This window comes from Larus michahellis, chromosome 9, assembly GCF_964199755.1.
Source record: "Larus michahellis chromosome 9, bLarMic1.1, whole genome shotgun sequence".
NCBI classification, from domain to species: Eukaryota; Metazoa; Chordata; class Aves; order Charadriiformes; family Laridae; genus Larus; species Larus michahellis.
The window spans coordinates 28,013,013-28,073,960 of NC_133904.1; the positions used below are offsets into that span (position 1 = coordinate 28,013,013).

The 60,948-nt window shown below is 49.2% G+C and overlaps 2 protein-coding genes across 8 annotated transcripts in view; one reads left to right on the plus strand and one right to left on the minus strand.

The window, feature by feature from the left end:
- The window catches only part of LOC141748946 (leucine-rich repeat transmembrane protein FLRT3-like), a 1,287-nt gene extending 281 nt beyond the window's left edge, over window positions 1-1,006 (plus strand). Inside the window, exon 1 of the mRNA XM_074601780.1 lies at window positions 1-1,006. This exon is cut by the window's left edge and continues 281 nt beyond it. Within this exon, the coding sequence (XP_074457881.1) occupies window positions 1-1,006 (1,006 nt within the window).
- Window positions 1,007-6,173: 5,167 nt separating this feature from the next.
- PLS3 (plastin 3) lies at window positions 6,174-60,700 on the minus strand. 7 transcript variants are annotated; one of them, XM_074600237.1, is made up of 17 exons: window positions 60,606-60,683; window positions 28,890-28,976; window positions 20,851-21,014; window positions 18,396-18,525; window positions 17,828-17,960; window positions 16,418-16,499; window positions 15,587-15,752; window positions 14,310-14,452; window positions 12,971-12,997; window positions 12,768-12,863; window positions 12,083-12,278; window positions 11,077-11,155; window positions 10,309-10,423; window positions 10,056-10,189; window positions 9,048-9,171; window positions 8,321-8,445; window positions 6,174-7,491 (listed from the first exon to the last, which is right to left on the minus strand). In XM_074600237.1, exons 2-17 carry the CDS (start codon window positions 28,954-28,956, stop codon window positions 7,359-7,361), a joined length of 1,914 nt encoding a protein of 637 aa, XP_074456338.1. In that variant the 5' UTR covers window positions 28,957-28,976; window positions 60,606-60,683; the 3' UTR covers window positions 6,174-7,358. The 7 variants fall into 7 exon arrangements, with proteins under 7 accessions (XP_074456338.1, XP_074456342.1, XP_074456339.1 ...); XM_074600241.1 differs by lacking the exon at window positions 12,971-12,997 and adding an exon at window positions 54,116-54,266 and having other exon boundaries at window positions 60,606-60,680; XM_074600238.1 differs by lacking the exon at window positions 60,606-60,683 and adding an exon at window positions 59,966-60,063.
- Window positions 60,701-60,948: the final 248 nt, after the last annotated feature.

Here is a 60,948-nt window from a genome sequence, read left to right on the forward strand (position 1 = left end):
GGGGACCTTCCACGCTCTCAGCAAGCTGCGAGAGCTGCACCTCAGCAGGAACTCACGCCTCACCTACCTGCACGCAAACACTTTCAGAGGACTGTTAAACCTCATCAGCCTGGATTTGTCCCACTGCAACATCTTCGAAGTCCACCCACTTCTATTTTCACACCTGCCTTCTTTAGAAAGGCTCGATTTAGGTTCCAATAACATGCGGTACGTTCCGCAAGCCTTTAGGAACCTTTCCAGCCTCACCAGGCTGTCCCTGGAGGGCAACCACATAGAAGCCATCGGCAGAGATTCCCTGAAGGACCTGGAAACCCTGTACGATCTGAACCTCAGGAAGAATCGGATATGGATCATTCAAAATGGCGCTTTTACAAAGCTTCTCAGATTGGGCATGTTAAATTTAGGACACAACTTCATCGCTGATTTGCCTAATCAGCTTTTCGACGGGTTGATCCAGCTCAAGACTATGCACCTCGAAGCCAACAGAATCACTGCTGTCGACTGCACCTTCAGAGATCTGCTGAACTTGAGAAACTTGTACCTCAACAACAACCAGATCTCTGCAATCTCGGACTCCGCTTTTGCCTACTTAAACAAGCTGCACTTCCTTCACCTGAGCAAGAACAACCTCAGCTCCCTCCCCATCCGCTTGTTCGCTGAACTGCCGAAACTGAAGTACGTGTTTTTGTCCCACAACCCCTGGAAATGCGACTGCAAGATGCTCTGGTTCTGGCGGTGGAGCGCCACACGCCGGGGCGCCATCGAAGGGCTGCACTGCGCCTTCCTGGGTGCTCACAACGCCACGGCGCTCAGCACCCCCCGCCCCGGGGACCTGGCGGACTGCGCGGTGCCACCCCAGCTGGCAAGCGAAGACAAGTGCAGGTTGGCCGGTACCAGCACGGCTCCTGGGCCCCCCGCTCTCCCCAGCAAGGTCATCCTGCTGGCGCTGGTCTGCCATGCATGGTATTTTGCAAGGGGATGGGACACCTCCACAGCCACATTTTGACAGTGTTTAAATTGTCAAGTGGAGGCCACTTATTTATTTCCTCGCTATTTCTTTGTGGGCAATGGTTTTCTTTATAGGTGGGGTTTTTATGGAAATAGAGGGATTTTGTTATGTAGAAATAAATGCTTTCATCCACGGTCAATGCTCAAATCTGAAATGCTGATACCAAAATTCAGTGTAAATGTTCAGGTGCAGAGAAGCTCACACCGGCATGCTCAGGGCTGGGGCTTGTGCCAGGTGATGCTGGGCTGGGAAGCATGGTCCCACCGCAGCCTCTGTCCTCCCACTTCCCAGCCAGCCCCAGCCACGTATGACCCCTCGGGGAAGGGCTGCCGTCCTGCCCTCGGCCCCCTCCCGGGATGCTGTGAGTGCTGCTAAAGTATGAATAAATTGCACGTGTTACACAGAACCACACAATGATAGGGGTTGGCAGGGACCTCTGGAGACCATCCAGTCCAACTCCCTGCCAGAGCAGGGTCACCCACAGCAGGTGGCACAGGAACGCCTCCAGGTGGGTTTGGAATGTCTCCAGAGACAGAGACTCCACCACCTCTCTGGGCAGCCTGTGCCAGGGCTCTGCTGCCCTCAGGGTAAAGAAGTTCCTTCTCATGTTGTGTTCCCGCACATACGAAGTCCCCAGAAAAGGCTCCGTCCATCAGCGTCTCTGTGAATGTGCGGCAGCTTCCCACCGCCGGCACACGAGGTGCTCTGCTGCCAGAATGTAAGACAGTGTTGGAGCAGTGGGCGAAAATGTCACCGAGTAAAACGTTTCATCACTCAGGTGCTCCTCGCTGTATCGAGCCTCAGCTAAGGCAGCAGCTCATTTGTCTCAGGGACGGTCTGTACGAGTTGTGTCTCCCTGAATTTTGTCGATGAGCTTTGGCACGGCATCACCGTGATGCCACACCCCTGAGCTGCCTCCCTCCAGCTGCTGGAGACACTGATGGGCCACCATGGTGCCTCCATCGCAAAGCATTCAACGGCCAATACATTTTTGCTTACATTTTGGTCATGCTGTTTCACCATTCTGGTTGTACATTCAGCACCGTCCTCGCTTCCTTCAGCTTCACATGCTTTGGGAGGTAGTGGGAAAACACCTCCAGCTTGTTTCTTGCTTTTGTGTTCCTCTCTGCTAGTGATCTGGAACAGAAAAAGGCAGGAGTAAAAAAACAAGCACGCAAAATCCACCTGAGCAGTTTCTTTAAGTCCCTATAAAATTAAATTTTTGCATTGAAAAAAATATAAATTGGTGAAAAGTTTACATGAAGGAGAGCCTTGACTCCTCCGGATGCTTGCAGAAAACATTCCTTCCATCTTTACACCACCACCTCGTTAAACACAGAGCTGGAGCGCAACTGAACTGCTGCTTCTGTGCTGTGATGAAGCAGCCATAGAAATACTGAACAAGTTGGACACAGTGTGCTCGCGGACAACACGTGGCTACATTTTTATCCACAAAAAAATGAAACTTGCAAGGAATACAAGAAAAACTTCCATCAAAAAACACAGGCCCTGAGGATGCAGCCTGGCCTTGGAAAAACATTTGAAGGCAATCCTGGAGATTACGGCCAACATGGACTCACTGCAGCAGCAGCAAGCTCGACTGTTTTAAAAAAAAAAAATAATTCAGCATGCACAAAGCTGACACTGCTAAAAAGCCTTGGAAACAAAAGTATGCGATTGAATAAACAAACCCAAGTGATTGAATAGATAAAACCAAATAACTGAATATGAAAGAGCAAAAAGACTTGCAGGAACAGAGAGATGTGCTAAAGCTTACATCTCTGCCTCCTGTCGGAAACTTTTAGGAGTGTTTGACAGAACAGAAACTCTTTTGAAAGCTTGCTTGCCAGGGGCTTTCTTGTGAGAAAGCACGGGGGTTTATCCTGCCTGCCCCAAGCTCGACCTTCACGCTGAGATCTCTGCTTTGCTTTGCCCAAACTTTCCTTTGAGTCAGCCCATTTCTTAATTAGCCCATTTCTTAAATGCATCCAGCACAAGAAGGAGATGCCTTCCTATTCAGGAATTGTCAGAGTATCCATTCTTCCCCTTTTAACCTGGTAGCAAGAGGCAAAAGAGGTAAGAAAGGACAGACGCGTGTGGTCGCGTCCAAAGTCTAAGAATTTTGACCTCGATGGTACCATACCTCGAGCCAGGGCTATAAACCACTGGATCACTGGTTCAGTGGGATGGATGTGCCTCTTCTTACGGTATATCGCTCCATCTTCAGTGAAAACATATGCAATTTCCTGTGGGAAGCTTTGTTTACATATTTTCTTATGAAAAACTTGTACCAGTGGAAAGTTCCCAGCTGGCTGTACGTGAGGCTTCGTGCAGCAAAACCCTGAGGGGGCAGGTTTGCTGCCCCCCTGGCGCTCTCCAAGCGGTGAGTGCTCAGGGGCCGCTTCCTCTTGTCCCATCGCTTGTTACGTGAGATAAGAGACCGATCCCCCCCCGGCTACACCCTCCTCTCAGGGAGCTGTAGAGAGCAATATAAACTTTCATCTCTGAAGCCCACATGAGGCGTAACGGTACAGAAGCAGCTGCTGCTTCAAATTAACGTGTTCCTCCTTTGCTTTGGATGGCACGTTCCCTGCCGTGCTCCCAGCAGCATCAGCCTCTCACCACGCTTTGAAGGACCAGCACCTCATTAGCAGATTTGGCCACTAAAGATGAGGAAAGGTGGCACGTGGCACCGCAGCCCAGAAGCGCCACCGCAGGAAGGGCGCAGGGAGGTTTCTGAGCAGAGGAGGGGCTGAGAAGGAGGTGGCATCTCACTCCGACCGCCCTTTTCAAACCAAGCAAAGAAAACACATAAATAGATAACAGAACCATAGCATTGTCTAGGTTGGAAGGAACCTTTCAGATCATTGAGTCCAACCATCAGCCTCACACTGCCAAAGCCACCACTAACCTATGTCCCTCAGCACTGCGTCTGCCCAGCTTTTGAATACCTCCAGGAACAGTGATTCCACCACTTCTCTGGGCAGCCTGCTCCAATGTTTGATAACCCTTTTGGTGAAGAAATTTTTCCAAATATCCATTCTAAACCTCCCCTGGCACAACTTCAGGCCACTTCCTCTTCTCCTATCGCCTGTTCCTTGGGAGAAGAGACCGACCCCCCCTGGCTACCCCCTCCTTTCAGGGAGTTGCAGAGAGCGAGGAGGTCTCCCCTCAGCCCCCTTTTCTCCAGGCTGAACACCCCCAGCTCCCTCAGCCGCTCCTCACAGGACTTGTGCTCCAGACCCCTCACCAGCTCCGTTTCCCTTCTCTGGACACGCTCCAGCCCCTCAGTGTCTTTCTTGTATCAAGGGGCCCAAAACTGGACACACCGCTCGAGGTGGGGCCTCATCAGTGCCCTGTACAGGGGGACGGTCACCGCCCCAGCCCTGCTGCCCACAGTTCCCCACACAGAATCTTCCAGGCGCTGAAAACAGAAGTTTCCCCAAGAAGCTGCAGCTCCATGCTCTCCCGTCCCAAACTCGCCTTTCCCAAAGCCCGAGGGCCCTCCACGTTCCCAGCCGTCAGCGGTTCCCCGCCCTCCGCGCTGCGCGCCCTCCCCCCCGGCCCCCAGCGCTCGCCCCGCCGCCCGGTGGCCCCGCCGCCAACCCGGGAGCGGCTGTAGTTCCGAGGGCCGGCCCCTGGATGGCAGCCCAGCCCCGGCTTCGCCCCGTGGCTCCACCCGTAGAGGCGCCGCTGCAGTCCTCGCATCTGGCGGCGGAAAAGCCGCTCTGTGATGGGGTGGAGGCTTCTGGTGCCCGACCGTGTGTCGGCCCGTCCCCTGTCGCCGCCGCCCCGCCAAGGCCCAGCCGCGCGGGGCCCGGCGCTCTGGCCAACACGACTACACTTAATTACCTGCAAAACCCGGGAGGGGAACAAAGGGTTCCGTGCGAGTCTTACCGTGGGCTCCAGCTGATCTCCGTAACGCCCGCTTCAACAGAAACCACTTCCAGCGGGATCTGCCTCTGCAGCAGTCTGTCAAAGTCACCATAAGAAGGGCTTGGGTTTTTTGGGGAGGTTTTTTTTCCTCCTTGCTTTAAAAAGAAAAGTGAGGACACAAGTGTGTTGGTGGTTCAGGAGCACTGACAGCACAGCATCAGAACAGAGCTGCTTCGCACCAGCACCTTCACACCGTAGGGCGGTTCGGAGCACGGGATGGAGAATGACATCTCTGGTGGCGGGGTCCCCACGCTCCTCTGAGCATTTGGCCAGTAGGAGTTTTGAAGTGGCTTAAGGCCACAGCTTGTGCCACCTTATTTGCCCAAGGTGATGTCCAAAGAGAAGGCCGGGCACCGGCCTGTAACCTGGGTTAATCCACAAACTCATCCCCATTCCATCAAGCAGACAAACTGCCACACGCCTCCTGCAGAAAACACACCTACCTGTGTTCACCACTGGGAAAAAAATAATCATTCAGGAGGGCGACAACCCGGATGATGCAGTGAAGGTCACAGGAGTTCGTTTATATGACACCAGTTTCACACAAATTGTTCTTTGTTTTCATCAAAGCCACTGGTGGTTCCGGGGACTCCTGCGCTGTCAGGCCACTGCTTTGGCAAAGCCTAGCGGACACCCAGGCCCTCACCCACGGGTTGCACAAGTGCAGGAATTGATGCATTGGGATCACCGCCTCCCTCCAGCTCCCACCGCCCTGTTCCAGCCTTGCTGGACACAGTGAGCAGGCAAGTCCCCCCCAACAGCCGGTGGCTGCTGGGCACCCCCTCTCACACCAGGCACCCCGAGACCCAAATCACGCCAGACTCACGTCAGGTGCCCCCACGCCATCAGACCTGTGGTTTCTGGAAACGAGCCCGGCCGGCACATTCCTGACGCAGGGAACAAATTCTGTCCTTCCCCCTGGGTTTTGCCCTAACAGGGCTCTTCCCCTACACCTGCAGACATCGTCTTTGGGCACACAGCAAGACCCCAGGAGCAAGGTTTTACAGAAGTTACCACAAAGGCAAAGCCTCGCTGAAACACAGGTCGAGAACGACCACACTGCCTGTGCCCCTTTTAGAAACTAAGAGCTCCTCAAGCACATCTCGATTCAGGAGTATCATATACACCAATGGACCTGGCACAAAACAAAAAGATCAAACAAAGCAAAAGCTGAAAACAACTGAGGACAGGCTGCCATGCTGGGTCAGTGTAAATAAGGAGAAAAGTGTGTATTTAAATGTTTTTATTTCAACTAATACTTTGCCACCATATTACATCACTTTGAATAGCTTGGAATAGCAATATGATCTCAAAATATAGCAAACAGCTTGCCAAAGCAAGATAATATTAAATCCTATGGATACAGCATCTTCCTTCTTTGGCGACGCTTCCTTTTATCTGTAAAAATAGTTTTATGTTCCAGAACATTTGCTGTTCAGTTTATTGAGCCCTGCTGTTTAGAACATTTGCCTCTTCCCTGCACAAAACCTCCCCACAATGTAGTATGGTTTTATATCCAACAGCATTTTAAATAAAAAAGTTATAGTTTTCATGCAGATTTTCGTAAAAATTATTTTCTAGGTGCACAGAACTGAGCCAAGATGCATACAAAAATGCATTCACTTCCACTCTCAGGTGTAACCATGCCATCAGCAACACAGTATCATATGCTACTGTGAGAGGTCCAAGGATGGTGGTATTGTCATATATAGTATAACTTTAAAAAAAAAAATAAAATAACCAAAAAAACCCTTTTTATAAGCAGCAAGAGAAAAAAACTGCCATGCTTTATTTGTAAAGTAATCAAAATAGTTAGATGTATAAAAAAGCACCATGTACAGAGAATACCAGAGGAAGATCCATCTTCCTAATTACACATTTCTTATTTAGCATTGCGAGCTGGCCTGCAGGTCCCAACTTGTACTGTAGCTTTATTTGCAGAGTTAAGGAAGTGGTCAAACCTAGAATATGCTTGGACCGTAGGACAGAAATTAAACTGGATTGCAGATAGAAGTTAGATTTGTTTCCATTACAACTCATACCAACCACCTTATAACCCTCAGGGGTAAAAAAAAAACCCACGCACCAAGAATCTGAGAAATAATGGGGTGAAAACAGCTCCAGAGCAGTATTGCAAGATGCAGGTCTGTTATGAATGCATTTCTGTGAGCTCTTGATAAGTTAAACTTTCCTTTGGGAAAAGAGCACATCTGTTGGTTAAAACTCCTCTCCCTGAGAATTTTGATAAGAGTTTGTCTTGCAAAGCAAAACAAAGTCCTTTGAACTTCAACAGTTCCTAGGCCAACAGCATTTCAACGTGGTCTCAGCTGATCTGCTACTCATGCACCCTGGGTGGCAGGTTGGGTTTTGTTGCTTTTTGTTGGTTTTTTTTCCTTTACATGGATCAACCCTTTTATACTCGCTTCATCCCTCTGCCCATCAAGCAGGCAAACACCGTCATGACCATCTTCGGTTTCACCTCCACAAGATCTTCTGGAAGAGCATAAACTCTGGCACCGATTCTTCTTGCCATGGACACAGCATACCTATTCGCCACGGGAAGAGGAGGGGGTCAGCACCGAGACTGCTACCAATAAATGACAAGTCAGCTCCTGCCCTGTCCAACACAATTTCACCTATTATCCTCTTTATTAAGATTCGTTATGTGCAACAGTCCAATCACACCACATCTGTTCATTTTATAAGTGGTTTTTTTGATCTTTTGCTGTATTACTTTTCCACAGTGGAGAAGGGTGTCTTTAATGTGCAAATTGACCTTTGAATGTCAAGTTCCCTTTACTAATAGTTAAAAAAAATGTAATTAATATTTGTTAGGGCTAATAGATAGGATGTATAACCAAGGATTAATCAGCTAACATTTAAATTTCTCCTTCTGTTTGCTCTTCAGGAATAATCAAGCGAGACTATTATCTGCAAGAAACTTTGCTGTCATTCTGCCACCGCAGAACAGTCGCAGAACACACATTTCAAAGGCATGTTGTAATAGGCATACTTTAAACTTGACAGCCTACGATGATTCAGCAAGACATGAGACATACAAGGGTTCAGTTTCAAATTCCTGAGCACTTCCTATGCCTGAACAAACAGGTGAGAAACAGAATATCATCGCTAAGAGCTGCGTGGGCTGTTCTGCATTTCTCTAGACCAGCAAGAGTCCAGCCAACTGCTCCCTCCAGCGTTGCGGGCAAGGACAGCAATTAGATTTCAGGAAGTGCTGCCTGTCTAAAAGGTACGCTGTTAAAAGAGATGAAAAACCACAGTAATAAACTGTGGTAAAAACACTTGCAGTTGAAGGCTGACACCTAGAAGGCGCACTCTTTCAATGGGGAAAAGCTTTTGAGACAGCAAACTTACTTAGCATTATTTTGTTTGTCATCTTCCGATAAGTGACCAGTCTTTACAAGGTCATAGTTGATACACCCGGGCTGTATAGCATCAATTAAATCCACAACCGCCAAGCTTGTGCTGATAGTCTTGTCCTAGAGACACAGGGACAGACAAGTAAAGACAAATGTCTAATCCGTAAAGCAGACTGCTCACCTCAATTCAGCTGCTCTGCAACGTGCAACAAAACAAGCTTTAAATAAGCTATCAAAGCAGCAGCGATAGTGATTATTCGCAGCTGGACCACAGGGAAAACCAAACTGCTACTTCTCCTTTGGTAATAGGTACATGATCATTACTCCAATTTACTGCAAGTGCTCTGAAAATACAGAGCAGTAATGGATGCGCAGGCAGCAGATCTGCCTTGCTGACCAGTCCCCAAGGGACAATGCTCACCTACAACTGCTCGCCGCCTCCGGCCCCTGTGCTACCAGCAGCTCAGACCCATCTCTGCCGCACAGCCCAACCACCCTCCCCTCCTCTGCCACCCCGTCAGCTCTCTCGCCCCACTGCCATTCCCCACCGTGGGCAGTCCTAAAAAGTCTCCTCTCTGGTAGCTTGAAGCCCCTTTGTTCCCAGCACAGAGTGAATCCTGTCCTGTTTAAACCCCTTTCTAAGATGCCCCTGCTCTTTCACCAGCCAAGGAAATACATTTTGGGCACCCTTCTCCTTTTGGATGCAAGAGGGGAACCTGCACCTTGAAGTTCTGAATGGAGGTGGACTTGCCAGCTTCTTTCAGGGTCTGGTTTACCCAGCTGACTATAATGTCATCGTTAGCTTTCTGACCGTCACCCAGGTCCTCGAGGACATTCAGCGTGTACCTGCAAACCAGCAGAGAGAACAAGATTAGGCACAGAGCCTGGGCAAAGCCCGGGTGAGCACGCAGCCAGGATGCAACGTGGGCCCATGGCAGCTTGAAAAGTCTTCACATAGTCTCACATCTGCTTTTATTTTTTTTTTAAGACTCCTTTAGCAAAAAGGAAGAACCATCTACCTTATCTGAAGTGTGATTGCTGTTAAAGCATTTAGTCTTTCTAGCCTTTCAAATCCTTTAATACAACATCACAAAACTGCCTGGGCTTGGGACTTTCGTTAAACTGTTTCACCATTGACCGTGGGGTTCACACATCACCTAAACGGTGTGGATCAACTCACAAGTTAGCATTCTGACCTCTCAATGCCAAATAAGGAGCTACCATGCAGCTATTACCCAGATAAATATTATGTATTTGCATCATCTTAGAATTCTTCAGAAACAGATAAGAAAAAGGATGATGAACTTTATCCATGATAAAGCTTCCCCCTCCCCTCATTCCAATGCAGAAGGGGGTTACAAAGCAGCCCTGGACTGTTTCCCTCTCAATTTCCAGTTAAAAATTAGAACATAAAAGTTGTGTACATGTTCCTGCTTAGGGTTTCTGTGTGTGGACCAGACTTGAGCAGGCGAAAGAGAGGTGATCCTGGTCATCAGGATGTCCAGAGATCCTCCAGCGGGATCTCTGGAGGTCTCTGCTCCAGCCTCTCATCTGCAGCAGGATTGGCTCTGCCGCAGTTTTGTCCATCTGTTTCTCAGAAACCCCCCAAGGATGGAGGTTTTACAATCTTTCTGGATGACCTGTTCCAGTGCTGCAGTGCGCTCGTGGCAAAAAACTTCCCAAACTCTGTACCCCATTCACAAATTTTACATGTTTGAGCCAGGTCCTACCTTCTCATCAACTGCCAGACTAAGGCTAGTGTCAGCGTTGGGTTTCCGTCATTCAGATCCTGTCCTCCGATGCCAACCAGGGAGAACTTAGCTGGATGCTTTCCCAAGTCTACAGCGTAGTTACAGTTTTCTAGCTACACAGGGAAAGAGATTAAACAGAAAAATCACTCACAAATATACTCACTTGACTGGAAGCCTCAAATAGGAATTTTTAGTGTCCATAGCTTCTTTTAAAGTCTTTTGAAATGCTTACCTTCTTCATATTTGCTCCAAGCTTAGGGTATGGAGGCTTGTTAACCTTATTCCAGTCAACGGGAACTTTGATCTTTTCATATAACTGTAGTATTACCAGTGCATCTTGGAGATCGCTGAAGTGGAAAACATTGATTAAGCCTAATGTCTCAAGACTTAAATGCACTCCAAGTTTGTCACATCATGAGTAATTACTACTCTTTACAGGTTGTTGCAATTTCAACAACCCTGAAAAGAAACAAAAATTCAAAACATTTTGTCGTTTTCAGGGCAGGAGAAATGCTCCATGCTTAACATCAGCTGGCTACTGAGCTAAAGCAAGTTTTAGCACCGTAAGAAGCAACAGATCCAAAGAATTCTGCTATATAAAATCCAAAAGCAGCCACCTCTCTCCACTGACTACAGGGACCCAGAGTACCTTGCCTCCTAACTACGATGTCTTGGTTAAGCCCAAAAATTAGGGGATACAGAATTTATTTTCAGTTGCTCAAGCAGATCTAAATGTGTTGGGGTTTCAGAGCATCAATTTACACAAGATAGGGGAAAATAAACAAACAGTCTTCAGCCCTTAAAGCCAGTTGCTGATGTGCTAAGTGCTAGCTCAGAAATCCCTGCACGACGGACTGCAGAGAAGCTGCAGTGAGCATCTCCCGCTCCCTGCCACCACCCCTTCTCGAGCTCTTTGCTCGGCATTGTGGGCAACAGGACACCGGTGGGGATACACCTCCAGTCTGATCTAGCTGGGTCTCCCCAAGAGCCTGACGCTTACCCGTAGAGGTGATTCACATGGGGGTTCACACCAAGGGAGTTCATCCAATTGCGGAAGGTCCGTTCCTCACGTGTCTCTCCTAGATAAGAGAAAACAGGTTCATGCAACTTCTGCAAACTCAGAGCTGCACAGGGGAAGGGCAAGACAGGGACCTTTGAGCAGCACAGCTCATCGATTAGGTTTTCAAGCAGAAAAAAGGTATTTTTTTCTATTATAATTTTTTCAAAGGAAGATGGTTGCCATGATATCTAATTTTGATATCAGTGTGATTTCTCCAGGCCTCAGAAGAGCATGCCTTTTGCAGTTTCTGCAAGAAAAAGTAGCAGGAAGGTCTTTCACACAGCTATAGCTAACTGCTGCCTGGCAGCCAGGCAGCCAAAGCCCTAATCCCAGTTCTGCTGTCAATTAGTGCTCCCACAAACATCTCGCTGCATTACTGAGGTTCTCCTGCTCATCCCAGGGAATGGCAACATCAACTTCCCAGGTCTGGCATGGGGACTGCTGGGGCGAGTTCAGAGGAGGCCACAGAGATGCTGGGAGGGCTGGAGCCCCTCTGCTGTGAGGGCAGGCTGAGAGAGTTGGGGGGGTTCAGCCTGGAGAAAAGAAGGCTCCGGGGAGACCTTCCAGCCCCTTCCAGTCCCTAAAGAGGCTCCAAGAAAGCTGGGGAGGGACTCTGGATCAGGGACGGGAGCCATGGGATGAGGGGGAACGGTTTTAAACTGAAAGAGGAGAGATTTAGATGAGATCAGAGGAAGAAATTCTTTGTTGTGAGGGTGGTGAGCCCCTGGCCCAGGTTGCCCAGAGAAGCTGTAGCTGCCCCATCCCTGAAGGGGTTCAAGGCTAGGCTGGACAGGGCTTGGAGCAACCTGGTCTGGTGCAGCACTGAAGCCTCAAATGATAGGTGTTACCTCAATGGAGATACCACCACAGGCACAGCCTCTTGCGACACAAGTGTTTACTTCAGATATTTCCCTCCTGCTAATCTTGTGACTGATAGGGCCATCACCTTCCAGTAGGGTCCAGTCGATGTCCTGGTTTTCAGGCTTGGTAAGTGCTGGGTACTTGTTGAACAGGTTGGCAACGAAGGCCAGGTTCAGTTTGGGATTGCCACTGACCACATCAGCCGGTGTGACGAACTGCCGGCAGCCAAGCCGATCTGCCTGCTGAAGCATGTACTCTGCTCTCCGCAAGTCGTCCCTTTCCTGCCAGGGATGCAATGGACAAGAGCTGTCATGGAAGAGACTGGGCTACAAAGCAGATGGGAAGCTCCTGACTGCTCCCTTAGGCGTCAGTTGCTAATCAAAGGGATGAATGCATGGTAATCCCCAGTGCCGTGGATGTAAATGTCCTGGTTTGCCTTGGTATTTTTCCCAGCATGGTGCTTTCCAAGTTTATGTGCTTTCCAACTTTTATGCTTTTTGAACTTGGTGGTTCAAAAGCAGAAGGCAGCATGCCCCCGAATGGAGCAAAACCACAAAATGGTTTCTCAATCACATACGTTAATTGGCAGGTAGTGACCAGGCCTGCAACACTCACTCATTCAGCACATACCCGAGGTGCACACACGCCCACTGACACCTTACACGCTCTAGAAATTAAGATACCAGGTTACCTAGATGTCATGGGGCAATTACAGGGCACAGGTAGTTCGCGATTGTACAGCACGAGGACACGACAGCCTGAATACCTACATTGAAACCCGACATGTTAATATCGATCTGAGGTTCTCCTTCTTTCTGCCCTTTAGGTGCAATTTGATTGAGGAGGTGGAAATAAGCTCTGGAATCCTGAAATGGATGAAAAAGAAAATTCACGTCTCCTGCACAGCAGCGAATACACCATAACAATTCATTTCAGGCTCATCCAAAATGCTGCACATAATTTGCTTATGTACCTTTACTGAATTACCAAAATCTGTAAGCTTAAAAGAGCACGATGGCAGAAATCCAGGCAGCAGAAAAGGAAACAGAAAGGGAAAAGGTTAGAAATATTTAAGATGAAAACTATGAGGTTTAACTGTTTGAAAACTGCCTTTGCTGCAAGCTCTGGAGTCACAGCCCCCTCACAGTGACCCCATGCTGCTCTCACGGCCCCCACAGCCAGATGCCCCAAGGCGGCCAATTCGTACTGCTACAGCAAGGATGAAAATGGCTCAGCGAAGACAAAAAGCTGATTATAAGAACTCTGAATGTCTCCTCCTGTGCCTGCCCATTAGCTAGAACAGCTTAAAGGAGAGAGGCCAGGGATGGTCACAAACTAGGAGAAGGAAATAGCTGCAGTAATTATTTATCAACTACAAGTCCCTTTAGTCCTCAGCACTAAGAAGGACCTCAGAATATCCTGGCAGCCGATGGGTTGCACCAGACAAGCCAGCAGCTTGCTGGCTTGTCTGGTGCAAAGCTGTAAGCAATTTTGATTTTGGAAATAAGGGTGACCATGTGCGTGCGCACGCATGCGCACACAGAGGGGAGGTCTGGGCTCCCCATGCACCTCAGCTATCAATTCTTGTTTCCACCTCAACAGTGCTTTACCCTGCAATCCGCTGCAGTCCTCTTTCTCCTCCTTGAAACTGCTGGCCATGTGAATAAGCTCCAGAAATCTGCTGAGACCAGGGTCCAAAAACCCCCACGCTGATCAGGAGTCACCACCCTCCATTTCTCACTAGTGCTGAGAGAAAAGAGCCACCCCCTCACATCTGAAAAACAGCTGTAAGATTCCCCGCTCCCATTCCTACTCAGCCCAGTGTAGAGAATAAGGGGTCTTGTTTCCCATCCTCTCTCCAGCCCATGGCATTTTGGATGAAATGCCATCACCAGCAGAGAGCACATGAAGTCATACTCTCCAGGGATGCGGTTAAGGATTTCACCCTGAGCGAGCTGCATGCCCTTGAAAAATTATTCCCATCAAAAGAGATGTATTTAGAATGTTTGTAAACACATGAGTAATACTAGTTTCCTACTCTATTAAAACATGCAACAGCTTTGTAGCAGGATCCCACTAGCACTGGAGGGAACACTCAGACAGTTCAACACTGGGCTCAACCTTATGGCAAGACAGAGCAGCACTGCAGTACCTTAAATATTTAACATCAATAAAACCCTCGTTAATCCCACTCAGTGTATTAAGAAAGGTCCTGTCTGCAGAGGAAGGGCGTCATTTATACATCCAGAAACAGCCCTGGCTGTCTCCCAGCCTTTTCCCAGGCACGTGCAACCCAGGAGAGCCCTCGGTACCTTGATATCCGAGCTGAAGTTATTGATTTTGTGCCAGCCTGCGTTTTCCAAGTGGTAGTTGGCCCATCTTAGGAGCAGCTCTTCTGGGGATAGTTTCATAAGGTCCTCCAGATTTTCCCCATCACGAAGTAAGGCAGCCAGTGCTAGAAGAAAAATGCTCGTGAGGGGAAAGAAGGAGTTTTCAAGAGGCAAACCTACATGTCAGAATTAGAGCTGCAGCAACGTTTCAGGGGGAGAAGTGGGGGACAATACCAACTACTGATTAAATCAAAATAATCTGGGTATTAGTGGAGTTTTCCTGAGTTGGTTGTTACACAGAGGAGTGTGAATGATCTAGAAAACTCTGTGAAAAATATTTTCCATTTTCTTGCATAATAAAATTCTCTAGATTTTAAGTGCAGCCTTTTAAGCTGATGACAGTAAGCTAAATGTAAATGTACTTCTATCTCAATGAAAAAGTGCTTCCAAGCAGTTTCATGTGCACTGTTAAAAAAAGCCAGAGAAGCCAAGATAAGCATCCTTTCAGCTGGTCTGTGCTTCCCTTGCAATTTTCAATCTAAGCCAAACAACGTTACCACTTCACGATTGGGAAGTTTAAATAAAAGACACTGAGGTCCCTCCATCCATCTGGGTGCTCTGATAGCCCATGCAGAATAACAGAGCTCTCGGAATGATCTGAAAAGTCTAAATTTTGGAGGCTGTCATGCAGGGCCAAGCGAGCACAGTGGGGAGAGCTGCAGCCCCGTTCTCCCACCGCCGAGAACGAAGCCAGAGCTCAGCTGCACCGCTGGCAGCAGCACGGAGGAGTTTAAGAGAGCCAAGTCATTGCGAACACACTCCCAAAAAGCTGAAGCCCTCCTCTTTATTTCTTTTTTTTTTTTTTTTTTTTTTTTTTTTTGAGGAAGATGTGCAGTTGTCTACAATCCCAAGGGGACGCAAGCAGCTTGTGCCAGCTCCCAACACCATTGCTGAAGCACACCGGGAGAGCCTGCCCAGCCCCAGGCATCACAAAGCAACGCATTGGCACTGCAAGACACATCTTGACGTCAGTCAAGATGACACATGTTACCAGGGTGGCACAACCCCACTGAACCCGCTGCACGGCTCCAAAGAGGCTGGAGAGCTCTTGGCTTGGCACGTGCCCTGAGGAGCCCGAAGGGGAGTCCCTCGCTTTCAGCGGAGAGGAGGGGAGGGAAGAGGCAGCGACGGGGCTGGAGGTGACAGCACAAGCAATGCGGTGTTCACACTTTACAGTAATCACTCATAGTTTCATTTACCTTCATTTCTGCTGAGCTCGATGTCAGCAAACAAGCCGATCTTAATGATCTGCCAGAGAAGCCCAAGGACCAGGTGGGGTTTCCCTTCCCTCAAGTCCTCTGCGCCAATATTGACAACATGACACCCGATGGCGGATGCAGAATTCAGCGCCAGGTTCAGGTTCTCCTGCAAACAGCACAGCCGAGTGAGAGACAGCCGGGGGAGATGCTGCTTTGCCTTTCATCCAGCGCCAGCAGAGCGGAGATCCCCCCCTCGTCCTCGCTCCAACGGCAGCACCTCGGAGGAAACGCTCCTGGCCACTGAAGTTTTAATGGAGCGGTGGTGGCAGCAGGCTGAATCACTAAGGACTGAACTAGGCACCAGGGTTTAATTTCAGCCTCTGGTATTTAATTTCAGCCTTTTGAGGTAGCCGCATCTAGTGGTGTCAACAAGAATAAGGCTGGAGAAGTGTTAAGTTATACGGACGCACACACGCAGGCATCCTTGCAAAAAACCCCCGTTGTACTATGAAATGATTCACGGACAGCCAGCGCCAATAATCACGTTGTTTTAAAAGACAGCGCTGTTTCTAACAACGGCAGCCGTATCAGGTGCGCACAGCATTTCGGCTGTTTTTCTTATTTTGTCATTAACTCAGCTTTTTTGTCTTTTGAACTGTACCCACAAGCACTGTCAATTATCACAGTACAAAACTGTCTTTAATAATTAAACGTGAGTTATAAGACTCACTCCTTTCCAGAGTTCCACAAATAATGCCTCGAGTCACCACGCTGTCTTCATTAATTGTACCCGAATATGAATTTCAGCAAAAATACAGAAATGTGTTATACCTGAATTATGAACGGCGTGAGTTTCTTCTTGTTAATTGCTCTTTCATCAATCGTGTCCGGAACAGAAAGATTGATCATTTTGCTGGTAGGAAGAAAAACAATAATATTTCAACAACATTTAGTATTTAGTCTCAACAATACTCAATGCACTGTTACAATACTCATCACAGTAGATTTCCTTTTGCCTGTTTGATTTTGTATATTTTTTTTTTTTTTTTAAATCAAGGTTGTGTACATCAGAAGTTAATATTTACATTATCAAGAATGTATTTGTAACCAATAGCTAAGCCTGAAACCTTAAACATGCCACTGGCCACTGCTGATCTCAGCCACTGGAGCAAAAGGAGCACATGAATTATTCACAGCGCAGCCCCTGGACTAGCGAAGACTCGCCGCTCTGTTGACGTCCACTGCAGGTTCCAGTAAGACAATGCGCTCCCTCCCACTGTAAAGGTGCACTGCTGCTGGCAAGATGAAACTGCCCCCAAAAAAGCACAGGCACTTTGAGAGCTCAGTGGGAGCATGTGAGCGCAATGACTTTGTAGTCAACAGAAAACATGGCAAGTTTTTACTTTATGTTATAAACTGCATCCTACTCAGTTCAGTCTTCGCCCGAAGACCTGAATTACGTGAAACCGGTGAAATAAAAAGAGAAATCACAAGCTAAACAAAACAAAACAAAAAAGAAGAAATGAAAGGCAATAGGCAGCCCACTAAACATCTTTTGCGTGTTGATAGAGAGTTACTGAAATTCCAGGCTGATCCAGTTCTCTGTTGTATTAATTCGTTTACATTTAAAAAACAAACTAAACCCACAAAACCGAAAGAAACCCCGTACATAGAAGGCAGCTGGCGTTTAGCAGCCCAGGATGCCGTCCGTTTTCAGCACGCAGCAAAATAAGTTACTTTACTAACCTAGTGCAGCTAGTATCAAAAGCAACAAGAGGATTCCCAGAAAATCAATTTTTGGCTTAATTCATAAGGTCACTAACATTCCCATAGAGGCTGCCCTCTGTCTTAACATCCCAGACAAAAAAGGGCTATTTAACATATCTGCCCTCCCCAAGGTACCTAGCGTCAGTCTGAGTTTGCATCAGGACAACTCCCGCTCCCACAAGGCACCTTCTCCCCCTCAGCAAACTCGGTCTCAAGCCGAGACAAAAACACTAGACAAAAATACCAGTTTATGAAGTTGGCATCAAAGCCGAAGCGTCACGCAATGACAACGAAAGCCTGGGTGACTGAGCCCTTTTTTATACATGCAAAACATTATGCACTCACACTAGTCGCAAAACCAGCCTCAAACAGGATAAAAATTCCCCTAACTACAGTTTGGGGAAGTTATTTTGGTAATTTTTTTTTTTTTTTTTTTTTTTTTTTTTTTTAAATTCAGGAGCCCTCATGACTTACCATAGCACAATCCCATCTCCCACAGCTTTGAACAGGTCATCTGTATTTGGGTTCATTGGAATAACGTGCCTACAGTCAGGATCATTTTCCAGGGCTTTGTTTATCCAATTTACAAAGGCATATTTTTCTTCCTCTAAGATAAACAATTGTAAATTTAATACAGACTTTTTCATAACATAGCAAAGATTTTCCCAAAAGAATCAGTGTACAATAGCCCAGGGAAATAAAAGCCCCGCTGTCATTACCACGCTATTTTATTAGTCACACAAAGTTTAAAGAAATACAACTTTCACTTCCAATTACTAGAATATTACTCGTTACTCAACAACTTTATTATATTCAAGTGTGACACAGGGCCTTCATCAGCAAGCCCAGTTAAGAAAACAAAGAAGCACACATTTAATTTACACACTGCTAATCTGGCATCACCCTCTAATTCTGTCCTGCTCTCCCCTTGACCCGAGATCATTCAGCTACGGGAGAACCAAAGCAGAGCGCATGGCAGGGCAGTAGAAATCCGCTATTTTGGGGATACGGCCTCCCCACGGGCTGAAAGGCAGCGCGGTACCTGAGTAGGAGTGCTGCGTCCCCTCGCTGGAGAGCTCCGAGGTCCCCCCGATCGCACAGATTCCTTCCTTCCTGTTAATTGCTTTTCTGAATGTTTTAGCGATATCGCTGCTTTTCACCTCTTGGAAAATCTACAATTTAAAGTGCTCTGTTAGATGAGAAAAACTCTTGTCTTCATAAAATGAAAGGGCCACAGAAGAAGCTATTTCCTCTCGGCTTTAAAGCAAACTTTGTAGTAAGATCAGCAAACGTGAAGGGCCCAGCAAGGGTGTAGTGGTATTAAATTTAACATGGGTAGTGGGCAGAGAGTTGTCCCGCTCTCTCACACATATTGCAAGTGTCTACCGAAACAGAAGCACTAGGCATGAAGTATCTCACATACATTTACCTTTTCCAGTAGATTTCAAGAGACGATGACAAAAAAAACGTGAAACCTTTGCAGTCAGTCCGAGAGCAGGTACACATGCAGCAGTTTCCGCAGGACCAAAGTTGAGAAAGCTGTTGTGTGATTTTAACCTGTCTGTGTAAGCCAGATGCTCGTGTGGCCGTGACTTTAGTTCACACAAAAGACTTTGTCCGCAACCCAAGAAACCATTCTCTTTAAGTGTGTAACACTCCAATCTGCAATAACGCGTAACAGCGAGCACTCCAGGTAGGGATTCCCCCTCCCTCAACAGCAGGCTTGGGCTAACTGACAAAACACCCTCATGTTTGAGGGCAGAAGAGATGCTTTAGCGCAGAAAGACTGCACGTGCCATTTGCGCAGGTCATATGCTCCTATTAGTGGCCCTGAGGTCCCACAGAACTGAGCGATTCTCAGAAAAAAATACATCCGATGGCTTGAAAGCCTGCTGTAGCTCCCTCAAAACTTAACCAAATCAGTTTCAGCCCCACTGAAAACACAAATGAGATGTATGAAGGTTCTCTAAATGCTACCCAAATGCAGAGGTGTCACTGCAGGGCCAGCCTGCTGGCCTTACCTTCCCCATCCCTTGACCACAGGGGAGGTGGCAAGTCACGATGATGACACAGCACAGTTAGACCATCTCCTGATGGCACACAGAGACTTTACTCACCCCAGTGATCAGGTAGAGCTGAGTGACGACTCAAGAGCCCAAAAGTTCGGGATTTTCTGGTTGGTTGGTTTTAAACATAGGGATTTTGATACCAATTTATTTATTTTAAAGTTTGCTGGACTAGTTAGTGGTATTGTGTAATTTGGAATCTTTGAAAATACGTGCTTTAATGCTGAGGTACCACTAAGTCACTTGGCCCCAACCTCAAGTCAGTTCATGTCGTCCTTTGTACCGTAAACTCCAGCAAAATTGCTCACAGCCAGAAAACAGCAACAGTTCCGTTTGAAAAAAATCCTACAACTAACCATTGCTTCTACTGTATAGCTTAGTGGTCCGTAAGATGTTTCGTGTTTACTCGATCATTGGCACCACTCAAGTGTGACAGAAAAGATCTACTCCTTCCTCCCTAGTGCAAAGTTAGAGTTATGGCCCAGCTCAAACCACCAGTTGAAACATGCACCCAGCATGCAAGTGTTCACAAACTGCAGACAAGCTCCAACTTACTAGTTGACTCCGAACTCAATAGTTCAGAGGGTCTGAAAACAATTAAGGAACAGAAGGTCAAGATAAATTAAGAAATATCAAGAAAAATAGCTGACATGAAAACAGCTCCCTCAATGTAGTGCACATACTGTTACTACTCTTTCAGCATTCAGTCATCAGACTATGAAAAGGCTGAAGGGATGGATATTGAACCAGTATCTCAGTGTTGTGCTGTGTAAAAATAAAAAATTCTGACCTATTTCTACAGAAAAAGGCTGAAGGTTACACCCATCCTCCAGCTTCTCCTATCTCCTTACTCCCCTTCCTCCCTTTTAAGGCAACAAACGGATCTGAGTTTCCCTAGATCAGCATCTAGAACTAATCTGAAAGTGCGTCTTGAACTGCTCTCTCAAATCTTTAGCAAATACTTGTAGTCCCATTAAATTGAGAACGGAAATGATACTGCTTCATTGGGAAAAGCGTTCATCTATGTGCCTGGAAAAACTGAGTAGCTTCCAGTCAATACTGTAAGCTTGGAGAACTGGAAGTCTTTTTTCCAGTTGTCACCTCATGTGGAAATGGTCTTTCGGCCTCCAACAAAGTTTTCATATAGGAAAAGCATGTCGATTCTTTCTGGTTTTCTGTTTAAAACCCAACATATTTCCCCTCTGTCCAAATGTAAAGGCTGGCAGTGACAGCACAAAACACAGTCATATGCAGAGATCTGTACAAAGAAACTGATTTCTACACGGCAAGTCCTGAAGAGTCATCACTTTGTAGAAAGAAAACTAGGATAAAAGTGGCTGAGAAGCCAGGTTCAACCTCTTTGCCCTCTCTTCCTTAGCTGTGTCTAAAAGGGGTCTCCCAGGCTGCTGGAAATTCAGAAATACAACTTACATAGACAAACTCTTCAAAACTAATCTTCCCATCTTTATTCTTGTCGCCGTCGATCATGAGCTTCTGGATGATCTCTCTCACTTTGTACCCGGGGAGAGGCAGGTTGGCTTCCTTGAAGAGCTCGTGCAACTCATAGTCGCAGATGAACCCGTTGCTGTTGAGGTCTGAAGAAGAGAAGGGACAGGAGGAGGTTTAAGAAATGTGCCAGTACTCCGACAGGACCAGCCCCAGACAGTGGGGCAGAAACACAGCCCCCATGCTCAAAAGCGCTTTACGGAGAGCAGCCTGCACACTGGGGATGTCTACAAGACATGGAGGTAAGGAGGAATCTCCTAGCATGGCCCGACACAGCGTACCTGTTTTGGGGCCACATCGCACAGAGCATTCGTCTTTGCTGAAAGCAAGATCCGTGTGGGACCCGGACACACAGCAGGATATCCACACCAAAAATACCAAGCCCAGGTAGTACGCTATTCAACAGACACCACCAAGAATACAGCAGGAATCAAAGGCATGCAGTAAATACAGATGTCACATCCTCAGAGAGTCCCAGTGCAAGCCATGAGATCTCTCTGGCTTTGGACAACGGCAGCTTCAAAGCAGAGCTGACCAGGACGGCTCTGACCCACGTGACTGATGTAAAAGTTTCACAACAGAGCATCTGCATTTTCATCAATGATCTCCAGAGTGGTTTTGGGTTTTTTTGGGGGGGTTTTTTGTTTGTTTGGTTTTGGTTGTTTTTTTTTTTTTTTTTTTTTTTACATCTAACTGCAGCTGGCTTTGCATGTTAAAAATAGACGGTAATGAAACCCGGCACTTCTTACTTTCTGAACTGAAAACACTAAGTCAGCTCTGCATTTACACTTTTTTTATCATGTTGATAATGATGTTATCCATTTATCGCTGACAGAAAATTGCAGCCTGATTTTAATGCTGCCCAAGAATGCTCTGCAAGGACATGTGCTTTGACAGTCAACCACCAAGCCACAGCAGCACTGCCTGCTTAGCGAGATGTTATCGCCTACTAGATTCAGGAAGAAAGAAAACAAGAATCTAGTGAGAATCCGGAGCTTTTCACGTCAACACATCCTAACCCCTTTGGGGACGTCACCACATTTATTGAGTGCACAGGGCAAATCCAGCACCCTAGTCCTTCTTCAGGCGAGCGAGGTTGTGCTGCCTGCACAGGCAGAGGCTAGGTGCCTCCTTCCTCTGGCTAACCAGGGGCAAGCAGACAGCATGGTTCACTGCGCGGCTGGTACCCAGGCTTCGGCAGAGTCGAGTCCACGAGCAGCCGAAGTGTCTGAAGCTGTCAAACATCCCAGATTCACATCCCAAAACTAAGCATGACCCTCCAAGCACGTTTGGAGACAGGGATTCAAGGCATGTTGTGCTGTCACCAGCTCAGTAGCGATGTTAAAATCCCTTTGCTGCAGGCAAATTGCCCAGGGAAGTTAATTCAGTGTCTAAGCTGACATCTCCTCCCAGAGCTGGGGCCATGGGGAGGTACCAACCCTGCATTACTGCTGCTGGTGGGGGACACCTGGATGGGCTGAGGAGGTGGAGATTTGGTGGTCTCTTACCACCGCCATTCAACCACAGGCTCCGCAAAGGCAACACAGTGCCTGTACTGAAGACATCAGCCGAGCTCTTTAAGGCTAAACAAGAGCAGTCTTGGCATTTAAGCAGCTGCCTTACCTTCTCCCTCACCTCCAGAGCTCCTGGTGCTGTGACGGTGCGCTGCCGAGTGCCACCGCACCACTGCCAAACACGCACCCGTGCTGCAAGGCACCCGGCCCCGCTCGGCTTCCCCCAGCCACTGGTCCGCCCATATCCCCCACTGGAGGATTCTGCTGCTCTTCATAAGGCAGCCGAGTTAAATTCCACTCCAGCAACAGTTTCTGCTGCCCAGACAGCCTGGCAGCCCGCAGGCTGCTGCCGGCTCCCCAGGCTGTGCGACCGGAGAGCTGTACTTGCTCTTGTTCACGAGGGAATCCCACACCACAGCCACCGGGGTCAGTATTTATGCTTAAAGGGAGATGCTTTCAAGAATAAAAGAAGACAATCAGGAAAGCTGTAAAGTCTCTTTTTTTTCTAGCAGATTTTGAAAGGCAATTTACTTTTAATGAGGTGTCAGTGGTGACTTTTACGTTATATTTCACAGCAATGCTCCAGCAAGCAGCACGTCCTCACCACCACTCCGACCTTCCTCATTTTCCAGATCCGTATGGGATTTTAAAATTCTTTTTATAAGTTAGCAAGAAAGTGAAATTCAAATGTTTAGTGGCAAACATCCAAAGTAACACAGAGCAAACCTGTACTCTCTCCTACGCCCCAGGCCCTAGGTCTCAAACTAAAGAGCATCAGTTCCAGTGGATTAATAAATACAATAAACTATTTTATGAAAAGTCAGTTTTTACAATAATGCTGATGAAATAAAGGGGTTCGGGCTACTGATAGCAACAGGCTGCTGTCTGGCCTTCAATTTTACAATTTTATTCAAAAAAAATATAAGCTTACAAAGGCAAGCTTTATTAAACAGTCCAGCCTGAGATGTCATCAGCAAACTATTTCCCCTCTAGATAAATCCCAGCTTATTCTGTTATGGCTTTCTTATTACTACGTCTAACTCCACAATATGCATCTTTTCCCTGCCTCACAGCCAGTGAAGAAAATCAGGCAATAAGGGACTTGGTAATCTCTGGGGCCTATGGATCCGAAACAAAACTCTGCTTTCAGCCTCAGCATGCCAACAGCCAACATCCATCGCTTCAGCCTGTGCCTGACTGAACCAACCACAACCCTTTGCCACGCTGCCAAATTAAGCAGGTAAATCCAGAGATACCCGTTCATCACTTCTTCCCACCCAAAAAAACCTAAGTTTTACATCTACCTGAATGTTAGTAGGCAAAGGACAGAGAACAGTAAGACTTCAAAATAAATATTGTATCCTTGATATTACCATGGGTGTGATTTTGATTCAGATTTGGTAAAGGTTTTCTTCTTGATGTGTCTAGCTTAAGTATTCAGAACTGTTTCTGAACCAGGCTTGCATGTGCCATGTCTGAGCCTATTCAGAAGTGAAAGGGAAAAACATGATATATAGTATTTCACAAGGCAGAAGCCTGTTGGGTGGGACAGCAGGGAACCCAGGTCCGAAGTCCCTATCTCTAACACACTGAAGAGATGCACGGGTAAAAGGATGCTTAAACCTGTTTAGAGCTCAGTTCTACATATGAAGCCCTGCACGTCTTTTAAGGGTACAACCTAGTTCAAGGGATTAATCCCTCACCTTCCTTTTATACTGGTTTGCTTGCAGAACAAAAAGCCATAACTTAAAAACACTGACTGAAATGCAAGAGAGGAGTTAGCCCAGGCCATTGGCCGGTCCATCCCCACTTGCTCAGCAGACGTCAATCTCGACCTGAAAGCATCAAACCTGGCTGCAGGGCAGGTATCAGGAATTTACCGCTGTCTGGGTCAACACATGCCCATTTGGAGGGTTTCGTTCGCCCCTGAAAAGCAGCATCTTCCCAGTCCTCCAAGCGTGCCTAGTTCAAAGAAGATTTGCCTCTGCTCACCGAAAAAACAAAAACAAAAAAAAAACCACCCAAAATTAGCAGCTCTGCAGCACGAGGAGCCATCTGAAACACACTGACCGCGAGTGCATGTGGCTCAGAAGCATGACACCAGGAAAGATGCTGCCCATGCGGAGGGGCTGCACACCAGTGGCTCTCAGCACCCGCGCTGGGCTGAGGGACAGCACAGCATCAAGCGTGAAGGACACCCGCTGCGCAGTTAATGCCCCTTAACTCACTCAAAACCCCTGCCTCTCAGGACCTAAGTTCTTCCAACTCTTAACAACGTCCCAAATATCCACGTGGAAGAGTTACTCTTCCATAGTATCCTGGGAAAAAAAATTAATCACTGATTTACTTCATAGATTAAAAGGGCATCTATGTCCCTGACACTTTGGGAGCGTGATTTATGAGCAAGACCGCTCTGTTGGTTCAACTGCAAGACCCCACACCAACTTACTGGTTTTGCAGTAAAGATGCTCTCATTTCAAGTTTTATCTTCTTGGCCACAAGAAGGGCAGATTTAAGTGCCAAAGCCTGGTGGATGTGCTAGCCCGCAGTTTTGGCTTGGTAGCACAGTCGAGTAACCTTAAGTAGAGATTGACTACGTGATGGAATATGGACTCATTCTTCTCTTAATGTGTCCAAAAGCCTTTACCCTGTAAACATGGCAAACAGGCCTGAGACCCCATCCCACAGGGCAGCTGCTTCCCTTCCCATTGTCTCTGTTCCCCTCTGGCATCACAGTCAAATGTACAAAGCAGCAGCATTAGAAAATAAAAAGCAGCCACCTTTGCAGCACCAGCGTAATTACTTCCAGCATTACCGCAGGCCCGCCATATGGTGCCTTGCTGGATGTCCTGCAACAGGGCCAGACTTCAGACGGAAGGTGGTCTAAAGTCCCTCTCTAACAAAATCTGAAATGGTATTCAGCAGCTGAAGAGGCTGTCAAAATAGAAGCTATCCCAAATGAAATCCTTCGGCGTACGGCCCGGAATTATTAATGGAAGAAAGCAAAATTGTTTTAACAGACAAGCTGCAGCCTGGATTCATTATAATCTGCCCGTCGGAAAGGAAACTACAGCACGTCTGAAGTTTCCTATTTCTACTGAAAGATGCATGCGCGCCAGCACACCAGACCCGGGAAAGGTCACCACAGAGATGTGCGGCACCATCTCCTGCCCATGTGCAGGTGGCGCAGCAAAGCCGCAATAAACAAAACCCAAAAGCTGCTTCAAGCTCTGGCTCAGCTTCCTCCAGACAAGTACTTAAAATAGCTTAAATAACAGGATGCAAGAGGGGAAAGTAACCCACACGTTTCCTTTTAAGGATATATGCTCAGCAGGACACACTCTAGCAGGATCACAGATCCCTGTTTGCCTTAAGCTCACATTTCAGAGCATTGTTCTACCACCTTGCAGCAGCGAACAAAGTGTTCAGCTGGGTTACAATTTTTCAGTACTCTGTGTTTCCAGAAAAGATGTTTATCTTTGCTATCAGAAGCAAGGAGAAGGAAGACAAATAAACAGAGCGAGTTTGCAGATTTTGTTCCGCCGTGCCTCCCCTATGAAATGCCACTGTTTGGCCAAGTACATACCTACCTGTCCCACAGCACAAAGTCAGTGATCAGCTGAGATTTGGAGCAACCTGCTCTTCTCCCACTAACCTGCGGGTCAGTCAAAGCCTAGACAGTTCTTACGCCCCACTTAATTACTTTTGTCAGATGTTAAAATGCCTTTTCCCCCCCACTGCTGTTGACCACTTGGATCACTTCCCGTACAAATACCTGGTTGTAGGATGCTGGGAGCCACCTGTCTGAGCTGTAGCTGACTGTAGTGCTAACCTCAAACCCTGGTTTCTCCCCAGGGACTGCACGTTGTCTGGGGCCTCTTGCCGGCTGTCAGAGACCTGCACACTAGCTGCACGGGAGAGACGGGATACCTTCAAGCGGCATGGAAGGCAAGAGGTGACAGAGTACAAGGTAACGCACCTCATTGCCTTCCAGCATCACCAGATGTCTCAATCCAGTCCAGCCGCATACAGAAAAGCTGGTCAAACAAAAACCTTTAAAGTGCCCTCAACCTGCACATCCAGAAGAGCACCCTGCCCCATGCTAGAGTTAGAACAGGTCTCCAGGAAGCCCATGCAGGTGCGCACTGGAGTGGGGCATGTCTTGGTGAGCAGAAACCACCCCGTGGGACGCCTCCTCCTCCCCACATCTGCTTTATGACATCCTAGAAGCCAGCCAGCAGAGCTTTGCTACAACCACGCTTCTCAGCTGTGTTCTAAGTCTTCCAGGTAGATGGGAGACGAAATAAAGGCTTCATTTAAATAAGCAGGCCTTGGTCCAACTTTTCTTCACATCCAGTAGAGATAGCATTAGAAGTTCCCAGTGAAAGTCAATCACCCAAGTAGTGACCAGTCCTATAACCCAGGGCAAATATGGCTCCTTTAGGCAAGAATAAAAGGGATGAGAGCATTAAAGACGCTCCTGACAGGCTTGTTCCACAGCAAAGCTTGCGGGCTGTACCATGCCTAAAGCACACAAAACAAAAGGCAGCTGAAAAGGACTAGCAGATCCCATCTCGCTTGTGGGTATGTACAAGCTAATTATCACATTTCTCAATAATACATAAGTTTTGACACTGCTTTTATCATTTAAAACCAAACAGGTTTGCACCTCCTGAGCAGGGTGAGCTGGTTTCCTGAAACAAACCAGGATTTGACGTGGGTTTCTCTGTGTTCCCAGTGCAAAGGCAGCCATCCATCCTAATCTCGATAACTTCCCCACACGCCAATGACAAAAAGCCACCACATTCCAGCCAGGTTAATCATTTGAAGTTTATCCAAGGACAGGACGGGCTGCCTGCATCCCAGCCTCATTAAGGTTTGCACCCCGAGGCACATCAGGCAGTGAGAAGCACGATGGTCACTCGTCTCCCTCTGCGGCAGCTCGCTTCCACCTGCTGGAAACATCTCGGGAAGAGCGAGACAGGAGACGGAACTGCCTAAAATGCAAGTTGCTTCAAGTGCCGATAGGGAATACTGCCCCGTGACAATCAGTTGTCTTTGAAATCCGTATTTCTCTCTGCCAATTGCAAATTTAGAGCAAGCGAGAGCTTTAAGAGCCACCCTGCTCTAGAGGGCAGCTTACCCAACACAGATGCGAGGCAACTACCAATTTGCATTTATAGCCAGTGCTCAAGCGACGACGATGTCCAGTTAGGAAACCAAAGCACCGGCTTTGATCACTTGTGCAACTCATTCCCTGCCGGTGCCAGTCCCGGCTGTGGCTCCCAGCTGCGCACACCGCCCTGCCCGCACGGCTGCGGTCCAGCTCCCAGCCCAACCCTCCCTGGCCATTCTCTCATCCCCCAATAAGCTGTTTCAGGAAACTAAACCAGCAGAAAACAATTTTTCTCCATGATGTCAATTTTCTGCCCATTTCAGCTTCCCGAAGCAGCCTGCCAGAGGCTTCTGCAATGCCAGCGCAAGGGAAAGCTGGAAGGCAGGCAGAGTGGCTTGGGCTGTGCAACCCCTTCAGCATCAAAGGCTGGTAGGGAGGTGAGGACCAGAGAAGAAACAGAGCCACCAGAGGGCAATGCACATGCACGGCAGCCGCAAAGCATTCTTTTAGCACCACAAGTTGCTCCATAATGGTCAGGTAAACAGACACTAATTAGGTTTTGCCTCCAAGCACACCGAAGCGGTGCCTGAAATGCACCCACACAAACCAGAAACGTAGCACCTACGCACACAGCTCAGCCAATTTGCCAAACCCAACATCATCAGAACCCAGAATTGTGCAAGCCCTGAAGTGCTGCCTGGGCCAAAGTAATGCAAGACCCGTATGGATACTTCTGCCATCAGGAACCACACAGCCCACTAAGGCTGTCTGCCACTGCTAGAGGCGTCTGGAGCACAAGTTCTGCAAGGAGCGGCTGAGGGAGCTGCGGGTGTTCGGCCTGGGGGGAGACCTTCTCGCTCTCTACAACTCCCTCCCTGAAAGGAAGGTGTAACGAGGCAGGGGGTCAGGCTCTTCTCCCAAGGAACAGGCGATAGGAACGGGTTGTCAAGCATTGGAAGAGGCTGCCCAGGGAAGTGGTAGAATCACCATCCCTGGAGGTATTTAAAAGACGTATAGATGTGGTGCTGAGGGACATGGGTAACTTGGCAGTGCTGGGTTAATGGTTGGACCTGATGATCTTAAACGTCTCTTCCAATCAAAATGATGCTATGCCCACCAACAGCCGGACTGCCCATATCCCTTCCTTTGGGCTCCTTGGCTAGAAGTGACAAGCCAGAACCAAAAAGGCTGCCAAGAGACTCCTTGGCACAGGGATCACCACGAGAGCAGCAGGCTGCCCACATCCTGCTGGCACCACTGATCACAGGGGTGGGATAAATCCATTTCAAACGCACAGCAGACAGGAGCAAGGTGCCCTCCTCACTGTGACTTACCAACTTTGGCAAAGGCCTCCTTGAGTTCCTCCAGCTCATCTTTGGAGATTTGCATGGTGTTGGCCATCTCATGAATTTAGGGAGTACCTAAAGGGAGAAAAAGCACACTGTGTGAAACCAGGCTGCATTCAAATGCCTGCAGTTTTGAACAGCAGTATAGCAACAATCAGTACCAAGGTCACTACAGTTCTTGAAGCCACATTTACCTTTCCACTAAGAAAACAGATGTGTGAAATTCGGAAGGTGGGAAATGCACTCCTTAACAAGTCAAAAATCCCATTAGCCTTGTTAATATTTAGCTCTGTGTATTTATTTTCTGGGCTATGCTCTTCTACACACATTAAGGTACCTGCTACCAGCATGTTCTCTAGGTCAGAAAAGCTCACATCTCCAGGGATTTTCCACAACTTTGAACAAAATCAGAATCCAGAGTTAAAATATTAATGCAAGAGCTACTGAACGCTCTCTGCCTGCTTGTCTGTCCCCCGAGAGCACACAGCTACCACACCCAAATAATACAGATTCTGCACAGTACCCGAAAAGGGTCTTTCTGCACAAAGTAGTGTACTTGATATTGTTTGCAAAAAGGAAACAGCCTGCTTTTCTACAAGAAAACTGTTTGAATAAACACCTGCCTATTTCCCTGGAGTCAGCCTCTCAATAAACCATGGAAGCTAGAGGCTGTTGGCACAGCCACTGCCTCCTCCACCCTGCCGAGCACGGCACGGCAGGAACACCACAAAGCCAGTACGGAACAGCAGGCATCTGCCACGCTCAACCCCGAGCACGCAGACACTCCGCTTGGATCAGATCTGCTTCGTGTTTAAGAAACAGAGAGGATGAAGCATGCAGTTCCTACACCCATCTGCTATAATCCTCCTTTCCAAGCACTGATGAGGTGCCTGGACAGGAGGTGTCACCTTAAGGATGGGAAAAGGCCAGTGACCTGCCCACATCCCCTTCCCGCAACAGTCATGACAGCAGCATCAGACACCCCATTGGCACTTTGGCCAATACTACCGAGAGATATCAGGGATTGATGGAACAGTGCGGACAGGGCAATCCCAACAAAAAGGCAGGCGCCGATAAGCACATTCTCGCACACACGCTGGTTCTAGCTCAGGGTCTTTAACAGCGGGGACTCGGGTAGGCTCAGTGCAACTTTAAATGAGATTTGCATCCCAAGATTTTCCAGCTCCCGCTTTGTTAGCTACAGTCGCTGTAAGTTGAGAAATAAAAGGTTCCTCCTCTGCCTGTGGGAAGAGACACAGCTGACGCCTCCTCTGTAAGCAGAGGGATGAGGGAGAATCCAGGCTTACCAGCAGGATCCTGACTGGGCTGGCTCGCTGCTCAAGCGACAAGAAGGTCAGTTCACAAATGCCTGTGCTCTGATTAGCAAGCCCCTTTTGTCTAAGGCTTCCAGCTGCCTTCACAGGCACTTGTTAGCTTCAGAACACAAGTTTGCCTGTAGCTGTAAATATTCATTTTCTGTAACACTTCACTCAGTCTGGAAAGAGCGAAGTGGTTGGAGACGGGAGCGATGGGGAGGTGTGGCAGCCTGGGAAAGCAGCTCAGGCAGGTGCCAGCAGCACAGAAACTCAACCAGAAGTTGCATCACCGCAGAGACATGAAGGAAAGCACATCAGACCCCACCTCCCAGCATCTGCAGAGCTGCCAGTGGACACGACGAGATGTTTAACAGTCAGTAAAAGCCACCACCAGCAAGACAGCCAACTTCATCACCGGGCTCGTACAGCAAGAATGGGGCAGAGGGAGGAACTGCAGCAAAGATGCATCAGACTGACAGAGGGGAAAGAAAAATAAAAAACACCACAGTAATCTGTGAAACAGTATAAAAAACTTACAAGTGAGGGTAGTTGACCAAGGAAACGCTACCATGCAGGTCCTTGGAAGATTGAGGAGGGCTGCGTCCTGCCTGTCTCGTGGGATGCCCAGTCTAGGACTGCCCCTTCCCGGCAGCACTCCCACGGGCACCCCGGTGCCACCAAAACCCTGCTGCTGCTTCCAGGGGATAAAGGAGCGGCTCAGCCAGAAAGTCAGCTCTGAGCAGGCTTGGTGCACGCAACAGAAAGTGGATTTCCCAATTGGCAGAAGCACCTGGGGAACGCGATCGGGACCAGAGCCAGTTTTGGCTACACAGGCGGGCGGGCGGCACAAGAGGACGAGTTATGAGACTGACAGTTCAGCCAACCCTCCTTCACAAGTTCTGCCCTCTTCCTAATCCTCATTCACATCAATTCATTTTCAAACCATAAGGATTTCCCTTATAAAGGGATTTCCAAAAGCATCATTACCACTTCATTGGAATTTAATTTGCTGCTGACTATCTCTAACATCTTTAACACCAGAACAAGCAGAAAACGCCACCATAAGCCAAGAGTTTGTAAGAAAGCTGCTCTGTTTGCCTTTATCGGGGAAATATCACGCTCTGGATATGCCCTGCAGTTGTTTGCGTGGGTCTTCACTTAAAAAAAAAATTTCCCATCCAGGCCTTAGGCGGTTCACCTCCGTCAGTAAGTCTACAAAACAGGTTTACTTCTCAGCTGTCATATCGGTTCCTCCTTCTCCATTTCTCTGCTTGAGGGGAGAGAGGGAGAATTTGAACCAACAGAGAAAAAGCAGACGCTTGACCTTGTTATAGCTGTCTGGGAAGGGGAAAGGATGTTATGATATAACAACACAGTATAGGAAAAGGTTAGTGGGCCACCAAGTTACAAGTTGACAGGGACTGCTAAGCTCCCAAAGCAACTTTACAGAGTTGGGTTTTTTTTGCAGTGGAGAGGTATTACACCAACACTGGCACGCTGGGCCAGGGAGCCTTTCATTTTTTTGGTGTGCATGGGTTTTTTGTTTGTTTGCTTGTAATAGCTGAGTCTAGGGCATTAAGAATCGTGTTTTTCATTCAGTTGCATTTTTAAACGAGAGGCTTTGTCTTCAGGGACATAAAAAGCCCTTTTAGGGCGCTGGCATGGGGCTGGCCCGTCAGCTGGCTCACTGGCCGGCCGTGGGCCGCAGCCCCACGCTGCTCACGCCTTGCCACCACACACTGCTCCCACACAGCGGAGCCACTGCCAGGGCACGCAGTGACAGCCGGAGACGAACTCGCATGTACAGACCCATTTTAGAGGGAGGGAGAGAGAACGAGGGGAAAAGAGGAGACAGAAGTGAGGTAGCGATCCCACATGCATTTTACACCCTGGTGGCAGATGGCACGTTGCTCAATGCACACATAAACAGTGTATAAGGAAGTGGTTCCTGCTCCAGATCCCTTTCGCTCCTGCCTTCATCCCTCAGCCTGGAGAAGAAAAGCAAAGGCAGCTCCGTAACACACGGATGCACAAGAATCATAGCATCATCTAGGTTGGAAGGGACCTTTAAGATCATCGAGCCCAACCATCAACCTAACGCTGACAAAACCATCACTAAACCGTGTCCCTCAGCATCACGTCTGCCCGGCTTTTAAATACCTGTTTCAGGTGAAATCTCAAAACACAGACGACACAGTAATTGCAAGCACCTGCCCCACAAGGCATGTTTGCCTGACACAAACATGCACTGAGCCCTATGTGGGGAACGGAGCTGTATCCATTCCACATGCCGACATAATCCAGGACGTCCAACATGATTCAAGACTGTCTACACTGTCAGTAAGAACCCCGGGAAGAAAGAGGTTTTGAGCTGCTTTTTGTTGACACTCACCTCATTCCACAGCTCAGCAAAAATGTGCATAGTTGATAACAGCCAGCCACAGAGATTTTTGTTTTCTCTAAATAAGTCTGAATAAACAATAAAAGGTTAAAGGCTATTTTTTTTCAAAGCCTGAAACATGGGCGAACAAATTGAGTGTAGAGAACTCAATTACATGAAGTAGAAGCTACCAGCAGTTACACTCAGTAGACCTGAATAATTTTCAGTTACTCTGGGAGAATGACAGAATTGTCTAGATTTGGAAGGGACCTTTCGGATCACGGAGCCCCAGAGCAGCTCGACGGCAGAGGTGTGGCCCGTCTCCGTCCTTGGAAGACGTGGCTTTGTGCCGCCCATCAGAGCTGCTACGAGCGCATCCCGGGTCTTCCACTATCGACTCCCTTTCCTGGAGAGGGGCTGTACAAAGTTTCTGTGCAAACAGGTTTTATAGCTTCTAAACACGCTGCAGTCACTGAACAGGGGTTAGTTATTTGCTCTCCAGAGAGAGCTGCAATACGGGCAGGTCAAACAGAGCTGCCCCAGCCCACGTTTTAACAGCTGCGAGTCACCTGGGGACAGGCCGCTGCAGCAGGGACCATCACCAGAGGGATGCTACCACCCTCAGCACTTCCAGCACAAGTGCCAGAACCTAACCAGGACATTTGGGTGGATTAACTGCTCAGATAGCGACTTAAAAACACTCAAGCCCAGAGAAAAAGTCCCCAAGACACTTCCCCAAGAGGGGCCGCCCTGGGAGCTGCGCCCTGCACAGAGGGTTGGTGGGAAATGGCCGGGGGAGAGAGGAAAGGAGCATCCAGGCCTTTGCACATCTCCTTGAAAGCTGGAGGATTAATTTGATTTTCAAAGCGCATGGCAACCAAATATTTCCTGACAGCCACTTGAACACTTCCAACAGAAACAGAGCTGGAATTTGCTGCAGATCCAAATGGCAGCTCCATGCTCGTTTGAGCGCTGAGCCGCGCCGTCCCTCCCCGACCCGCCCTGCTTTAATATCTCTACAACCGACTGATTAACAGCACCCGCTTGTTTACTCAAATGGGCAAACACAGAGACACATTAAAGTGTCAACAAAAAGGTATTAATATGTCCTTTTTCCATACGATTTAAAAAAAAAAAATAAAAAAATAATGCAGGCTAGGCCTCGTCTGGAGCAGTGACTCACCCCGTGCGGATTCCCCCTTTCCAAGGAACCTGTGGTTTTGCTGCTTTTTCATGACAGAGGCTCCAGACATGAGAAAGCAAGTCAGTCACCATTAGCTAATTAAAACCACCTCACAACCTGTGTGTCTCCGACCACTAACCCAGCACATATCAGTCTTGCTTTAGGAATAAGGAGCCGGACAACCAGGCTCTCGATGCCACGCAGCCCAGGGCAAGTGCCGGAGCCCCGGGGCTCGCAGCACGGGGCAGGGACCAGTGACGCAGCCGACGGGCTCATTTGGAGGGAATCCTGGTGACTCAGCTGAGGCAGGATCCAGCCCCATGTTTCCTGTGGCTCACCCCATCCTCTTCTTCCTCCCTGTTTTGCAGGCGGGGCTGGGCCCTGCCACGAGCCACACCAGCGATCGGGGTGGCCATCCGCACCCGCTGATTCCCTCACCCCATTCCGCCCCCCTGGCTCCTTTTGCAAGATGTGTGAACCTTGGTCAGCCCAAAGTCCTCTCCAGCCCTCTGCTGCAAAGGCCTGTCCCCCACCACCACACAGACCCCCTCGATGGGGCCGGCAGCATGGTGCCCACCCTGCACAGCCATGTGGAGCTGCTGGGCCAGCCCAGGACAGCCACGCTGCTCGGGGCACAGCAGGGAGCGAAGCAAGTCACAGGTGAGGGCTGACAGTCTAAGTTATCTTCACATCCCTTCCCAGGTGACCCGGATGCCGCAGAGGATGCTGCAGGGTCTCTCCTGATGCCGCAGGAGCCCTCCTCCATGGCCAGCCCCAGGCTCTCCTGTGTTTGGGAAGGCTTGCAGGTGGGAGAGGGCACGCACACCCCCCAACCCATCGTCAGACGCACCCAGCACCTCTGCTGGCTCTTTTTTTCTGGTACAGTCCAAGCAAAGCCTTCAGGGTTTTACAGACAACATCTGCAAACTTGACAGCAACAGGAGGAAGTGACAGCTTGCAGTCTGATGAGTCCTCCAAGATAAATACTTACTGCTGCTTTGGGGGGAGGCAGGGAAGCTTAGGGATTTATGGCCTGTAAATGAAGACTTATCATGCACTCCATCCTCTCCTGCTCATAATCAGTTTGTGTGTTTCATCAAATTCCTCCAAGACAGCACCCACTTGCTACGGTGTGGTTACTAGCAAACACCAGGCTGCTGGAAGCACATAAACTTTTATTTGGCAATTACCTTCCAGACAGTCACTGGTCAGAGGCACAGGCTGAAACCGGACCTTGGCCACGCTTTCATCTTTCCACCATGGTGATAGGCGTCATCCTGATGAGAGCTGCAATTAGGAGATGCTGCCCCATCCTCAGGGACTGAGGTCTCTTAACACCTTCCCCACAGCATGACGCTGCTACAAACCACAGTCCACCAGAAATGACTTTGCTGTGCTCTTTGCATGAAGGCAGTACTCATGCACGCAGACGACAGAGGTGTTCCTATCAACTCAGCCATTTCCCCTGCCTCAGAAGGAAAGGGGCACGTATTTCTTTGCAGTGCCAGGCTTGGCGGAGTAGCTGCATCTCCCATCTGTGGCTCCTCCCTTCAACCAAGCTTTCCCAGCCCCATGCACAATGGGCTCAACCCGGATGAAGCAACAGCTCTGCTCTCAAGCTCTGCAATGCTCTAACTATAGAACAGCACTGGGCAGTAACACCTGCAAAGCAATCGCCCAAACCCAGCTTTATCTCATCATTCATCCAGCTTTCCTCAGCCATGCACAGCACCAAACAGCTCACCTCAACAGGCCAAGGGCCCACAAATTCAATTTTAATGCTGAATTTCTTTAAGCTGGGCTTGCTGTTTGAATTGACTGCCTCCCACCTCCCAATTCTCCAGCTTCCTCAAGCTACTGCCTTTACCCCCCAGTACACCCACACACTGACTCCCCCGCGCTGGCTGCGTAGCCCACCAGCCTCTTGCCGCATCGCAGGGAGAGGACGCAGGACCGCAGATAGCGATTCCCACTGCACAGGCACCGTACGGCTCACTTCTTCCCAATCCCATACAGAGACTACCCCCAGCTGCTGGTTTTGAAGCACCTCTAAATCAGCAAAAGTCCCATTAGCGGGATTTGCTTTATATTCTTTCAAAACCCTAAAACTGCCATGCTGGGAGAGACAGGCTCCCAGACTGCGAGACTTTGCTCCTGTTGTTACACAACTCACCGCTGCTGCGGGGGAAAAATCTGTCAAATCCATCAGGAGCAGAGACTTAGGCTGGAGTTAGTCACTGCGCTCAGCATGCCAGTGGCTCTCTCCGGATTTGGAGGCATGTCTCTGGGATATCCACGCACTTTTCTCCAGCAGGTCCAGGTTAAAAACCCAATTTCTCCTAGCTAAAGCTGTGTAGAATGATGCCAGAGATTTTTCCGAGCAGCGTTTGGGTAGATGCCCAGCAGGAATCTGGGCTGCACAGAGGCAGGGTCACTCCAACGGTATGGGAACAACAGCAAACCAGTTTCCTATGCCTTTTGCTTAGACTTTATTTGCTGCCCCAGCACCCATGGATGGCCTAGACGACCTGATCCTTCACTTTTTGGGTGCTGGTCAAAGTGTTTTCTCTCCCTTCGAGACAGAACCAGATTCACTAGCTTAGATCATCATAAATCCTTACTAAAACAAGTGCTGACCCATCAGCCAATTCACATGCCTGTGACTCCCCTGCACAGCCAAGGAGGCTTTTTGGGGTGCAGAGAGGCCTGGGTAACGGTCAGCACGTTCAGCACCCAACCCAGAAACGAGCTGTAGCCAGTATCCACAGAAAACCCCAAATCAGCGTCAAACCTCCTCATGACATCAAACAGGAATCAGCCCATTGCTACAAGCCCAGGAAAGGCATGCCCTTCAGGGCAGCATCCAGAATACTGAAAGCTGTGGATGTCACACAGAAATTTGTAGGGATTTGAGTACACAACTCCCTCTGTCTCGCAGATACAGAAAACAGAAAGATAGTGAGCAGCTTAGGATGCTCAGCCACGTGATACCAAATCGCCCAAAGGCCAGAGGGGACCAGAAGTCAGCGTGACACAGATGCTCCGCTCCAGCTGCACATGGGAGGGGGGAAAAAAAAAAAAGCTTCCCCAGTCCTCAGTGCAGTCCCCCCAACACATCCCCGTCCAGCCCTGAAGGACTATGAGCCCGAGCCGCCTCTGATGCACGGTGAGGGGTGACGCGCACTCCCGGAGTACAGTCGATGGACGCTTGCTCACTCTCACGGCCCAGCCTTTACTGTGAGGAGGCTGAACCGACAGAAACATAAAACTGGCTTGGGACTCAAATGGAAGGGAGATGCACAGAAAGCTTTCTGCAGACCTGCACTCTTCTCTGAAGGCTCCTGGCGTGGAACACCAGGGCCAAATGGCTTGGATGGATGGTGAAAGCAGGGGCAGCGCTGGCTCTGAAGGAAGAGGGCAGCTGCCCGCCGGACCTTGCAGCTGCACTCACTCCCCCACACCCATCAGCGTCCTGACCTCGCTGCTCCAACTCTACTACATGCATCTACAGACTACTTATCATCTGCAGGGCACAGTAGAAACCAGATAAAAGACTGCTCGAGGCACCGATGAATCAGTCCTTAAAAGCCTCTTTGCCAAATACTTCTCCTAAACGTTGCATTTTGGCACACCTCTGCTTTCAGCAGAGCAACTACTCCAGGATTAGAGCACATTTAAGATCATAACCCGCTAGATTGGTTTAACTCACTTTTGAATTTCAATAGTTTGTTCACATCAGTGGAAAGAAAATGGCAATATTCCCCACGAACAATTAGTACAACGTGAAACAGGTGATCCTTTCAAGCCCTCTCGGAAAGGAAAAGCCGAACACTCATCCTGCCTGGAACTTGCAAAAGCAAGTAAGATTCAGAGATAATTTAAACCTAAGTGCACGAAGGTAAAAGAGAGAAGAGGCGGGGGTCAGATGTTAGCTAATGGACTGAGACTCAGAAGGCTTAATTTAAATTCCTGGCTCAGGCACAGAAAAATCATGCTAGCCTTTCAGAAAATTCTTATACTGACAGTAATTCTTGTGTAGTCCCCCAAATAAAGAGCAGCATTAAACACTTCCTTCTGCTTATTCTGTATCTTAACCATAAATTTATAGCAGAGACTTCAGAGAATTCAGAGACTTTAGACTTCAAGAAAGGACCCACCTCTTACTGCCCATCACATCACTTGTTTTATGACGGGACCCTGAGAGCGATGGTGGGAAAGCCGTCGGGCTCCCCGCCTGCATAAGTGAGGAGGGATGAGGACCACAAGGCTGAATCAGTGCTAATTTCCTTCCCCAGAAGCGACCAGGACCTGCTTGCTGAGACCTGCAGGTTACCCTCAACATGCTTTAAGCATGTGTCTCTCCATTTCCCAATATTCAGCCCAAAAGGAGCCCGGTTCCTCACAGGGGTGAGCCACAGAGCTGCCCCTGTGCCCTGGCCCCAGCAGCTGGATAAAGCCCTTGAAAGGCTGACGGAAGCCGAGGCCCCACAGCCCAGACCCATCTCAACCCCAACAACCTCCAGCTGCCGCTCTCAGAAGCCGGGGCAAAGCCGCCGATATTCAATGTGCCGTGATAAAGCATGAAGCGTTACTCAGTCTGTTAAACTTCCTTCCTGCCCGGGCGGCGGAATCAGCCCGATCCCTAAAATTAAATCACATCACAGTCACTCCTTATTCAATGCCAGCAAACAAGCTCCTGCAAGCCAAACACCCAGCGTGATGGTGCCAATCCTGGGAGAGCTGGACAATTGGGAGTTTCAGCCATTAATTTTGGGAGGGTGGGTTTCGTGCAACCTTTTAGAAGAGGTACAGCTGCGGTACAGTGATTTCGCAGACTGTTTTATCGGTTTGAAGATAAACAGAGCTGTCCCGAAATGGCATGGCCAGGGCTGAAATCCCGGCAGCCCAGTGACTGCTGGCAATAAACATCCAGAGAACCGTGTCAGTGAATGTCTTCTTAAATGAGAAACAAAGCACTAGAAACTACAAGCCATACTTTAGGCATTGGAATTATGTTTCAGAAGTCTCTTAAAAACCAAGAATTTCAGTAACTGATCTCTTACTAGAAAGAGCTACTGATAAAAGAAAAACCTTTTTCCATCCTTCCCCTGCTGCCTGTAATCTTGTTTAGAAAGCACTTGGGAAAAAGGGAAATAAGACAAAATAATTTGATTTAGAGCAAGAATGCAACACTAGACTGTAATAAATCAGTGTCGCTGCATAGCTGTCCTAGTGGCTTTTGGAAGCAGAAAAACCCCCTGTAAATTCCACAGTTACTTTCTCTAGAGAAGATGGTACAGATCCTATCTACCCTTAACAAAAGCAGGAACATTAATCTCAAGATTAATGCGAAACGGCTAGAAGAGCAGGAAGCTGTTGGTTTTGCCTCCCAGGAGCCTGCCACGAGAGTGAAATCACATTCACTGTGACAGCAGGGTCTTCCCCACGCTTCTCTATAATTTAACTTACTCCAGGGAGGAGCGAGCGGGAGCAAGAGGTAGCGGTCGCCAGTCCAGGATCAAGCAGGCTCTACTCCATGACTCTGGGATTTCAGACAAGCATTCATAATCTCTGCAAAGTGCACCCTAACTAGCAGGTTTCCAGGCCAGGCAGGATCTCCAAGACACATTCAGCAGTCCCGGAGCCAAACGCTAACATCTCCTTGGGTCCCTTCAAGCTGCTTTGCCTCCTCCTCCTCCTCCTCCCTGGGTTTGGCAGCTCAGTCAGTGCCCGAGACCGCTAGGACGGATGTCATGGTTAGAGAGATGCGTGCACTGCGAATAGCAGGCAACCTCATCCCCACTCCCAACGTCAGGAGGGTGTGAGAGTCCTCCGGCTGTGGAAATCACTCTTTACAGCCAGATGTTTTGCAGAATAAAAGCAGGGTAAGAGTAAAGCATAACTTAAGCAAAACCTCAGAGCGACACATTCGGTATAAACAAAATCAGGACAGCAAGAAGCTACAGTAGATGCGTTTCACAGCTTTTCAGATATGTTAAGCCTAACTTTTTCAGCACAAAAAAATTCAGCATTTCAGTCCAATACCAAAAGTATTTGGTACACACGCATTTTAGCCAGTAGCGCTGCTAAAGCATTTGGAGAGTGTCTTCCATGCTGGCTTCCAGCATCAAGCACAGCCAGCCTTCCCCAGAAAACACAGCACACAAGATAAACTCCTCAGTTTGGAAACAAACTCCTGCCAGGCTGTGATGCCACATTCCCACTGGAACAGCAAAGCAGCGCGCGGAGCCCAGCCTCTCCAGGCAAAAGACCCCAAAAGATAGGTAGCCACCACAGCCACCAGCCTACTGCCACTTCCCAGAAGTACTGAGAGCTCCTCACGCTTTCTACAAGGCAAATGTTTAAATATTTAACACTTCTAACATGCAAGTTTAAGCAGTTCTGCTTTTTAAAAGCCTGCTGCAGACAGAGATGGGGAAAGACGTGCCCCAGACCGCGACTTCGGGGAGGCACACCCTCAGCCCTCACTCCGAAAATTAAACGCCGGGTGATGCAAAGCCCGTCACAGCACTTGCTGCAGCTCCGTTTGCATGCGCTGCTCAGTCAGGTGCACAGATAAATTCCAAATTTAAGACGCATTAAAACCTGAGATTAATCTTTTTCGTTCCACCTAGAGCTGTTTTCCTTTATCTACTACAGCGTTAGGAAACCCTAGACATTTTGCAGAGAAAACAAAAGCACAACAAGTCATTGCAGGGCAATCCCTGGCACGCGCTCACACCCAGAACCCAAGTGGCAGCCAGCAGAGCAAGCGGCAGGAGACACCCTTACCTCTCCTCCTCCTCCTCTTCTCTCCTCCCTTACCTCTCCCTCCTTCTCCTCTCCCTCTTTCTCCTCCTCTCCTCCTTGACCTCTCCCTTCTTCTCCTCTCCCCCCTCCTCTTCCTCTCCTCCTTTACCTCTCCCTCCTCTACCTCTCCCTCCTCCTCCTCCTCCTCTACCTCTCCCTCCTCTCCCTCCCCCTCCTCCTCCTCCTCCTTTACCTCTCCCTCCTCCTTTACCTCTCCCTCCTCCTCCTCTCCTCCTTGACCTCTCCCTTCTTCTCCTCTCCCCCCTCCTCTTCCTCCTTTACCTCTCCCTTCTCCTTTACTTCTCCCTCCTCCTCTCCCTTACCTCTCACCCCTCCTCCTCCTCCTCCTCTCCCTTACCTCTCCTTCCTCCCCCCTCCTCCTCCTCTCCTCCCTTACCTCTCCTCCTCCTCCTCCTCTCCCGGGGCGCTGAAGCCGCTCCGCTCCGCACCGGCCGAGCCCCGGTGCCCCCGCCCCGCCCCGCGAGGGGAGGTCGCTTCCCGGGATGCGGCCGCGTCGCCAGAGGATGCGTTGGAAAGGCTAAGGGACAGGGACACTCACTCACACGGAACAGGGATGGGGCATCCCCCCCAACAACTAGCTTTTGTTCTTTTATTGCTTGGCACTTAGGAACAGGAACCAGTGAGATATAAAGCTTTTAGGCAAGCAAACTTTTATTATTATTATTATTATTATTTAAAAAAAAAAAAAAACCAAACCCAAAACCAAACCACCCAAACAACTTTTACCTTTAATGTTTTAAATTAAATGCATTTTGCATTGCTAGCTCTCGGCTGGTCCAGCCAAACGGCGACACGGAGCTTGTATTTGTTTTATGGATGTCTTAAAAACCACCAGAAGCTCACGAACAGAGCAATAAGGATCCAGATCTGTTCAGCCTTAATCTGTGCTGAAGGAAGACGCTGCGGGCTATTTCACCCCACAGTCCCTCCACTAAAAAAAAAAAAAAAAAAAAAAAAAAAAAAAGTGGTCTGAATGGGTGGTAAATACAGAGCTCAGAGCTGGTCCGTATTGTAATATATCGTGTTACCTCGACAATTAATCCCTGTCTGCTCAAGAGGAAACACGGACAGACATCTGCTACCAACCGGGAAAGCACAAACCACAGAAACATCATGTCCTATGTTGCTGCTGATGCAATGCACAGGAGCAGAATCAATCACCAAAAAGGTTAAGTGGGATTTCCAAAACCTAATCACATCTTTCAGAAATTTCTATTCCTCTAAGTCCATAATGTTTGAGCCCTCCCGTAGCTAAAAGGAAAGAATGTCACTTACTAATAAACACAATACTGGAATTAGTGAGGAATTTGAAGAACCTGTGACCGTTCTAAAAATTAAAAATACTTGACCAATACGGTCATTGGGTTTTTTTGTTTCTTTTCAAAAATGACGTCAGCCAGGGAAGCGAGTCATCGCTTGGTCCCATTTCTTGAGTATCACCTGAAAATTTAGCTTCCAGCTGTAAACTTTCGAGAGAGGTATAAAAAAAAAAGAAACCAAAACAACCCAACCCCAAAGCCACAACCTACTCAGGATGGTAAATATAATGAAAACCGAAGTAGAGGGTTTTACGCCCAGAATTGCAGCTGTAACTTAAAAGGAAAGAAGTTGGCTTGAAAAACACCTTTGCAGCCCACGGAGGCCAGGCTGCCTGCACATCGGAGGGGACGGAGAGGAGAGCAACTCTGACTCCGCTGCTCCGGCCCAAACCAGCGACTGCCTCCAGCCCACCCGGGCTCCGGGCAAACATGCAACAAAAACGAAGAAAAATTTTCAGGAAGTTTAGCCCCTTCACTTTTTCGCTGTATGACTGAGCACATTGCACAGTATAAATTCATCCTGGAAGGTTTAGGAAGGGCTGAGGCTTTGGGGCTTGGCGGGTCCTGGGGAGAGTGTGCCCAGCTCCCGAAATAGGTTGTGACTTCTGTCAACAACAGAGCCGCTGCGGGAGCAATGTCTGCTTTTGGGAGGGAAAAGAAAAACCTCCTCTCCACGTCACTGGGACAGAAAAGCAGGACCTGCAGGTGTGCAGGTGGCAGATTCACACTGCAGAGGCAGACACCTAAAAGCCACCAGCCTTCAAAAGCCACCAGCTCTTCACACCTCCGCTTAATCACTTCTTCCAGGTAAGTGTAATGCACCCTAATAGCTAAATGCTATTGCCGTTCCCTCTGCCGGGAAGGGAAAGCGCATTGCTACCCGCTGTCCTCGGTCAGCACAGTGAGAAGTTTAACCGATACACGCACAGGGCATGTGAAATACCCATCTTCCTCATTTGCAAAAGATCAGCGATAGCCAGTTTTTCCACCGCTTTCAGAACACTCTGCTCTCCAAATACTCCAAATCCAGTCCTGTCAGTCCAACCTGCAATTACACTCGAACCTAAAATAGCTCTGCGGCAGTGCCAGCACCACTCATCCCCACGTCATGCCCCGAGACCGGCTGCACCGGGGTGTGGCGATGGCAGGCAGCGGACGCGCAGCTCCCCGGGCACTCCCAGCCCACTTCCTCCAGCACAGCCCATCACACGCCGCTCCCCACGCTCTTCCAAAATAGGAAGTTTTATGGTCAAACCAGTGTACCAGTGCATTTTCCCCTTCCTCCCTCTTTAAGAAAGCCTTTTAGGGAAGCACAAGATGCCCGAGGTGCTCAGAAGTTAACTTGGCTCAGGTGACACGTCCCTCTCCTGCACAGAGCATCAGGACCAAGGTTTACGCACAAGGAGGACTTGCAGCACTGACAGGATCCCTCCAGCATATCATTGCGCAAGGACACATCTCCTCCCCAGTTCCAGCTGCCAAGTTTCGCTGGGAGGCCACTAATGCGTATTTGCCCTCCAGAGGTTACTCAGCGAGGGCTGTGGGAGCGGCAGCCGCTGCCTCCCAGGTGATGGGGGAGCAGAGAGGGTAAACCCAGGAGTCACCTTGTCCCTCTCCTCTCTCTACTAGCCCTCAAGAACAGACCCTCTGGCAAAGCTCTGAGGGAGAATGGGAGCACATCCAGTCCTTGGCTTTATCCAGCTTCGGCTACAGTGGGCTTCCCAGTAAGTCCCACCACCCAGGAGAGGACAACCACCTGCTCCTGGACACCAGGATTTCCTGCCCACTCCAGAAGCGGTCTTTTCCACCCCTAGTTAGCAATGCCAAGAGACGCCACGCTGATATTGTGGTGATAGGATGAGGGGTAATGGTTCTAAACTGGAAGAGGGGAGATTGAGATGAGATGTGAGGAAGACATTCTTTGCTGTGAGGGTGGTGAGCCCCTGGCCCAGGTTGCCCAGAGAAGCTGTGTCTGCCCCATCCCTGGAGGCGTTCAAGGCCAGGCTGGACGGGGCTTGGAGCAACCTGGTCTGGTGGGAGGTGTCCCTGCCCAGGCTTTAAGGTCCCTTCCAACCCAAACCATTCTATGAGTCTATGAATACTGGAAGCAGTACAAGACAACTAATGAAACCCACGGCAATGCACAAGTCCCTGGGCATGCTACGCCAGCCCTAGTGATTTCTGTGAATGGTTTTGCCTGCAGGCACCTCTGGCTCCTGCCTAAAAAAGCTGTTTACTGGGATACAGCCAGTTCCACTGCCATCCAGCCAAAGGAGTGTAGGACATGCTGGCCCCCTCCAGCATACCCATGCTAGAGAAACCCCCCTGGCCAGAGGGCCGGGCCACACCAGCCTCAGGAGATCCAGGAGGGGCAAAGGTGGCTCAACCTCCTGCCTCCACCCGCCCTGCCTGCTCTGGTGCTGCATAGCAAGCATTTTCAGGAGCATCTCCTCTCCTTTAAAAACAAACAAACAAAAAAAGTATCTAGGTGGAAGAGAAACCAGGTGACCTCAATAGTCTACTCCATCAGAAAGAAACATCACACTCTATGAGCCAGGGCTTTAGAGAGCAAAGCTGAGTGTCCAGTCACCATCCCATTTCGGAGTGGGATCAGTGACCATTTACCATGTGCAAGATGCTCCCTTCCTCCCATTCTGTCCACGTTGGCTTTTAAAGATAAGGATTTTAATGAGATTATGCACAGATGGATAGAAGCACTCTCCTCTGTGCTTTTTAATACAAACTGAGGTTTTATGTGCCTCTTGCCTTCACCTTCAGTTCTGACCAACTGCAGAATGCATTCCATCAACGTAAACAGCTATGGCAGGATTTGTCAACTGAGGATCAGGCATTTCACCTTCACTCCTCAATTTATCAGTCTTTTTAAAGAAAAAAAGATCCGCCTTTGCTAGGTTTCCCCCCTTGAAGCTTCCTGAGCCGCTCTTTCAGCGAGCCTGTCATCAGGAAGAAAGCAAGACATTAGTCAAGCTCATATTTATTTAATAAAAAGCTTACATATGCAGTCAAGACTGAAAGTTAGTCTTTATTTAAAAAATGCTTGCAAACTAGAGTACGATTTTGCAGTGCAAAACAGATCTGAGGACCCGCCTGATTTACCCTGTGCTCCAACAGGGCTCAGCTTAGTAATTAACTGACTCGTTATTCACAGCTTGGAGCAGGGAGCCTTGCAGGCACCAAAGGAGCCAGCAAGTATGCCCAGAACACCCGGGAAAGGATCTCTCGCGTCTCGCTATTTCATAAGGACATCGGAGGCTCCACTGATGTCAGCTCCAGGAAATGAGCCACCAGCAGATGATGCGGGAAGCAGGCTTTATATTTAGTACTGAGTCACCCACTTCATTAAATTCAAAAGGCACAAAAGGTGGGTGCAGAGAGGGAATACGTGGGAAAAAAAAAAGAACAAGTTATTCCCTTGAGATCACGGGCAATGGGGAGTCTAAGGTTGGGTGGGGTTTTTTCGTAAAGGGAGAGAGAAACTAAAGATGACCTGGGAACCCTTTCTGCACTTTCACTGGAAAAAGCAGTTGCCGGATCCGCTGCGCTCCCCACGGTAGAAGCCAGCGCCAAAAGCGCTGCCAGGGTTTGCGGTACCGTCACGGTTTGCTGGGGTCGGTGCCGCGGGCAGGTCTCAGGCCGAGCAGGGCACCACCAGTTCCAAGGCGCTTCCACAGCCTTTCTGCTATGTCACCTTTGAGCCAAAACAGAGGCCACCTGACCCACCAAGGGTGCACCTTGCACCTATCACACCCCAAAAAAAACACTTTTCTTCGGGTGATGACAATGGCGTGAGGTGAAAGCTGATGAAGACAGAAGCACGTTGACCTGGACACATAGTAAAACCGCATCCAAGTAGGGCAGACTTCACTGCAGGCTGCCATCCAAAGGCCACCCCGTCCCTGTCCTTCTCCCCCTCAGCGTTTTGGTCCCCCCATCCCAGCTCGCTGTGGGGCCAACGGGGCATCAGCACAGGGAAGGAGGGACCACCCTTGCGCGGCACCCCAGTTGGACCAGCTCAGCCACACCACAGACCAGGCCGTTGGAGAAAGGGTGGCACTAGGTCTGGTAGGAGGGTCTTGCAGGTACAAACGTACCTTTCCATCTTGGACCTCACCTGCCCTGTTTGTCCATCACCCAGGCTAGTCCTTGACATGGCTTAGGCAATCCTCTGCTCACCTGGAGAAGATGCTCCACGCAATTACCCACCATAAGTCACTACTCAGTGACTTCATAGTGCTTTACACCAGAATTGCGCTACTGCAGAACACAAGTGACTGTCTGACCAAGACTTCTGAATGGGGAAGCTGTTCTGATCCATTTTCTGGCAACGGCCAGTTTAGACACATTTACAACTGAGAAATACAAAGCATTCACGTGGACTGCATCCTCACGGAATAAGCTTCAGAATAATTTGCAAAAGCTGCAATTCATAGGAATGTAGTTCTTTGTACTATGGTCTCTTCACATGCACAAAATGGAAAGTTTTAAGAGACACCAAAAAACAATCTGAACTGCAGATTGTACCGCAACGTAAGTGACAGGAGTACAGATTTATTCACGTATTTTCATACAAGTCCATCATCAGCCTTTCCACTTTCTGTCAACGATAAATACTCTGCAGCCTGAGCAGAAGCAACAGCTCTGCAAAGTTTTCAGCTACTTGAGCCAGACTTTTCCCCTGAGAAGACTCACTTTCCAAATACTAAAACATAAATACCGTTACCAAAGCCAAGCACTGTATCTCACTTTGGTTTAAGAAGTCAACAGCAAATAAGAGCTATCTCCAATGCCAAGCACCACCAGTGACTTGTGTACAGAAGCAGCCTATTAGATTACTAATAAAACTGGCATAATCTTCAAAATAAGATTACAACAGCAAAAAGGATGTGGCTGGAAAAATAAATGCATGGACTGTAGCAAGACTGGCAATTATGCAGATACAGAGGTCAGGGACTGCTTAATATCTTCCACCTGTGCAAGAAGAGGTTATACCACCACAGTCACAACCTGCCCCAACCAGCAGATTTAGCCAACTGTTGACCACTGTCCAGACAAGTCCGCTGCCGGGCTAGTGGGGAGGCTGTGGGAGACTGCCACTGGGTGGCTCTTCAGTCCCACACGACTCACCTGCGGGTCACCTCCCCGCTATCAGAAGGGTTTCGGTGTTGGGGAGACAAGGCAAATCTGGTACAGTCACAGCCCGAGCTGGGCAGCAGCCCACGCGCCCAGCCCAAGAAGGTTTTTAAGGAGTCACTGGTATCTCATCTGGAGAGTCTGCCAGGGGCTGGAGGTAGAAGATTTTGGCACACAGCTCATCATGTTATGCAAGTAGGCCTATGAATTTAGTGGGGTTGAACTAGTCCGGAGTCTCCTCTCAAGGGACCTTGACCTTACTGTGTCCAGCTCTGGACCCTCAGCACAAGAAGGACATGGAGCTGTTGGAGCGGAGCCAGGGGAGGCCACGAAGATGATCCGAGGGCTGGAGCCCCTCTGCTGTGAGAACAGGCTGAGAGAGTTGTGGGGGTTCAGCCTGGAGAAGAGAAGGCTCCAGGGAGACCTTCGAGCCCCTGCCAGTCCCTGAAGGGGGCCTACAGGAAAGCTGGGGAGGGGCTGTTGTCGAGGGCATGTAGCAATAGGACGAGGGGCAATGGTTTTAAACTAAAGCAGTGTGGGTTTAGATGAGACATTAGGAAGAAGTTCTTTCCACTGAGGGTGGTGAGACACTGGCCCAGGTTGCCCCGAGAGGTAGTGGAGGCCCCATCCCTGGAGACATCCAAGGCCAGGCTGGATGAGGCTCTGAGCAACCTGATCTAGTTGAAGATGTCCCTGCTCCCTGCAGGGGGGCTGGACTAGGTGGCCTTTAGAGGTCCCTTCCAACCCAACACATTCTGTGATTCTATGAAGCTTTTCCTGGTATTTAGCTCATGCCTGCTTTTGCAAGCTTCCCCCCTAACTCCTCCTTTTGTCTCAGACCCCAACAGAAAATCTTCTGTGGAATGGACCTTCTGGAGAGGCTAACGTCAGGGGCTCCCACCACCACGGCACTCTCTTCAGGTGTGTAGGAAGGTGAGGTAGAGCTGGATTACCGCTCACGCATACACTGCAAATTGTCACCCATGGCCTTCAGGTCCCTAGAGTGCAATCTTCACCATACAGCTCATTACACTGTTAATGAGTAACCTGTCTCACATTTTCCAGCCTATAAAAACCAACTACTAGTAGCAGACTGATCTCTATGCTGTGAAGCCAGTCTTTGCTCTGACTGCAGATTTCTTACACTCTCAATCTGTTGCCGCTGATGAGTTTAATGCTTTATGAATTAGTTTTAAGAAACCCTCATCCTTCCAAATAAAAAATAAAAAAAATTCATCTACAGATTCTACATAAAGCCAAGATTAAGCAAGGCACGCCATTCGATAGAAGCCACAAAGCATATTTGCAGGTAGGAGGGGGAGATCTATAGCTGGGAGCAATACCACAAGCTACAACACAAATTACACCAGAGGTCCACATGCTGATCAAGAATATTAGCTGTTAGCTACGAGTGTTACACGTGAAAGTGCAATACCTTGCCATGTGCCAAGTTGCTATCAACGCAATGCACAAGCCTTAATTGCTGAAGTGAATTATTGACCAATCCTGGTTGTCAAGGCTCTTGCCTAACAGGGGGTTCCAAGGGCACCAGTACAGGGCAAAAATCTTACTCCATTTCATGGCTTTCCAAGACCTTCAGAAGACAGGGAGCGAAGGGACCGACTAGAACACCACCATATAACCCAGAAAAATGGTATATACCCCCTAGAGAAGGGGGAGACGGGGAGGGAGGTATAAGAGGTCTTGCCATTAGCGGTGGATCTAACTAAAGCAGGTTGGGTGCTGCTATACCCAGCCGGCCCCTGGATGGCTACAGTAACTTCCAGGAGCTTCTTAGCTGGGCAGAAGCAATGTAAGTTTTTCAAGTTTTGAACAAGAAGTCTGACTACGCTGCCTTTGCTTAGCATTTGGTTTATATAAAACGGTGGCAAGAGCCCAGCTGGAAATGAGATCAACAAGAACGTTACAAAGGGGTGGGCAGCAGAAGGGCAGGATTGCGCTGGAACCTCCCATCCGTGTCCCCAAGGAAAACTCAGTCCCGACCTCTGCCAAACAGCGCAGAAAGGAACAGGCTAAAGTTTAGGTCAGACATTAATGAAAATATTTTGAATAAGTGGCCTTAATGTCTCTATACTTATGGAAAGGTGAATTCTACCTCAGTAAGGATTCAGAAACTTGCTTATTACTTCCAGGACCACTGAGAAACATGAACGCGTTTGTAAACGCATTGCCATTTGTTCTCTATTCACCTCCTTCAAAGTGCTGCCATCTCAGAAAGCTCCTAAAAGCAGGGGCCAGCCTTCTCCCTGCTTGTCTGCGCAATACCAATCAGAATAAGATAACTTTACATACACCTACAAACACCCTGTGTATTCCCCAAGATAAAAGTCCTCGCAATCCATTCTTGGAGACAAAAACGTTTTGTGCAGAATTCAGGAAGAAAAAGCTTAATTGCGATATTGCTTTGGAACTCACTTCCTTTATTTCTGTGACCAGATGGAGACAAGCACCTTGTTCTCCGCTGGGTCAAGGAAATGTTTAACTTCAGGATTTATAGCAGAATATAGATATGTATATAGCACTGCAGCTGCTCGGCAGTTCCAGTGGAGGCAAACACTGTTTTAACCCAAGGAAAACAGCGCCGGGCTGGAGCATCAGCCTGCTCACGAGCGTCCTGCTGCAGGGGCTCCGAGGCAGGAGAGCATCCAAGCCTGTCCCCGGGACCAGACTCAGCATCCTGGAATCTCAAAACCACAGCCCTGCTCCAAACCCAAACAACGCTCCACAGACCCTTCCCGGCTGATTAGCAGGAAGGAACACAAGATTGCGATGGCAGCGTAAACAAGAACCCGGGATTTATGATCTCTCAGACGCTGTTGAGCAAGCGACCCAGCTGAAGCACTGCTTCACAAACTATGAATGCCAATTACAGGGATGGGTAGCTCGAATTCAAGTTTCCACTTGGTTAGTGCTGTTCTGGATACACTGAGAACTTTGGTGCTGGCCCAGCAGTTTCGCCTGCCGGGAGGGGCTGGGCTGAGCTCTCCCAGAAAAACGGGGACGCACGGAAAACCTCATCCACCATCCCCGTCCTTCCCAGCAGGGCAGAGTCAAAGGCAGCAAGGTCAGTAACCCCTCCATCACCTTGCATCTAACCCAGAGCAGGTACAAGCTTCTGTTATCCAAGGTCTTCAACCTGCATTTTAAACATCCTGTGCATTCAGCTCTGGAGAGCCCTAATTTAATCCCCAACATATTGTCAAAAAATCAGTCCCATATATATAAATTGAGTGCAGAATCGCATGCCTTCCTATTTTCCTTCTAGTAACAAAATACTTTTCATATGTTGATCTTCAGGGGAAAAAAAAGTGAGGGAGAACAAAGGGGATTTTTCTTAAGCTTTCTTTCCCACCACCTCAATGAGACGCAACAATTTCAGTAGGAATCTAAGAGGACGTCCCTAGAGCTCTGCAATTAATTCTTTTTTTTTTTTCCCCCCTAGCAAAACAGTCTCCCCATCATCTGGAACCAAGACAACAGAAGCAGTTCTAGCAAACAGACCTCTGGCAGGAGCTGCAGTGACGGGATGCAGGGCAGGGGCAGGATTACCGACTGCCCTCTCCGCCGCCGCCCCAGCAGTCGCCGACACCTCCGGCAAAACACGGCATCGCCTCCTTCAGCAGCCGATATTGGAACCACTGACACAGATTTCTTCTGAGGATATTCAGCCTGTCTCATCTCCCAGAGTATCAGATTTTCTTCTTCATGCTTTTTCCCCAAATCAGTGTCTTGCAGGTTTTTCCTTGTCTTGACCTGGCCCTGCCATGGGCTATAGTTCACACTGCCTTGTTTTTATACAGTTCCTGTATTTATGCAATTTTAAAAAGCAGCCTAGCTAACATTTTTTCAAGAAAAATTCAGTTTCCTCTAGCAAAAAAAAATGTCTGTAGTAAAGATATAACTGCAGGAGTCAGGTTTTTTCACTTTAAGAATTTGAGATATGAACAAATAGCCCCTTGACTCGCAGCTGAAGTGAAAACATGCAGCCGAGTTAGACAAAGGCTGAAGGCTCTGTCCCTAGGGTTTGGGAGAAACAAAATCCTTTTACTGTCCTCCTACAGCCAGTTTCATGACTGTTTACAAAGGTTTTATAAGACAGACAATATTTCGCCTTTTTTTTTTTTTTTTTTTTTTTTACAGTCTAGTCTAGCACAGAAGAACCAGAAACAGAACAAGCCAAGGCAGAGTCTGCAAGAATTGGAGAGAAAAAGGCATTTTGGAGAGACATTTGATCAACAAGGTCATGTAAACCGTTCCAGGCACATAGAGCACGCTGGTCATCCACAGTCGTGTAAGAGGCAGCGGCAGAAGCCCCCTGCCCTCCTCCCATCCCGGGGGAGGCTGCCGGTGGCTACCAGCCTGTAAAACAACTCGCTGCCTCACACAAGCATGGCCACGGACAGCGGAAAACAAATTACAACAACACAAGGAGTCAACAGTTGAGGTTCAGGAGGCAGAGAACAGATGCCCAGAGCAAAGAGACACTTGACTCTTCCCTTCTGCTATCCCCTGGCCAACCACTAAGACTTGCCCGAGAAGGCTTGGCTTTGAGGCTGGGCTTTTGCAATAGGCAGTGGGGGGAATGAGATCACCACACCAGATACCGGTCAACCTCTTGCCTTTAAAGTTTTTTTTTCTGTTTTGTAAGAAGAGGGAGGAGTGTGGAGCTCAGGTCTGGACGGACAGGGCTGAGCTGTCTCCTGGCCTTTGTACTTCTCCCTGCAGCACTTGAGGAGCTGAGGCATACTCAAGCCGGCAGCCTCATGCCTACTGCAGCCCCAGAACGTTGCTGTTCTTTTTGCTGGGCATCAAAACACTGGCCAACATGAAGGCAAGAAGAGAAAAGGCTGTGTTTTTAGGCCAGGATTGCTATCTCCCCTTGAACACATGGCCTCCAGCCATCGGAGCAGCACACGTGCCCTTTCTCACCCAGCTCCCTGCCAAGCTCATACAACCAGCCAGCAGAGCAGTTGTAGGAAGCACTTCCCTTCCTCTGCCCTTCCATCCTAGAGCTAGTGACCTGCAAGCCTGCTGGACCTTCCTCCGTGAAAACACCGTCCCATCCAGGAACCCCTTCCATCCCCAAACACTCCCCTCCAGAGAGCAGAGCCTTGGGGTCCTCCTGCCACCCATGAGACACCTTGCTATCGCTCTAAGATGTCGCCATCACGGCTAATGAAGCATAAGAGCTTCTGACAGTATTTTCCTAACAGCTGCCTAAGCCAAGATAGACATTTAAGGACTCAAAAAAGGCCTTGACTCCTTCCTGCCCCTGAGGCTCAGTGACACGGTATCCATTCCTCTCCTCATCCCACCCAGCCAACTCTCTCCACTAACAAGGATGGACCATGTGTGACCATGGGCTCTTTCTAGGCTGCTGGACTACAGAGCCTGTGGTCTACAGCTTTCAACTCTCTCAGGTTCGGCAAGAAGCATGGCTAAACCTTTACTCAATATCTATGAAGGCTCCATGGGTGGCAGTCAGACAGTTGGCCATACACCTCCCTGACACCGGTCACCTTAGCGCTTTTGGATTAATTAGCAGCAAACAGATTTTCTGAGGTATTTTACAGCTGAAGGGCCTCCCATGGCTGCCAGTGCCCCAGAAACCAAGATGTAAATGTGTTGTGTAGAGTTTTCAGCCTGCTGAAAAGAAAGGCTATTTTTAATCCAAGCCTACGTAGGGTGGGGCTCAGTTTCCAACCAGGGCAAAAAGCCACTATAATCCACAAGACCAACGTCTGGCAACCTTCGCTTGCAGGCTGATGTCTGTTCTATTTTGGGGATGGGAGGAATTTAGAATAAAAAGATATATAAATTAAAAACAAAGGAGACTATGAAAAGTGAATAGAGGGAAGGGCCAGACTTATCCTGTGTATTTTGGTCTAAAGCACAGGGCTCTGAAACAACACAAATCAGAATTACTTTATTTTCCATTTCCTACGGCAGTTTATAAAGTATAACTTGGGCTGAGAAGAGTAAAGCCCCAGTGTATTTTGTACATGAGGAAAAGCCAACCTCTGGCTCCCTGCACAGCAGTGAGACCCTTGAGAGGACGAGGCAGGAAAACGGTCACCAGCCACGAACGCACCACCGGGATCCTATATGAGAAGGTTTCCCATCTCAGACACCAACGCAACAGCTGTTGGGACATCTTGTTCTTTTGTGACGTTGGGAGTGCAAAGAAGGCAAAGCAGAGCCACCAAACTCACCTGAGGATTGTAAAAATAAGAGAAGTTTTGCTTATTTAGGGTTTATGGCTCACAGGCAACTAACCCACTAAGAGCAGAGAGGTTTCGTATGCTCTCAGCACCTAACTAAGCCCAAGATCACACAGACTTCCTACATAAATATACAACTAGGTTTTATTTGTTACAGAGACTGTCTCAACTTGACATTCAAGCCAACTCTACATAGCCATTTACTTCATCGTATTAACCCCAGCTTCCTTGCAGCACACAGGTCATTGGGCAAAGAGGGTACATGTAGCTTCTCTCACTGTCTTCAGATGCCCCTTTAACATCCATCCATCCATAAACTGTGAAACACACACAAAGGCATCAGCATCTCCAGAGCACCTTCTCCACCTGACCAGCGCTGGATTATTAACCCCACTAGAGAAATCTGCAACTACTTCTCTTGGCAGAACGCAGAAAGGGCAGAAGAGAAGAGACGGTACACTGGGCTAAGTGGAGGACCAGCAACGATCACCCTCAAGCACTGCTGTCATTTCAGCCATGGACTTCTTAGGAAAAAAGCCAGGACCTAAGCAACACTGTGAAATTCAATCCAGATTTTATAAGCACGGCAGCAAGACTGGATGCTGAATGCCTAACGCTAGATAATAAGTTCATGGCCAACATCACTTCTTCCTTCCTTGTTCCACCAGTAAGCAACAGCACCAACTACCTGCTCGTTCACTTCCACCACTACAGGCAGTATGTGATGGGGAAACAGCGAATGAGACAGCAAACTCTGTTTTCAGCTTTAAAAAGAAAAATAAAAAAGCTTACTTCAAAATATCAGAAATTAGGCCTCCTGCAGAGACACTACACCTTATCTTCTCTTGAAGATCACAGTAACAGACTCTCTTCCCAGCTATACAGTGGGGACTCGCAGCAGCATCTGTGAGCTGTCACTCCTTTTACAGGAACAAAAAACCTACTGAAGAGGCAGGAGAAACAGCTGTAAGCATTTCAGAGAAGGAAATGAGACAAGGAGACTGGTTAGAAGCACATGGCCCATATGGATTGACATGAGCAATCAGCAGCAGTCCTAACCAGAGCTTCCCATTCCGACAGTTGTCCTGCTCCCCACATCCTCAGATGCATGTCAAACCAATAATTATTTTATTTCTTCCGTACTGAATCCCAAATGTCAGCAGTGCACAGGCCGCTGTGCCCTGCAGAGACAGTCTGGATGTTGCAGGAGGAGCCGGTTCTCCCCCAGGAACGTGCACGTCGCCCCGCAGCTCCAGGCACTGGAGAGCACGGGCCAGCCGGCGCAGGACACAAGGAAGGGGACATCAGGCAAGCAGACCACCGCGCCCTGAAAGGTGGAGATAAACTAACAGGAATCAATCAGCAAAACAAGCAAAAGGGAAAGAATCTCGACGGCTCCATCTCTGCTGATAGCAACTCTGCTGGGGACACAGAGGCTGCCTCACCTCTTCATCGTCACACCACTCGCAAACCCAGTGACAAAACCAGCTCTGAGCAGCCCGAGCGTTACCCCGCAAAGCCCAGACGTGAAACACTAGCTGTTAGAGGAGCACACACAATAGAATTCTTCCAAGCGGGCCAGACAGGACTTGCTTGTCATTCTTGGCATTTCTAATCTATTACCAAAAAAGCCAACAGATTATTACAGATTCCCAGGAGACCGGCGGATGCCACAGCGACTGAGCGCACTGGCCATGCACAGCACCGGCCACCGCAGCTCAGCACCCCGTCCAGGGAGGTCCAGACCCCTCTGATGGGAACAGAGCTGCCGGGAGAGGTAGATCAGACAGCCCTGCTGTCAGGGCAGCTGCCACCAGCAGGACGGACGTCAGATGTGCCCACCGTGGGGAAGAGCTCTGTCACCTCCAACACCACCACCTCCAGATCAAACAGCGCGGTATCAGCAGAGGGCGGATGGGCACGTCCTCTTCTCCCACCTCCTCCCCAGCCCTTTTAAGTGCACACTTCTGCCTTCCAGCTCCACCGATTCATCATGCTTTCTCACTCAGCCAGTGCGAGAAGACGGGTTGCTCTGTACACGGCTGGCAGATCACAGCGGGTGCACCGACACCTTATCACACAGCGTCACACCAAATACCTGAAACCTCAGGGTTGGGCTCCGCAGCCACAAACACTCACAAGTCCCATCTTTTGGCTGTAATCAAATCACCTCTTCGATCCTCAACTGGAAGGGTGGACACCCATCACAGTCCATAGGCAGCACCCCTAGTCCGGGAGGCGTGCCATGGGAGACTGGCTGGGCTGGGGGGCTGCAGCACAGACGGGGCAGGAGGACTTCTGAAAGCTGGGATGCCCCGTCCCCAGCCTGATGGCATAGTGTGGTGATGCCACCCAACCAGGCTCATGCTGGTTGCTGGTAAAGCAGAGGAAACCTCCACCTAACCTAGCCCTTCCCTCGGGAAAGGGACCTGCACAAGCCAGGAGACTTCACAGGCCCCGCTGCAGCTCTCCAAGCGAATCTCACAGCACAGAACGTGATGGAGAGGCATTATCATAGTCTCTGCTTCAGAAAAACCTCGTCTAGAGGCAGGAAGCACATCCAGAGCAGGAACACTGGTGAGGATGGGCAGGACAAGCCTGACCCGTCAACTACAGCATCAGCGCTGAAGAGCACGAAGCAGGCAGCTGCTAAGACTGACGCTGTGCTAAATGCTGCTGTGCCTGAGCACCACCCGCCCCACACCCGCTCCTGGCACAGACCGCGCCGGGGATACCTACTCTTAGTTCCCTGCCATCCAATAAACCCAAGAGGGACGGTACACCCATAATGGACACCCAAAGCGTGCGGAGCAGGGAACACAACAGTAGCGCATTCATGGGCAGCGGTCACACGGCCAAAAGCGATTACAGCAGCCCAGTCACTGTCAGCTGAGCCACCGCTGCTCAGAGGGCCGCCAGGAGGGACAGTCCACACCGTTTCTCCCAGGCAGCGCCCAGACATCAGGCCATCGCCCTTCAGTCATGACATCACACCTCTCGCCCTTCCCACCTACTCATCTACCAGCAGCAGGAGCAGCAGGTACCTCCAGGCATCCTGGGAAAGGGCTTTCACCAGGGAAAGCGGGTTGTGTGTTAGAGCCTGAGCGACACTCTGGGGTGGTCAGAGGGGAAACGGTCCTTCCATCCCCCCCCTCAAGGTAGCACCGCAGGCGGAGCTCAGCCAGGACCTCCTCACCACCGCCACAGCCGCTTGCGGAAGCGCGCAGTCCCCAAATGCCAACAGGAACATGGGTGCAGAGATGCTAAGAGATGCCTATCGAAGGGTTTGGGGAGCCAGGACAGGAAAGAGCAAGGTGATATTGTGACATTCATTAGAGTAACCCAACAAATACTGATTTAATACCACCTTGCATCACCCTCATCAGAAGAGTTGGTCTGAGTTTTGCAATGTACTTGAAATGAAAAGATATTCAGGAGTGTTTTGCTCTGCATATCATAGAATCACAGAACGTGTTGGGTTGGAAGGGACCTCTAAAGGCCACCTAGTCCAACCCCCCTGCAGGGAGCAGGGACATCTTCAACTAGATCAGGTTGCTCAGAGCCTCATCCAGCCTGGCCTTGAACGTCTCCTGGGCCAGTGTCTCACCACCCTCATTGGAAAGAACTTCTTCTTAATATGCATTAAGGTTCTTTGGTAAACTCTTTAAAATCAGTATTTAACTCTACCTTTCGCACAGATCTGCTGGTAGAAATTTCTGGATTCATGTTTGGCTTTTTTGAAATAATTAGCAACTTTAATTACTCCATGAGCTCAATGTCCAAAGAAGATACACAGAATACTTAATACACAATAGAACTTAGTTCAAGAAGCGCTGAGTATGCAAAGGTCACTAATTAGTTAATAAATATTAACACATCATATTGTGGCTATTCCTAATATGTCAAGGAACTTCTCAGTAGCAACTAATAAGTTAAAAATTAATATCTGTTATTGCACCATGGAGGCTGATAGCTTGTCAGTCACATGTTTAAACAGCTGGCGCTGGGAGAATCTGCTTTTCTGTGCTGAATTACTGCTCTAACCCACACGGAGGCAAAGCTCACATTCAAAGCCTGAACAAAACACTCGCTCAAACCACCTTTCTCTTCTGTTTATTGCTACTCTGTGGCACACCGATAAAAAAACAAGTTGTAGCCACATAAATTTCCCCCCCACCCCCGGCCCAACTCTGGCCAAGCTGCAAAGCGACGCTGTAGCCGCCGACAGCTCTGTCCTTCCTTCTCCACCTTCCCTTCCCAACCCTCTTCTTGACCAGAAGCAGCATCCTCATGGCTCTGCGCAGGGATAACCCTGTTAAAATTTGCTATAAAGCAGAACTCATCCAGCCTTTGGTTTCGCTGAAAACACAGCCCCTTTGTGTCCCGCCACCTATCGCTATTGCTATGTAAAACAGGTTACCAAGAACAGAGATAGGCCGTACCTGGGAAACATCACCAAATAAACTATTACCACCTGAAATATCAGCACCGGGACAACCTCAAGTGCTAAATGAAGCTCTCGTAAGTGACCACGTGTACTTCCTACTGATCCCTACCACCTACTTTGACAAGGAAGTGGATTAAAATCCCCAAATAGAAAGGTGGTGGGCACACCCTCCCCAAACTCTCTGCCAATCATGCAAATCGAAAGGCATCTCCCTCCTCCCGTTGCATTACACTACACACATTAGCAAAACCACAACTCCTGCACTGCTGCGCCAAGAAGCGGAGCGCTTGCAGTTTTACTACGCAAAAGACAGACAGAACGTCCGACATGAAGGTTTCCTATAAAGCTACTCACAAGGGCACTTGGATCATTTTGATCACTGGCAGCTGCTTAAGCAAAATTACTGCATTCCCGTCCCGCGCCCCCCCCCCCCCCATCCTTTCCCATCAATCACGCAGGAGCACTCTCCTCTGCTTCCGCCAGGCCACAACTGCTGTGTCCCACTTCTCCAAAGGCAGTTCAGTTGCTGCACTGGTGAGCCGGGTAAACACAGGAAAGAGTTACTAGAAGATCCCGCATGAGTGGATTCATCAGCAAACCCATTTAACGAGGCTGCGATTCCTTCACTCACCATCTTAATCTCACAACAATCGGGACCCCCGAGCACAGAAGCTAGTGAGTGAGCCCCGGGGGAAGGAGTTCCTCTGCATTTATCCCAAATCCGAGCATCCATCAGCCGAATACCTAATGAAGTCCTCAGTCCCCAGAGCCCTCCCCACTGCGAAGCTAATCTAGCCAAAACTAGTAAATAGGTTTCTGGAGTTTGGGGCATTCTTTAATCTGAGGAGATGTTTGCCTACTTTATAGGAGGGGAAACTTGGTCAGATTAGCTTTGATAAGAGAACAAAGACCCTGGTTAAGCATAATTCTTTATATCTAGCACCAAGTTTAATAATCACATTATGATCTCTTAACCCAGACAAAGAATGAGTAATTCATCTTTCACAAGCACAGAATTCCTTCAAAGGAGCCTGGTTACAACCAAGCAACATCCTCAAATTGTTAAACTTTTGGCAAGATGAAGGGGCTGTGATAACAGCAGTGTTTCGAAAAGATTTCTCTTAGCAAATTATTTTAAAACCTACCCTTTTTTTTTTTTTTTAAAAGAGTTATTCACACGCAAACCAGTAGATATGGAATTTAAGCTCTCTGTGCACACACCCCACAGGAGGCCATCAAACAGCCCTGGGGCAGAAATCGGCTGCAGAATATTGCACCCAGGGGACTTGCCTTGTGTCCACTAAACCCCGGAAACGCTGCTCTCTGCTGACAAACTACCAGCGGCTCCTCTTTACACAAGATTTCTTTTCAAAACAGATTGAATTTCTGTACATCATTATGCACAGCACTAACATACGTTGATCTCTGTAACTATTCCCTCTTTATATCCAGGTTCCAGCTGTTGTCTTTAAAGTTACCCTGAGCAAGTCTCCCAGCATTAAGGGGTTTTTCTTCTCAGGTTACCAGGCTTACTGGAGAAGTCACAAGTGTTACTGGTTGAACAATGGCTCCAAGTTCTCATGCAAAAGCCATTTATCTGAGATATCTATTATCTTTTATAGTCTCTTCTACAGACTGACCAAAAACAGGAAGCCCAGCTCTCGTGTGCACATGCATTCCACTGGGATTGTGTAACAGCAATAACAACCTCGGAGGCTGATTCAACGGCATTTGCTCAGAGCCATACCAACAGCTCTCCTGAAAAGAAAGAAAGGAGTTCAAGTGATGCCCCGCTTGAAGGAATGGATGCTGTCGCAGGGCAGACATATGCAGCCTGTCCCAAGGCAGCATTAACTTGGGGTTAGATTCCCATCCACGCATCTCGCTGCTGTTTCCACTTCGATAAAACCTTACAACTGGAGCAAAGTCACGTCTGTGGAGTTTGTTACCTCTGCAAGCATCGGGGCTTGATACCACCCATCGGAATACTTACAGCCCGTGCCAGGGCGCCCCAGCCTTTCCTATGCAAAGGCAAGTCTAACGCTTCACCTCCTTCTTCGTTCCCTGCTCTTCCCCTTCCCTTCGCAGGCTCCCAACAAGAAGCCATTGTTCGGGGGCGCGGGGTTACGCTTCCTCTCCCAGTCCGAATTAGAGACGTATAAAAATAACCCCCCGCAGCTGTCCCGCTAACTTACTTCACTTCACTTCACCCCGCTCCATTTAGACTAGAAGCCGGCTCCGATTTCCGCACTGTTTCTGCTTTTCGGGAACAACATCCCGTACAGAAGAAGCTGGAAGTTAAACGCCGACCCCCCTCGCCGGTGCCTCCCCTCGCTGCCGCCGGGGGCTCGCACGGACCCCGCGTTCCGCGCAGCCGGGGCTCCCCCTCCGCACCGGCGGCGGGGCCAGCGCATGGCCCCGGGCGGCGGGGGGAGGCTTCCAGGGCAATGAATCAGACAAGCGCCTTCTCCTCGCCGCGGGGGAGGCTGGAGGGGGCGGCCGGAGCGCTCCCGGCGCACACAGACCCCACGTCCCGGCGGGCACCGCTGGCTCCGCGCCGGGCTCCGCGCCCGTCCCGGCTCCGCGCACGGCTCCGCGCCCGTCCCGCCGCCTCATTGCCCGGCACCCCCCCCTCCCCTCCCCGGGGACACGCCTGGCCGGCAGCGAAGCCAGGCGGCGGCCAGGGCCAGGCCCCGCGGAGCCGCTGGGGCCGCTCGGCGCCTCCCGCCCCACCACTGCCGGGATGCTCCGCCGGGGCCGCCGCAGGCCGTGGGCGAGCGCCGGCAACTTTCCCCGAGTTGGATGGGCGCTGGAAGAGCTGCCGGGAGCGCTCACCTCTCACCGCCCGCCACTCCGAGCCGCGCCGTCCCGCCGCGCCGAGGACCCAGCCCCGCTGCCCGCGCTCGGCTCGCCCCGGCCCCGCCGCCCCCGCCCCATTGGGCCGCCCGCCCGCCCATCACGGCGTCCCGGCGCGGCCATTGGGCCACCGCGGAGTCACTCGGGGCGGGGAGGAGCCGCGGGCACCGCCAGGGCGCGCCCCCGGCCCCGGCTCCGTCCTGCCTCCCCCGGCCTCTGCCTCCCCTACCCTCGCCTGCCTCCCCTCTGCCCGCCCCGCCGGCATCCCTCCCCGCATCCCTCCCAGCATCCCTCCTGCCCTGCCTGCATGCCCCCTCCCGTG

What these genes read in the sequence shown, in the direction of transcription:
- PLS3 (XM_074600237.1), bottom strand. Translation starts at nt 28,956, where the DNA reads ATGGCCAACACCATGCAAATCTCCAAAGATGAGCTGGAGGAACTCAAG. An exon ending in ACTTCAGCTCGGATATCAAG is followed by an intron (nt 12,998 to 14,309) that starts GTACCGAGGGCT and finishes TGCTCTTTTAAG; the next exon opens with CTTACAGATTTTGGTAATTC. An exon ending in CATGTGAATCACCTCTACGG is followed by an intron (nt 10,424 to 11,076) that starts GTAAGCGTCAGG and finishes TTTCCACTTCAG; the next exon opens with CGATCTCCAAGATGCACTGG.